Source organism: Scyliorhinus canicula, chromosome 15 (genome assembly GCF_902713615.1).
Source record: "Scyliorhinus canicula chromosome 15, sScyCan1.1, whole genome shotgun sequence".
Taxonomy (NCBI): domain Eukaryota; kingdom Metazoa; phylum Chordata; class Chondrichthyes; order Carcharhiniformes; family Scyliorhinidae; genus Scyliorhinus; species Scyliorhinus canicula.
Window position 1 is genome coordinate 125268236 of NC_052160.1, and position 72089 is coordinate 125340324.

General features: G+C 49.5%; 1 protein-coding gene across 1 annotated transcript; it reads left to right on the forward strand.

The window, feature by feature from the left end:
- Window positions 1–19882: 19882 nt before the first annotated feature.
- On the forward strand, window positions 19883–40355 carry prok1 (prokineticin 1). Its single transcript, XM_038820766.1, has 3 exons — window positions 19883–19997; window positions 35543–35668; window positions 39635–40355. Exons 1-3 carry the CDS (start codon window positions 19929–19931, stop codon window positions 39755–39757), a joined length of 318 nt encoding a protein of 105 aa, XP_038676694.1. The 5' UTR covers window positions 19883–19928; the 3' UTR covers window positions 39758–40355.
- The last annotated feature ends 31734 nt before the right edge of the window (window positions 40356–72089 follow it).

Below are 72089 nucleotides of genomic sequence, written 5' to 3' on the forward strand. Positions count from 1 at the left end.
CTTCAGCAGGTCTGCTACAAACGCTGCAGCATCAGCTCCCTCCGCCCCCTCCGGGAGGCCGACCATCCTCAGATTGTTCCTGCGGATTCTATTCTCCAGCTCCTCCACTCTGTCCAGCAGTCTTCTCTGCCGCTCTTTCAGGCCGTCCACTTCTACCGCTGCAACCGTTTGCGCATCCGCCTGCTCCTCCACCGCCTCTCCCAGCTCCTTAACTTTCACATCCTGGGCGTCCAGCCTCTGGTTCAGCTGATCCACCGCTTTCTGGATTGGGTCCAAGCTGTCCCGCTTCAGCGCTTCAAAACTGGACTTCATTACCTGGAGCATGTTATCCAGCGCCAACTGGATTGCTGAGTCCGGGGTCCGTGTGTCCGCCATCTTAGGTCCCAGGTAATTTTCTTCAGGTCCTTGTCTCTGTCCCTTTTTCTCCTTCTTCTTCTGCCTTCTGGAATCCCGCTGTTCCATATGCCGCAGCCCGCTCCTCAGCGCCTTCGCTGCCGCTTTCCTTTGCCCAGCACCTTAAATTTTTACCCCCTCCTGGGCATCTGAAGTGGGTCCAAGCTGTCCCTCCTCAGCAACTCCAAACTTTTTTTTCTCTTTGTCCTGGAGGAAGGAAGGTCCGTGGGTCCGCCATCTTACCCTGCAGGTCAGCTTCCTCCTTGCCTCCGTCTCTCTCTCTTTCTTCCTCACCTGCTGGCCTCCCACACTTTCATTTTCTGCAGCCCGCTCTCCTCTTCTGTTCCCGGCAGCCTTTCTGCCGCCTCCGTGGTCCCGCTATCGCGGGGAAACAGCTGTTCAGTCCCGCCGGAGTGAGAGCCCACCGAATGTGCGGCTCACTCGGACATCGCCGCCACCGGAAGTCCTCGGTTTTCGCATTTTTAACCGTAGGCAGCACGGTAGCATGGTGGATAGCACAATTGCTTCACAGCTCCAGGGTCCCAGGTTCGATTCCGGCTTGGGTCACTGTCTGTGCGGAGTCTGCACATCCTCCCCGTGTGTGCGTGGGTTTCCTCCGGGTGCTCCGGTTACCTCCCACAGTCCAAAGATGTGCAGGTTAGGTGGATTGGCCATGATAAATTGCCCTTAGTGTCCAAAATTGCCCTTAGTGTTGGGTGGGGTTACTGGGTTATGGGGATAAGGTGGAGGTGTTGACCTTGGGTAGGGTGCTCTTTCTAGGAGCTGGTGCAGACTCGATGGGCCAAATGGCCTCCTTCTGCACTGTAAATTCTATGATAATCTATGATTTCTACAGTTAGAATTTCATCTTTCTAGAATTAAAAATAACCTCTCAAACATTATTATGAGCCATGAACCTGGTAGGCATAACACTAAGCATAGAGCCAATGAAACATTAATAGGACTCACAAATAAAGAGACAAATGAGTTATTACTTGAGCTATTGAGACAAATACGAGCTGTGTTTCAGTGCAGAATCGCTGTTAATTCTCTCATCGATCATCAGCTGTTCCCTGCAAACAAAACAATTTAGGCAGTGAGGCTCATTTTTCATCTGGCTGACACCCTTTGGAAGGCTTCCCACATGGTCTTCCGTGCAATAATTACCGTCTGATTTACCTTCTGTCCGTGTGACACCCTCGCGCCCTCTCCATTCACTCACAGGGAGAACTGAGTCTTTAATGCACACACCGAAACAACAAAGGTGGCTCCGGGAATCGGGGTTTAAACTGAAAAAGAAAGGGATATGGAAAGTGGTATTGTTCCCTTTGGAAAACAGAAAGCTTTCAAATGAAATAGTTGAAGTTTTCAAATAATGAAGGGAAATGACGGATTTGATTCTGGGAAATTGTTCTTTCACAGAATCCATAGAATCCCTACAATGCAGAGGAGGCAATTCAGCCCATCAAGTCTGTACTGACCCTCTGAAGTCCACCCGACCTAGGCTCATTTCCCCCATCCTATCCCCGTAGCCCCACACATTGATCATCTAACCAGGAAAAAAAAATGCGAAAACCAATTCACATTCCAGTGGATACAAATTCAAACTGAGCAAGTAGAGGTAAATCTTTCTCATCAAAATGTGACTGAATTAGGAACAGATAAATAGGAATAAATATTAACTGAGCGACAGGGTGACAGTGGGTGGGCAGGACGAGGGTTGGTGTGGGGTGGGGTAAGGTTGGGTGGGTTAGGGTGAGGTGAGTTTGGTTGGGGGATTGGGGTGAGGGTGGGTGGGTTAGATGAGTGTGGGTGGGGTGGTAGGGTAAGCGTAGGTGGGTGGGTGAGCTCAGGGTGGTGGGGGGGGGGGGGGGGCGGGGGGGAGCCTAGGTCGAACGTTGGTGGGTGGAATTGACCAACAAAATGAAAGATGCTATGTGGGTGAAATGGACACACATATTTATCACAGCTTGGATCAGAGTTTGCAGGGGAGGTTAAAAGCTAAGCCAGGACCCAAACATATGAACCGGGATTCTCCTTTCCGGGGACTAAGTCCCCACGCCAGCTGGAAAACCAGCGCCAACCACTCCGGCGTCAACAGACCCCCAAGTGAGGAATTCTCCACTTACCTCCACTTTCCCGGGGTCTAGCTGGACGGCGAAGGGGTTGGCGCCTCTCCAGCCAGCTCTGAATGGAGTGTGTGAGGCCGCGCATGCGCCAAAGGGCCGACGTGATCTCGCACATGTGCGGAACCGTCGGCGTGTTTTGGCGCATGCACGGGGGTTCCCTTCTCCATGCTGGCCATGGTGTAGCCCTACAGGGGCCGGCGCGGAAGGAAGGAGTGCCCCCATGGGACAGGCCCGCCCACAGATCGGTGGGCCCCCAATTGCGGGCCAGGCCACCGTGGGGACCCCCCCCCCCAGGGTCATATCCCCCCCCACGTCCCCCAAGGACTGCCCCAGCTGACTTACCTGCCAGGTCCCGCTGGTATGTGAGCTGAGTGATTCACGCCGGCGGGAGTGGCCAGAAATGGGCGGCCGCTCGGCCCATTGGGGCCGGGAAAATTGTCGGGGGGGGGGGGGACTGCCAATGGCCCCCGACCGGCATGGCGTAAACCCCGCCCCCACCTGAAAAACCCATTTAATCTCTATATATTTTCAACCCCCTTTATGTCCTCTCCACAACTACTTTCCTACCTATCTGTGTCATCAACACATTTAGCATCCAAACATTTTATTCCTTCATCCAAATCATTGCTACACATTGTAAATAGTTGAGGCCACAGCATTGATCCTTGTGAGACTCCACTCATCACATCTTGCCAACATGACAATGACCCATTTATACCTACTCTCAGTTTCCTGTTAGCCAGCCAAATTTCTATCCTGCATCACCCCCCTACACCAGCAACTCTTTCTTTGTGCAGTAACCTTTGCCGTATTGCCAAATACTTCCTGCAAATCTAAGTACACCACATCCACAAGCTCCCCTTTATCCATGTTGCTGGTTACTTCCTCAAGGAATAAATGAGTTAAACGTGACTTTCTATTCACAAAACCATGTTGACTCTGTTCGACTGCATTGTGATTTTCTAAGTGCCCAGATCTCACCTCCTTCATAATAGATTCCAGCATTTTCCCTCTGACAGATGTTAAGCTAATTGTCCTGCTTTCTGTCTCCCATCTTTCTTGAATAGATGAGTTATATTTACTGTTTTCCAATCTGATGAGATCTTTCCAGAATCTAATGAATTTGGGGAAATTAAAACCAATGGATCTAGAAGCCTCTTCTCTTCAGACCCTCGGATGAAGCCCATAAAAGCCTGGGGACTTGTCAGCCTTTGTTTTCAATGATTTTCTCAGTATTCTTTCTCTAGTAATTGCAGTTGTCTGATGTCCCTCAATCCCTTTCACCTCTCGATTCACAATTATTTATGGGGTGTTATTTGACCCAGCCCAGCTGCCTGTGGCTTTTGGGGTTATACCCTCCTATCGCTTTTAAAGGGACTTCCCTGTCCCTTATAAAGGACCCTTGATGTTGAAAATGAGCCCCCACAAGCTTCTCGCCATTACTGGCTGCCTCGCCAATTTAATCCGCCAGAGTCATGCCTCAGCTTTTCGGTGCTAACAAAGGGGAGATGCTTTTAAATGCCCTTCTCCGCACTTTGAGGTTGCTGACCTGGCAAGGCTTCTAGCCATCATCGATGCAAGAAGGCACATCCTGCTTCTGCGAGGGAGTCAGAGGACCAGCAGCAGGGTCACCAATACTGCCTGGGAACAGTAGCAGCTGCTGTCAGTGCGGGCAGCATGACCAGGAGGACCGTCGTCCAATGTAGGAAGAAGACAAGCGACCTCCACTGAGCTGCAAGGGTAAGTTACCATCTCTCTCCTGGGAACAGTTCCGCCTGCCACCCCTGTTATTCCCAACCCCGCCTGGCTGACACCTCGCACCCTCCCCACATCCAATCTTGGTGCTTGCTCATCATAACCCCCTGGAAACCCACCAGCACAACCCCTTCATGTTCAGGTGCGGTGCCCACACATGTCACCAACGATAGACCCCCCTGATTCATCCAGCGTGAGGCTCACAAAGCCTGCTCTTTCACCCCACAGGAGAAGACAGCCCATAATAAGTGGGAAAGGGCCAAGACAGGGGATCAGAGTACCAGAGATATGAGACCTCACCACATATGAAGAACAGGCCCTGGAGATCGCAGGCTGACCAGGGGAGAGAGTGGTCACCGACAGTGAAGTTGACCGGCTCCGCAGAGGTGAGGAGCCACTGCCCCTTCACTCAGGTGACCTGTCTCAAGTGAGTTGTTCATGTCAGACAAAATGATCCTTTCCTCTCACTGACCACATGTCTACTTTCTCGTAGGATTTCCGTCTGATGGAACGTGTCATCCGGAGTCATTTCCCCCACCCCAACCACCCAAGAGACCACCTCGGAAGAGAGCTGCAAGGCGACCACTATTGAGGCATCACAGCTATCCCCCCCACCTTCCACCAGCGCAGAGACACCCACCTCGGTGGGCGACATTAGTGAACAGGCGTCTGGGGAACAATCTGGTGAGAACCACACAGTTGATGATGCTCAAGAGGGGGAGGCAGGAACATCCAAGGGAGACAGCAGTCAGAGGTCTGCTGGATCCCAGGGCCCTGCTGAGTCCCAGTCAGATGCTGAGCCTGAGGGCAAAGCTATCCCAGAGCTGATGCAGATGCTAAGATATGGCCCTGAGATTCAGGATGGTTGGCAGTAGCGACATTCTAGCAAGTGTAAAGCCAGCTGGAGGAGTCCCAAAGGCTCCAGGCGCAGGAGATGATCCCGACAGTGTGTGGCACCGAGGCCAACACTACTAGGGTGGCAACTGGAGTGGGCAGCCTGCAGCACGAGGGCCTTGACATCATGTCCCAATCCCTGAAGAACATGTTCGATAGGTAGGTAGACATTGCTGGAGCACTGCAGAGCGTGGCCTGGTCACTGAGGTGCATCACAGACGGTGTCAACACGGTGGTGCAGACAATGTGGAGCTGCCAGGACCAGCAGAGCCAGATGACTCAGACTCAAACCTCTGGAGCTCACTCCGGCTGCCCCTCCATCCCATGGAGACCCCCAGAGCCCTACGGGCACCATCAGGGAGGAGGAAGTGCTGGAGACCAACCCTGGGCCTTCAACCAAGGAGATGATAGCAATCTCCAGTTCTTCCGAATCCTCGCCTCCTGACACTGGAGCGTCTCAAAGGCAGTGGGCGGAGCAGGGTTGCACGGCAAAACCAGTGTACCGGTATGGCGGCCAGGGCCCTCTGCCTCCAGGCCCTCCAGAAGATATCGCCAAGGGCATCAAAGGCCACAGGGTGCGGGAAGCAGCAGGCTGCCACCACCTCTGATGTGCATCCTAGGGACACACCTAGACATAGATCACAAAAGATCAAGAAGATTGCGGAGCCCTGAGTGGGCACTGGAAGGCACTGGGGGTGGTCCACTCTGTGTAGCTAGGGGAAATGGAAATGTTCAATGTTCACTATTAAAACATGCTGCACCTGATACATGTGAAGCCCTCTGTTGCATTAATCTTCACAGCGTGCCTGCCAACACCCCAACTCCCCTGTTACCCTCTGCTTCCCTCACCCCCCAATCAATCCCGGCCCAGGAGCCACCCCTGACCTGGAAAACTTCAGCCCCCCGACCAAGCCCAACCCCCCCTGAGGGATCCCCCTCTCAGCCCCGAGCACTGGGGCAGCAGCTCCAGTGGGTATTAAACATAGGAACCTAGTAACATAGGAATTAGGAGCAGAAGTAGGCAATTCAGCCCTTCGAGCCTGCTCCACCATTCAATCAGATCTTGGCTGATCTCTTCCTGGTCTCAAATCCACCTCCCATATTCCTTTAACTCATTTTTTATCAGAATATCAAGCCCCAAAATGGAAATGGCTACTCACCTCCTCACTTCTCCTCAGCAGCCATTGCGCCAGCTTCCCATTTTTAAAAGGAATACTAAACGACGCCCGTGTGATTTCCCGACGGAGGCCAGTTAATTCCCAGGAATTGTTTGCATTCGACTTCAATCTCGCTAATGAGATTGAAACGTAAGCAAATGAGGGGTAACGAAATGCTCGCCATATTTGGCCGCCATATTTGAACTCACCACTGGGAGGGGGTTGGTTAGATAGCAAACTGTTCACGCCTGGCGGGAATCTTGATTTTGTCCTTCCCCATTATTACACCGGCATGTCCAGATTCGCGCCGGGCGCAACGCGGCGGTTAAATTGCGCCCAAAATCTTTGTCATCAAAGGTTTGAAAGACAAGACAGAGCTCCCATCAGTTATCCCACATCCTGGGTCTCTTTCAGGACCCAGCAGTTAGCTGGTGCCGGGACAGAATATTTTTGTGCAATTTGTTGTGTTTCACTCTGTGGAGTGAGTGGATCCCTGGGACACTTTCAGCTCTTTGGCGATCTTACTGACATCTCCCAACTGGTCTCCAGAACAAGCAGGAAGATGTTCATGTTTCCAAGCTCCCTTCAGGCAACGTAACCTTGATATTATCCTTCACACCCAGGGCCAGCAAGCCCCTTTAATTGACTCTGTGCCTGGTGTTTCCGTTTGGTCGCTCTGCGAATGGGAAACAGATTGTGAACGTAGCTGCCACTCTCAGCTGCTGGGCCGCAGGAACATTTACCAGGGGCTGGTTTAGCACAGTGGGCTAAATAGCTGGCTGGCAACGCAAAACAATGCCGGCAGAGCGGGTTCAATTCCCGAATCGGCCTCCCCGAACAGGCACCGGAATGTGGCGACGAGGGGCTTTTCACAGTAACTTCATTGAAGCCTACTTGTGACAATAAGCGATTATTATTATTCTTACCGCAGAATCTGTTATTAACCATGCAACGGTATGGTGCTTGGAGTGTAAGTTCTACTCTTCTGGATAACTTAGCTGTTTTTTTTGGAGTGGGGTTGATCCTACTTCTGATAAGTAACCACTCCATTTTTTAAAATCAACCTTCAGCGTGTAGCTCTGCCTATTTCGTTTACCGACTTGACCACATGTGGGTATCTCTCCTGAATCCTGCACAGACTCAACACCACAGGCACGATTTAAAAGGGGAAAAAAAGAGTCTCGTTTTGGACATGTTTAGCGAGGTGTTTCTCAGTGGCTGCAGCGCAAAGAAACGAGCCACCATTAAAGGGACTTTGGCTTTTCTTTGGCCCCAGCGAGGAAAGCCGCACTTTCCTCGCTCGCCAGTGCTCAAAGAGATCTGGGCGCCATTTTGAAATGTCATCCCAATCTCTCAATCCCACTGACCTGTTGGGGTCCTTGAATCGCCCACCTCATCAGGGCAGGGCACCCCCAGACCTGATCCCTAGCACAGGTAACCTGGCATCCGGGCATCTTGGCACTGCCAGCCTGGCACCCTGGCGGTTCCGCCACCAGCCTGCCAGTTCCGCCCGGGCACCCTGCCACTGCCAGGATGGCACTGCCAGGGTGCGTGGGTGGTAACGGGAGTGCCAGGGTACCACTATGCCCAGAGCCCAACCACCAAGGGGCATCTAATGGCCTGGGAGAACTCCCCCCCCACCCCGAGGTGTTGTTACGCCTGGCCCACGATTGTGTGGAATCACGCTAAACGGCACCATGGCGAGGTCTTCCAGGTGTGGGCATTCGTTCCCGTGCATCGGGAGCATCGGGCGCTAACATATTTAAATGAGCTTAACTGCTCACTTAAATATGTTAATCTGATCGCAACATCTCGCAACATCTCGTGAGGTGCAACGGCCTTGTCTCATCACCGGGTTGGATGTAACGAGGCCGTTCGATCACACCCCACATTTTACGACAGCTTTGGAAGTCAATTAGTCAGATTTCCCTTGATGTGGAGAAGAGGGAAATACCTCGAGAATTTCCAAAGCATGATTCACCACCCTTCTTGAAGATACGTTTGATGCCGGCTCTGGGTCACTGTCCGTGTGGAGTTTGCACATTCTCTCCGTGGTTGCGTGGGTCTCACCCCCACAACCCAAAGATGTGCAGGGAAGGTGGATTGGCTATGCTAAATTGCCCCTTAATTGAAAAAAATGAATAGGGTACTCTAAATTTATTAAAGAAAACAGTTGTCGTATCCCTAAAGTCAGAGGGGCGTGTTCTTCTTCCTCGCAAATGTGTTGAATGAGCTCATAAAGTCTTGATGCGAGCAAAAGCCCACCAGCTTTGAAGACCTCAGCTACAATGCCATTGAGGCCAAGGCTTTGTTGTTTTACATCCTTTTGATTGCTTGTTGCAGTTCGTCCATCGATAGTGGTACATCCATGGATTCTACCACAGGATGCTGGAGGGTAGCCTGGGGAGGATTGGCTGCCACTATTGATTCACGGTTGTGGAGTTGTTCAGAATGTTCTTGCCAGCAATGATGGATCACATTGTCATCATTAAGAAGAGAGTCACCACCCTGTGAGTGAAGAATTTCTCCATTTGTCCTTGGTCTATAGATTGCCTTGGTGGCTTCAAAAAGGTTTGGCATGTCATGATGATCAGCATATTATTGGGCTTTCCCTTCCCTTTACATGTCCTTTATCTTGCAGATTTGTCTTTGTGCATCAGTTCTGAGTTATTGGAATGCTGTCGGCTTGGCTTATGAACTTGGGTTGTTCTACCAGACAATGAAGGCTGTTCTAGGAAGTCACAAACGGCAGCATCAAACGGGTACTGATGACAACAACGCCCAAACTCAATGACCGTGGCATAACTCCTTAGTACAGATTACTTTAGTTTATTCCCCACTTCTGGAACTAGGTTTAATGTCTGGAGTTTCTAGATTGGCCATGATCTGCTCTTGGAATTCCTCTCTTTAATTTTGCTGCCTTAGCGCTAAGACATTGAACTTCTTCCTCTTGAATCTTTGGATCCTGCGATATCTTGGAACTAGGTGGCTGTTTATCACTGATCAAATAAGTCTATGATTTGTTGCATGGATCAAATGATAAAGGCATCATTTATTTCACACACATAAATTCTTTCTTTCTTAATGTCTTGGTCAATGTGATTGTTCCAATTCACGTAATTCCAGTAGCAAGCTTTTTCTGTGAGGTTTAAAATCAAGAAGATTATTTATTGTGTCACACTTACTCCAGAGATTAACAAACTCGACATCTCACTCACTTGACTCACACACTCAAAGATTAGATATAAATGGGGGATAAACAAGAAATAATACGATTGTCTCAGTCTCTCTTTCATGTCAGGCCTGTAGTTTCTTAGAAGAGTTGATGCTTTTAGTTGTACTGAAGGTCTGGTAAGCAATGGTTTCTCAGTGAGCGGTGAGACTTCTTATGGTTGAATTCGCAGGAGGTTGGTTTTCAGATGAACTTGAAGTCGGGACAGGCTGGGGAGAGTCCTTCAGTCAATTTTAAGATATTCCTATTTATTACCTTGGCTGTTTCGTTGGATGCAGCTAGTACAATGGATTTCTGGTGGTTTCCCTGTGTCTGCTGAGCTGTGAATTGGTGTTTTGAAAGAAGGCAACAAACATGGCGAACTAACCCATGACACCTATTACAAGTCCAAGGTAATTTTAAAAATAGGTTTGGTGGTCACATTGAGAAACACTCTGGCCTGGATTCTCCAATGCCCACTGCCTGCAGCGGGGTCCCCAATGTGAATCAAAAAATCAGGATCGGCGTGGCGTTGGAAGGCGCTGATCAAATCACGATGCTCTGGCCCCCCCCCCATCGGTGACGGGATGGGGGTTCACGCCCGGGCGCCAGTGGGCGAATGTAAGTGAATGCAAATGGGTCTTTAATTCTCCATCACCAAGGACTGACAAATGGAGTCTGGTAGAAGTTTGCCCGTGACTTGGTTAATTTTAGTGAGCCTGGGCCACTGTTATTTCCCACATGGCCTTGACGGGTTGGTGGTCACATTTCGGTGAAGTGTCAACCGATGATGATTGCGATTACCTTGCCATTGCAGCCAGTGTGACACACAGGGATTCTCCGTTCCTGAGGCTAAGAGCCGGCACCAACAGAGGACCTGTGGCGTTTCACGGCGGGAAGATCGGTGCAAAGCCCTCACCGATTCTGTTACCGGTGAAGGACTAGCACCAGTGCCACGTGAAACCCTGGCGGAACATGCGTGGCTGTGCTGGACAGCATACCCACTCACCCTAGCCCCACAGTCCACTTCCTGGTCCCCCCCCCCGGCCAGCGGCACGGATCTCGGCCGAGTGTGGCGGCGCTGGATGCCGCCTGCCCCGATTCCGGCATCAGGAGCCATTCTCTGCCCGATCTGTAGCGCCGGGCTACAGAGAACCCCGCCCAGTTCGCCAGTTCTGCCGTTGAGGGCCTTTTGGACCATAGTTTTCTGGCATTTTACCTTAAACCTGCCACCATGTGTGACCCTGCCAGGACAAAGGAGCTCCCAGTAAGAGAGAAGGAAAGATCATTATAATTCCACTGACAAACCAAAGGAAATCATTGTGAAAATAAAGTTGAATGTTGAGCAGCGCAGGTAAAATTGTTTAATTAAATTGGTCCCAAGAATGCAAACCCTAGTTATATTTGACATGTAAATTTACAAATGTTCCAGGACTTTAAAGGACAACGATCTGTTGTACTAGTAAAATATGATTTTATATTTATATTACAAAATGAACAGACAGTTCTCAGAGCTTGGTATTTAATGACACCTAATTGACAATTTATTGAGAAATTAGCTTTTACATTAATATCGAGGAGGTTAGCTGAAAGTTAATTACATATTTAAGTTGGATTTATCTCATACTGGAAAGCTGGAATCGTCAGAAACATGAACTAGGAGCAGCAACTTGGTCCCTCGAACCTGTTCCACCGTACAATAAGATCGTGGTTGATATTCTATATTAAATCCACTTTCACGCGCTATCTCCCATATCTTTCCACTCTTCCATAGAACCCCTACAGTGCAGAAGGAGGTCATTTGGCCCATCATGTCTGCACCAACCCTCCAAAAGACCTATCTAGGCCCATTCCCTTGCCCGATCTCAATAACCCAACCTTCACATCTTTGGACTGTGGGAGGAAACCGGAGCACCCGGAGGAAACCCACGCAGACACGGCGAGAACGTGTAAACTCCACACAGTCGTCCAAGGTCAGAATCGAACCCATGGTGCTGTGTGGCAGCAGTGATAGCCACTGTGCCACCTTGCCACTTGGTGTCTAAAAATCTATTAACCCGTGTCTTTGCGATACTCAATGATTGGGGATCCCTAAACCTCGTGGGGTGCGTTGGTCAGTGGGGTTGGGTGATGTTGGTGGAGGAAATTCATTCTGAAAATTCACATCTTATTCAATTAAGAAATTTCTCCTCGTCTCAGTTGGCAAATGTGGTTCGTTTGGTAGAGCTTTTTAGTTTTAAATTGCAAGATTGTGGGTTCAGGTCCTGCTCCAGGACTTGAGCACAAAAATCAAAGCTGAACATTCTGGTGTGGAGGGAGGGCTGCACGATCAGCAATGTTATCTTTCAGCTGAGTGGTTTAACTGAGGTTAATATTTATCCCTCATTTACCTTACAAAAATATTATCTAGTCATTCTTGCACTGACGATCGTGGGAGCTTGCTGCGCACAAATTGGCTGTGACATTTCCGACATTACAACAATGGTGACACTTCAAAGCACTTCATTGGTTGCAAAGAGTTTTGGGACCGTTTGTGGTTGTGAAAGATGCTATATAAATGCAAGTTTTCTTTCTTCCTTTTCCTAAAAGGCCAACCCCTTTCTCTGAGTCGTTGAGCCCTAGTTCTAAATTCTCCAGCCACGGGAAGCAACTTATTAGCATCTACCCTGTCAAACTCTTTATGAATCTTATGTCTCATGTTCCAGTGATGTCACCTCCCCTTCTTCTAAGCTCTAGGGGGAAAGATGCATTCTGCAATCTACTTACACTTAACAGGAAGCTTCATCCAATACTTCCCATCTTCGCACATGGCACTAAGGAATTAACTACATTTCAAAGTACTGTCAGAAAAAGCAGGGTTCCCTGTCCTTGGCTTCATGGATTGATTTAGCCCTGATCAGAAAACTGGAGGGTTTCAAGTCTTGATTCTGGGCCTATCCTCATTCAGCTGATCCCAGGTGGTGAAGGAAGATACAGCACAGCACGATGCCATACTGGCAAACTTCAGCCAGGATACTGGACCTCACTGGAAGGAACTGCTTCTGAGGTTAAGTTCAGGATTTGCTGATTCCATGGTGGGGCATATTCTGTGATTGGATCATTAAGTACATGGGAAGAAAAGGGAATAAAAGAATATACATAATAGGGCAGCACAAGATATACAATGTAACTACATAAGCATTGGTATCGGATGAAGCATACAGGGTGTAGTGTTAATGAGGTCAGTCCATAAGAGGGTCATTTAGGAGTCTGGTGACAGTGGGGAAGAAGCTGCTTTTGTGTCTGATCATGCGTGTTCTCAGACTTCTGTATCTCCTGCCCGATGGAAGAAGTTGGAAGAGTGAGTAAGCCGGGTGGGAGGGATCTGTGATTATGCTGCCCGCTTTCCCCAGGCAGTGGGAGGTGTAGATGGTGTCAGTGGATGGGAGGCACGTTTGTGTGATGGACTGGGCGGTGTTCACGACTCTCTGAAGTTTCTTGCGGTCCTGAGCCAAGCGGTTGCCATACCAGGCTGTGATGCAGCCCGATAGGATGCTTTCTGCATCCTATGTAGGGTGCATCTGTAAAAGTTGGTGAGGGTTAATGTGGACATTACAAATTTCCTTAGTTTCCTGAGGAAGTATAGGTGCGGTTGTGCTTTCTTGGTGGTAGCGTCAACGTGGGTGGACCAGGACAGATTTTTGGTGATGTGCACCCCTAGGTATTTGAAACTGCTAACCATCTCCACCTCGGCTCCGTTGATGCTGACAGGGGTGTGTACAGTACTTTGCTTCCTGAAGTCAATGACTAGCTCTTTAGTTTTGCTGGCATTGAGGGAGAGATTGTTGTCGCTACACCACTCCACTAGCTTCTCTATCTCCCTCCTGTATTCGGGCTCGTCGTTATTCGAGATCCGGTCCACTATGGTCGTATCGTCAGCAAACTTGTAGATGGAATTGGAACCAAGTTTTGCCACGCAGTCATGTGTGTACAGGGAGTAGAATAGGGGGCTAAGTACGCAGCCTTGCGGGACCCTGGTATTGAGGACTATTGTGGAGGAGGTGTTGTTGTTCATTCTTACTGATTGTGGTCTGTTGGTCAGAAAATCGAGGATCCAGTTGCAGAGTGGAGAGCCAAGTTCTAGGTTTTGGAGGTTTGATATGAGCTTGGCTGGGATTATGGTGTTGAAGGCGGAGCTGTAGTCAATAAATAGGAGTCTGATGTAGGAGTCCTTGTTTTCAAGATGCTCTAGGGATGAGTGTAGGGACAGGGAAATGGCGTCTGATGTGGACTGGTTGCAACGGCATGCGAATTGCAGTGGATCAAGGCATTCTGGGAGTATGGAGGTGATGCGCTTCATGATCAACCTCTCGAAGCGCTTCATTACGACTGAAGTCAGGGCCACCGGACGGTAGTCATTGAGGCACGTTGTCTGGTTCTTCTTTGGTATCGGTATGATGGTGGTCTTCTTAAAGCAGGTGGGGACCGCGGAGTGGAGTAGGGACAGGTTAAAGATGTCTGTGAATACCTCTGCCAGCTGGTATGCGTAGGCTCCGAGTACACAAGCAAGGATCCCGTCCGGGCCTGTCGCCTTCCAAGGTTTCACTTTCAGGAAGGCCGATCTGACTTTGGAAGCTGTGATGGTGGGTATGGGTGAATTATGTGTGGCTGGGGCACTTGACAGCGGAACGTTAGTTACCTGCGCGAACCGAGCAAAGAATGCACTGAGTTCATCGGGAAGGGGTGCGCTGCTGCCAGATATACTGCTCGGCTTCGCTTTGTAGCCCGCTATGTTGTTTAGTCCTTGCCACAACCGCCGAGAGTCTGTCTGTGACTCTAGAATTAGACTCTAGATTATCTAGAATCAGGGATTTATTCTCATAGACAAGAAACCTGATGGAAAAACTACTCTTACAAGCACCTATCATCACTTTCGAAAGGGAACTCACCCTCTGCTTATAATGGAAATGTTTGTGGAGCTATGGGGAAGAAGCTATGGGCAGTAGGACTAGTCAATAGCCCTCTCAAAGAGTCAGCACAGGTGCACTGGTCTGAATGGCCTGTTTCTGTGCTGAACCATATATAAACATACCGAAGAGTCAATGCTAGAAATAACCAGTGGGGAAAGGGGCAGGAATCTAATGATGACTTTGAGAGTCAAATCTCTGATACTCAGGCTGCATCCTCATTGTAGCTTTCAGACTTTCCCAAAGTGCATCCTCTTTGTCTTTTCCTATAAAAATTTTTTTTTTAAAGAGTGTTCAATTCATTTTTTTCCAATTAAGGGGCAATTTAGCGTGGCCAATCCACCAAGCCTGCACATCTTTGGGCTGTGGGGGTGAAACCCACGCAAACACGGGGAGAATGTGCAAACTTCACACGGATAGTGACCCAGAGCCGGGATCGAACCTGGGACCTCGGCGCCATGAGGCAGCATTGCTAACCACTGCGCCAACGTGCTGCCCAAAGTGCGTTCTCTTTTGATTGCGACTGTATTTATTGATCATGGGATCACCTTGACATGGTTTCTATGGCAATCACTGGTACTCGCACCTGCAAAAGCAGCAGCTTAATGCACAGCTGTCAAGTGACTCAATCCGAAGCATTCTGAAACCCTTTGGAGGGGGTGCATTATTTTCTCTAGTATAACTGCAGTCTGGAGTACAGTGAGCTTTAAGTGATGACATAGAAATTCCCTAATGTTTTTTACTTCCTCAGTTTCTCAGCTGTCATGGTCTTTGGGTTGTGATAATCATAGAATCGGAGGATTTACTGTGCAGAAGGAGGCTATTCGGCCTATCGAGTCTGCACCGGCCCTTGGAAAGAGCACCTTACTTAAGCCCACACCTCCACCCTATCCCTGTAACCCAGTAACCTCACCTACCCTTTTTGGGCACGAAGGAGCAATTTAGCGTGGCCAATCCACCTAGCCTGTACATCTTTGGACAGACCCTCTGGTTAGCTCAATTGGCCAGATGGCCAGCCTTTGGAGCCACTTGACACCAACAGCATGGAGTTCGATCCCTGTTCCAGCTGAGGAAGACTTGGGGCTAGCTTCCCTGCATACCCATCTTCAAAATCAAAGGACTTTACTGTGGTTCAGTAAATAATCGGCGAGGACCTGCTTTCATTCAGAGAATCGAAGAAGGAAATTGGCTCCAACATCTCCGAACCAGGGTTCCTGTTCCTCATCTCTTTCCAGTACAAATATGGAAACCCTGTTACACACACAGTGTAGCTGAAGATGTGTTCTAGGGGCGCAATTCTCTGGCCTTGTTGCGCTCTCGCTCGAGTAAAACGAGGTTGGTGAATAACGAGAGCGGACGAAAGCGAGAATCGCAACAGGCGCCAAACAGTTTGCTCCCGTAGGCGAAAATAGGATCTCGCCGTAGCGTGGCGAGAAACCAATTATCATCACCTAATTAACGGGAACCACCCCACATCCAATGGCCTCCGTCATTCATTGGTCACCCCAGCAAGTGGTCACGCTGGCGTCAATTAGTACTCCTTTTGAACCTGGCAGAAGGGCTGCTGCAGGGACTGCTTGGAGGTCAGTAGCCATCTTTTCTCACAGGCAAAGAGCCCGGCGATGCTGGGCTTGCCACCCCAGTGCTCGGCGGGGGTGGGGGACCCTCGGCTGGGTTGTGGGACCCTCCACATGGGTGGGATACCATGGGAGGGTGAGGGGCAGGCGCTGAGGGGGGGGCAGTCATGGGGGCAATCATGCGGCACTACAATGCCAACCCCTGGATCATATGTGCCCTCAGCCATGGCCGTCACCATCTGCAAGATGCATTGGACTAATGGTGCCGGCATCGTGCTCCAGGCTTTCCACTGCAGTCTCTCCCCGAGCAGCGTTGGCCTCCGTGCCACGCATTGACGGTGACATCTCCGCCCGTAGCCTCTGGGACTCTTCCAATCGGCTATGGATCTGCTGGAGTCACGTTGACATCATCCTCTGAATGTCCCGGCCACTCCCTATCATCTCCATCAGCTCCAGGAATACCTCTTCCACAGGCTCAGCATCTGGCTGGGATCCAGTTGGGTCCTGACATCAAGCAGATCTCTGACTGCTGTCTCGCCTGGGGGTTCCTGCCTCCACCTGATGTGCATCTATGTGGTGCTCACCAGATTGTGCCCCAGAAGCCTGATCACTAACATTACCACTAACATTTTCCACCGAGATGCGTGTATCTGCGCTGGTGGAGGGGGAGGGGTGGGGGTGGGGGGTGGGGGGGGGGGGGGGGGGTATGACAGCTGTGACGCCGCAAACGTGTCTTCCTTGGAGCACCCCTCTGAGGTGTTCACCTGGGAGGCTGGAGAAGGTGCCGCCTGGGATGCACCTTCGGCTGGAGGACCTGCGGGAGAATGGACATGTGGGCAGTGGGAGGGATGGGTCAGTCAGTAAGACAATAACAACTCAGATGAGGAATTTTATGTCCGGCACCCCACCGCCAGTCTGGGCCCTCTCCCGATGGTGGTGGGAGAGCTTTTCCTGAGGAAACATAGAGAGGGCACCGTTAGCCACACTTGTGGTTCACAGTGGTGGGAGGAAGGGGTGTAAAGGGTGGGTTGGGGGAGTTGAAGGGAGAGGGGTGGTGGAGAGAGGTTAGGGGTCGTTTGGAAGGTTTGGGGGGGTGGTGTTTGCTTGTGTGGGGGTGGAAAGGTCTCAGTGGGGGGGTTGGGGGGGGTAGTGTTGGTGTCGACTCGCCCGTGCTGCCCAGTGTAGGTCATTGACCTTTGTCTGGCACTGGAGGCCAGTTCTCATGGTCACACTCCTGGTGCTCACAGCCACCGCTACCTCATCCAGGCAGCATTGGCTGCCCTATGGCTGACACTCCGGGACCCTGGGGTGGGGAGAGAGGACATCTCTCCTGGCCTCCACTGTGTCTAGGAGCCTGCCCAGATTTACATCCCCGAATCTTGGGGCCGGTGTCCTGGGTGCCATTTTTGCGAGCTGGCTGGAGTTGGCTGTGCAAGAGTTGTTTAATTGCTGGTCGACCTTCTTAGCGTGGATTGGCGAGCACGGTGCCAGTGAATCCGCTGGCGAGTAGCCCGTGGGGCCTCGTTAAGTGGACCAAATAACGTCGAATAGCATGGCCGGCCTCGATGAGCAGGTCCCGCTCGCTACCACAATGAGAATTCTTTCTGGCGACTCTCGCCCTAGGTGTGTAAAAGTCATTAACTCAACCAGATCAAAAATTGTAAACAACAATATGTTAAGATAGCGGATGAAAAATACAAGTCCTGATAGAATTTACATTCACTTCAGCCACCTAAGTTGATCTAAAGAACTGCAGTGTTAGCATTTAAAACTAAATTAGACCAAATGTTCATTATTGATTTAGTTTCAGAGCCAATGGCTCGTCCTGAATTATTGAGATAAACAAATCAGAGTGTCTGACCTTTGAATATGATTTAATTCTTTGAACAGTCGATCGCTTAAATACTTCGGGATTCCTTTTCCAGCGATGGCTTAAAACAAAGATCAATGGAAGTATCAGTAGACTTTCCACCTTGTGTTCGTGAGCACACTCTCACAGCGCTGATTCCTAAAGATAGCTCAGGGGTTTGAAGAAGAGAGATAGAATGAGAGAGAGGGAGAGAGAGTGGAGAAGAGTCAGAGAAAGAAACAGAGAGAAAGAGGGAGAAAGGAAGAAAGCGATAAAGTGAGGGAGACAGAAACAGAGAAAAAGACAAAAAAGTGAAAGAGATAGAGAACAAGACAGAGGGGGAAGAAAGGACGATTGAGAGAGGGACAGAAAGAGAGGTAGAGAAAGAGAGACAGATAAATGAAGTCAGAAAGATTTACTGGCCTTGTTGCTTTATGTCGCGACAAGGACGTTGAATCTTGCGAGAGACTTTACACTTTACGCGCAATGTGTGGTGATATGATCTGCATACTTGTCTGCCATTGGGCCAGAACATCGGCTTACCATTGGCCCTGGTCGGTCACGTGCCTCTCGACCGATTGGCCGAGAGGCTGAGTTAACCACGCCTCTATTAACGAGGTATAAACGCTCAGACGCCTGACGATCGTCCCTTTCCACTGTAGACGATCGCAGAGCTGTGTTCTAGTCAATTAAAGCCTGATTTTGGTAAATCACTCGCCTCGCGTACAATCGATAGTACATCACGATGCTAAAGGCATCTCATGAGATTCAACCGAACCTCACGATCTGCGACTTGCCTGCGCTGGGCAAGATCCAGATCAGTATATTTCAATGATCCATTAGGCTCATTCAGATATGTATGCTCAGGATTCTCCCGGTGCCTGGGAACTAATGACCTCCCCAGCAAGACATTGACCGGACGTCATTTAGTACTCGTCCACACAAACGTGGACCAGTCATAACGGCCCCTGGGGCTCCCAGGCCATTAGAAACCCCTGGGTGGTTGGAGACAGGGCAGATGGTATCCTGGCACACCTGCTGGCACCTGGACACCTTGGTACTGTGGGCGTGGCACCTTGGATGTGCCATCTAGGCACCCTGGCAGTGCCACCAAGGCATTGCCAGGGTGGCACTTCCAGGCTGGCAGGGGCACTCTCAGAGTCTCAGGTTGATAGTGCCATGGTGCCCATGTGCCAGGTTGCCTGTGCCAGGTGTCCAGCCTGGGGGTGCCTTATCCATAAATGGTGGTGTGAGGATGGGAGTTGCAGGCTCAAGGACTCCGGAAGACGTATGGTGGATGAAGTGGGGGTGGGTCTGGAGGGCGCAGTGAGGATGGGGGGGGGGGGGGGGGGGGGGGAAGATTGGGGCTGCCTTTAGAAATGATGCCCCGATCCATGTGTAGTCTTCCTGTACTGGCGAGCTGAGCTCATCAGTGCAGGAAATGACTGACGTGATGTCTCTGTGGGGCCCCACCAAGGCCAAAGAAACCCAGCAAAGTGCCATTGAATAGTGGGATCTTTCTCAGCGCTGGGCACCGAAAAACACACGGCTATACAGTCCCAATGTGCTCTGAATCGTGCCCTAATAAGAGATTAATAGGGAAGGGGAATAGGTAGGGAAGAGCCAGGCAGACACAGAGGCAGAAAGGGAAAGTGGAACAAAAGAGACAGAAAGAGAGAGAGAGAGAGAGACAGAGGAGGGAAGACTGATTGAGAGAGACAGAGCCATCGAGATAAAAAGGAAGAGGCTGAAAGAGGCAAAGGCATTGATAGAAAAAAACAATGAGAGAGACTGATAGAGAGGAAGAAAGAGAAAAAGACAAATAGAAAGAGACGGCAAGAGAGAGAAAGAGGGAGATGCCTCACTATCAGATTACCACAGCTTTATGAAGTGCAGGATCTGAAGTGGGAGGGTACAGTTCCTGGAGATCCCTGCCTGATTCAGAGTGTATTATACAATCCAGCTCCACAGACTGAGACAGACGCCCAACACTGTTCAGACAAAGCTGTGATTCAATATGAAATCTCTGCTCTTTCTAACTTTCCTACTTTTATCGATACCCAGCCAAAGTTTTGTTATTACAGGGGTAAGTCTGCGTATTTTATTTGAAAAGCTGTATCGGTAGATAAATTATAGTCAGTGAATTTATTCATATATCCGGGATTAAGAGATTTGAAAATGTGTATTTACTGAATCTAGTGACAAATTGTGTTGTTGATGTTTCTTGGTGTTATTTTTCAGGGCTGAAGTGAAATAATTTAGATCTGTTTAATTAATTAATACATTGAACAGGATAAATACCAGATACTAATCCCTTTGGTGGATTGTGCTTAATTTGTTCAAACACAATTTTTAAAAAGTTGTCTGGTGCAGCACAATGTTGTGTTCTGAACTTTACGGATGCAAAGTATATTTTATACATAAAATAATTGTGGCGCAGAATCAGGTTGGAAGTGCAGGAAAACGAATGCATCTGGCTTGACAATGATCCACTGATGTGATCAAAATTGGGGCAAAGCACCCCAGGAACATCAATCCAGCCATTTGTTCTATTAGGCAAGCAAATCGGTAGGAGATTTCCTGTCTCGGTTATTTGCAGGTGAGTACTGGCTTGAAGAATTCCTTTTTGCACAATTCTTCTGTCATCGAATTTTATTCTTTTCCAAAACGTGAAATGAGTGTTTATACCGGTGTTGGTGCGACGGCAATCCTGGCCGGAGATAGCTGAGATCCTCTCGCTGCTGTGCCTGTCCTTGTCCTCTTCAAACCAAGAAATGTCAGGAGCCAGGAATGCAACAGTGAGATGCTGAAACCCGAGCTCAACTAGAACAACATTCAGAAACAGGTGGCAGGAACTGATCGGGGAAGGGTGCGATTTGCGAAAGCGGGGAAGGTACACAGACAAATCCAGCAAGACGAGCGGTTTGAAATGAAAGCAGGCAAGAGATTGGCAGTCAGTGTCTGAGAGGAAAAATACTTCAGTGTAAAGAAAGTCAAATCTGACAGTGCAACTCAATGGATTTAGTGCTTTGCCAAGGTGTAAGACGGTTTCATACGGGCACCAGGGGCAGTGCCAGGTTGGTGCTGCCAAGAACATAGGACATAGAACATACAGTGCAGAAGGAGGCCATTCGGCCCATGGAGTCTGCACCGACCCATATTAAGCCCTCCCTTCCACCCTATCCCCGTAACCCAATAACCCCATCTAACCTTTTTTGGACACTAAGGGGCAATTTAGCATGGCCAATCCACCTAACCTGCATATCTTTGGACAAGGGGTGGGTCCTGAAAGGGAAAGGGTTTGAAAGGGGGTGTGGCCTGAAAGGAGGCAGGAAAATGAAGAGGGGGGCATGGGGGGGGGGGGGGGGGCATGAGCGCGGGGGTGTAATTTGGTGACCCCATAACGGGGTGTCGCTCACCTTGGGTTGTGGAGAAGGGGGAAACGCTGGTGCCGGTGACTGGGGGAGGGGACCTGAAGGCAGTCTCATTGGCAGGGCCCCAATCCATGGGGGGTGGATTTGGGGGAGGACGCCATCTCTGCGAAGCCAGGCTTGTGGACATGTTTAGGCCCCGCCCCCTCAGTGCCAGTGCAACCCCCCCCCCCCCCCCACCCCTCCAGAAAAACTTCCACGTGTGGGTGGATTGCGATCTGGATTGCGATGACACACACAATGGAAGTTGCATCACGTTTACCGCTGGGTACCATACTTAGAGATATTTTGCAGAATTCCATCCATAACCTGTGAGTCTGAGTGTCCATAGAATCCATACAGTGCAGAAGGAGGCCATTCGGCCCACCAAATCTGCACTAACCCTCTGAAAAAGCACTCTAGCCAGGCCCACTCCCCCACCTATCTCTATAACTCTGTAACCCACTTAGGACACTAAAGGGCAATTTATCATGGCCAATCCACCTAATTTGCACACAGCGCCGGCCCTAGGGTTGCTGGCGCCCCGGGCAAACTGAACTTCGGCGCCCTTGGGGGGGGGGGGGGGCCGGGGGGGGGGGGGGGGCGAGAGGGGGCGGGGCCGAGATGGGGGGCGGGGCCAAGGGGGGGCGGACCCGGGGGGAGGGCGGGGGGAGCGGACCCGAGGGGGGGGCGGGGGGGGTGGGGCGGGCGGACCCGAGGGGGGGCGGGGCGGGCGGACCCGAGGGGGGGGCGGGGGGACGGACCCGAGGCGGGGGGGGGAGCGGACCGAGCGGGGGGGCGGACCGGGGGGGGGGGGGGCCCGCCCTGGGGGAGTGCGGCCACACTGGGGGAGTGCGGCCACCGCGCATGCGCTGGTTGGCGCCGCCCCAACTGCGCATGCGCGGGACCCGAGTCTGGCGCCCCCTAGCACATGGCGCCCCGGGCGACTGCCCGAGTTGCCGGTGCCTTGAGCCGGCCCTGCTTGCACATCTTTGGACTGTGGGAGGAAACCAGAGCACCCGGAGAAAACCCACACAGACACTGGGAGAACGTGCAGACTCCACACAGGCAGTCACCCAAGGCTGAATTGAACCCAGGTCACTGGTGCTGTGAGGCAGTAGTGCTAACCACTGTGCACTGTGCTGTCCTGTCAGTATATGTCTGTGCATCTGTGTCATCTATCCCTGCATGTATATGTCTTTCTGTCTATATATATATATATATATGTGTGTGTCTATATGAATGACTGTGAATCTGTATATTTGTTTGTCAGTGTGAGAGAGAAAGAGAAAATGGAAAGACAGAAAATCAGAGATCTGCAGCCAGAGCGGGAGTGTGTGTGTGTGCGAGTGAGAGAGATAAATGAGACAGAAACATTCAGAGGCATTGCTATTCAGTTGCACTGGTTAGTGAGAATGGGACGGGAGTGGCCCAAAAACGCCTTTCCCTGTCCGAACACACAGTATACAGGACACTATAACACGCTGTAACAATACACTATGTATTTGTATACAGTATACTGCACAGGAGCTGGTGCCACATCTCTGCTTTTTGTCTCTAACCCGACAAGTTCCCCGTGCTCAAGTAGCATCCAACACCTTCTTAAAATTATTGACACAATCAGCTTCCACCAGCCTTTCAGGTCGATCCCAATGCCCAAGTGGTAAAATAAACATTTCTCCTCACCTCACCTCTGGAACTTTAGCCAATGATTTTTAATCAATGTCCTCCTGTTAATGGCTCACTCACCAAGAGGATAATTTTTCTTGATCTACTCGATCAAAATCTGTCGTCGCTTTGAACTCTCTCTGAGGGTCAGCTTTTAACTCTTTCTGTTCCAGAGAGAACATATCAAACTTTTCCAACCTCCCCTCTTAACTGACGATATTTTGGCAAAGCTCCTTTGGACCATTTCACAGGCTTTTACTTTGTTCCTCAAGTGAGATGTCCAGAGTTATCCACCAGGACCCAACTGAGACCTAACTGGATTCACTGTCCAGCGATTCGGCAGAGAATCGTGCATGAGCCGGAAAATGTGGCCGCAGTCGGGCTTCCGATGGAATGCCATGCTCCGGTGCCTTGACAGCAGCGTCAATGCATTCTACTCCGCACGTACAGTAAACGGCATTGGCATATCATTAATGTGCCTGACAGGGTATTTTCCAGGGCTCCTGTGATGCGCCGCCTCCGTCAGGAGGAATCAGGCGGCGAGGTTCATTTGTGGCTTTAAAACTCGGGAAACATGCATGGTGGCTGCTGATGGAGAGAGAGGAGGTAGGTCATGTTTCCAGAGGCGCGACCGTGGGTTGCCGGTCCAGCCGCTGGCATGGCTGGCTGGGGGCATGGCGTCCGCCAGGGCCGGGGTGAGGAATAGTGGGGGGCAACCAGGGGATAGGCCGTGGGGTCAGGGCTACCCCCCCCCCCCCAATGACCGGGGTGTCCAGGCACAGACCTCCATTCCCGCGGTCTGCAAGGCAGCCATCTTGCTGCGCACCCCACTGACCATCCACGGCCCATGGTTGCACAGGGTGACACCGCTGTATGGGTACCCCCACCTCACCACTCCCGCAATCCTCCACCCCTCCACCCAATCAATCTCCTCCCCCACCCATAGCTAGGCACCACCCGCCATCGGGGTATCACATGGCCCATTCAAGGACCCCCTACAGGACGGCTCTGGACAGGGCCACAGACCATACCTCCTGGCATAGGTCGCGCCATCCATCGGTACCCCTGCTGCAGGGTCGGGTGACGGGACCAGAAGCCCCGCTGTGCCGGGTGCGGTGCAGAGGGCAGAGTACTGGGGGAATGGCCAAGGGTGGGTGTGGGCATGGGAGAGGAGGGAGGGGGTCATGTGGGGACGAGAGCTGCAGTGCAGGCCGGGGCCACCGTGTAGCATGATGGACTTGGTTGGTCACGGGGTTATGCACCATGCTAACATGTCTGCCTTTAACCCATTGCAGACAATGGACTTCGGAATCCAAACAGGAATGGTGGCTTTCATGTTAGCCGCAGATCTGGGGGATGCACTAAGACTGTGTATGAGCAGGAGCTGCTCGAGGAGGACCCTGCAGCAGCAGAGCCAGCCCCAGAGAAACAGGATCCTGTCGGTGAGGATGGAGAGCAGGCCGCCCAACAGGCCAAAGCAGAGTTGGGAAGGAGGCCGCACATCAGGCCTTGTGTGTACTGGCAGTGCCTGTCATTCGAGGACCTGCTGGACTGGGCATGTTGCCAAAGTCTCCGGCTGAGCAGGGCAACTGTGTGACCTACCTGCCAGACCATGGGGCACACCTAGAACATAGAACATAGAAAAATACAGCACAGAACAGGCCCTTCGGTCCACAATGTTGTGCCAGACTTTTGTCCAAGATTAAATTATTCTACACCCCATCATTCTACCGTAATCCATGTACCTATCCAATAGGAGGACACCTCTCCCGGTGGCCATCAAAGTGACGGACGCCTTGAACCTCTTCGTCATGGGGTCCTCCAGGCACCAAGCAGGGACTTGTCTGGGATCTCGCAGACCTCGCTGCACAGGCGCGTCCGTGCTGTCATGGAGGTCCAATATGCCTGGCTGGAACATGATATCAGTATATCTGGTGTTCCACGTTGTTTGACAATGGGGGTGAGGTGGGGGTCCCCATATGGCGGTGCCACTCTGTGCAACAATGGCCCGTGGACAGTCAGTGGGGTGTGCAGCAAGGTGGCTGCTTCGCAGGCTCTGGGAATGGAGGTCCGTGCCTGGACACCCCGGTCACGGGGGGGGGGGGGGGGGGGAGCCCATCCCCTGGTTGCCCCCCCACTACTCCCCCAATCACGGCTGCATCTGCACTACCAAATGTGCCAATAGATCCCATTCTATCATTTCAAAGGACAGCAGGTGAATTCTCCCTGTGTCCTTGTCAATCGGCTGGATTCTTCGATTCTGGGGCTTTGTCCCAACGGCAGAGTGAGAACGGTGCCGATTTACATCAGAAAGAAATGGCGTAAAAAATGCCAGCATGCCAGCAGCATAGAGCACCCGACTCTAGCTGCCGATACAGCCCGGAGGATTGCCGGGTCCATGGCCGCGCATGCGCACGGCACCGGCGCGGCTGCTACACGGTGGAGGCTGCTTGCGGACCTGGCCCGTGGAATAGTGCCCCCCCCCCCTTTGGCCGGCTCGTGCGCCCTGGGCCACCCCCTCACAGTGCTCCCCAGCCCCTAATAAAGTCGCCCCCTGCCCACGGGTCAGCCCTGTTGGACTGAGTCCGCAGCCGCCACACCGAGTTCCCGACCGAGTCCGTCGATACGTGGCGCAGCGTAATCTCTGAGTACGCTGCTTTGGAGGGTGCGGAGCATCGCGAAAGCGGCGCCCGATTTGGTTGGGAACTGTGATTCTCCAGGCGATCGCTGAGTGATTTCGGCGTCGGCGACCAGATAATCCAGCCCAATGTGTATCCCTCAATCAAATTCACTAAAACAGATTTAACATGTGGTTATTTGTGTGATCGTGCTGTGTAAATATAGGCTGTCTTGTTTCCTGTTGTACAATAGTGGCTACATTTCAAAAGTACTTTCTTGACAGCAAAGCACTTTGGGACATCTGAGGCCTTGAAAGGTGCTACGGAAATGCAGCTTTCTCCTTTTCTCCCCACTGTTTGGAATCATATTACAAAGTCCCAACCATGGTACAGTTCCCACCCTCTTCCATAACTCAACACATTTAGATTCATTCAAAGATCCATTTAATAAATCCTTTCTATTAGAAATTAATTTCATCCATACTAAATACTGCCAGTCCAACTTTTCCTGTTCCTTCTCTATTATTCGGGAACACCAGTTAACTATGAATATTAAAAACACATTCCTGTTATTGTTTGGGCCATTTCTCTGTTAATGCAACCTCGTCATAATCCCAATTAATGCCTACAGCTCATGAACCGTATTAATCACACAACAGATATTGACGTACATGCAGTTCGATACCTTCTTCACCAGTTTTTCTATCTTCCCCAATCTGGTTCCAGCAATTTTTGGGATATTTCTAATTTTCCTTCTGTTTATATCTCTCTCTTCTTTGATCTCTTCGCTGCTACCTTCTGTGATCTTCTGATTTTCTCACCCTGCCAAACTAGTTTAAATCCTCCCCAACAGTATTGGTTAACTGGTTAACCGCTGATATACAGAAAGACGAGCTAGTTAGGTGAATTGGACATTCTGAATTCTCCCTCGGTGTACCCGAACAGGTGCCAGAATTTCACAGTAACTTCATTGCAGTGTTAATGTAAGCCTACTTGTGACAATAAAGATCATTAAAAAAAGCTGGAAATCTGAAATAAAAATAGAAAATGCTGGAAAGAGCAGGTCAGGCATTTGTGGAGAAACAGTTAATATTTCAGACCAATGATCTAATGTCCATCTTGTATATGCGGTCCTTTTGCCCAAAACGATACACTACACTCCAAGAATTTGAAACCCTCACTTCAACAATACTCCCACAGCCACACATTATCTTCCTGTTTCTATACTCACTAGCCTGTAATACTCGGAGTAATCCTGCAACTTTGATCTTTGAAGTTCTGTTTTTTTAAATCTTTATTCTAGATCTTGAAAAATACACCACAGATTGCAGTATATCCCACTGTTATACGTTTAGCTGCAGTTGTATAAAGAGTCAAAGGTCCTGCTCCTTTTCACCAACACCTTTAATTTACTTTCACAGACTTTGCACAAAACTCTATCATCACATCACCTGACACTAAGGCCACCTGAAGCCTCTTTACATAATCAGTGTCAATTATTGGATACTTAACATAAATGAGACAACTAATTGGAATGTCTCTTAACCCATAACTTAACACCCACATCCTAATTCTTATTTATTTTTCATGGAATGTAGGCAAAACTGGAAAAGCCAGCATTATTGTCCAGCTCTAATTACCCTTAGAATGTGGTGATGAGCCGCCATTTTGCACTGTGCAATCTGCCGGGTGTAGGTGCACCTACCAGTGCTTGGGTGGGAGGAGGAGAGTTCCAGGATTTTAAACCAGTGGCAGTGATGTGACTCCAAGTCAGGATGGTGTGTGATTGGGGAACTTGCGGGAAGAGATGTCCCCAGGGGATGGAGTGCCAACCAAGTGGGTTATTTGTCCTGGATGATGTCGAGCTTCTTGAGTGTTAGGGTAGACCAATGGGTTAAAAAGGTTGTTTGAAGGTCTTCATTCTTTTTGAGGAGGTTTTTTTTTAGTGTGGACCTCTCTTTCTGTCACCCTGTTTGACTGTGGCTATCTTGGGGAGCTGTTACGGTAGCTTGTGCCTGGATGTGATGGCAACTTGGGCAAAAGTACTCACCTGAAAATTGTGGGCAATTTTCCTAATTAATCTTGTCCTGGAATCCGTGGCTCATGAATATCTCTTTCTGTGCTTTGACTACTGTCTCTATGGCTGTCATGTCCAGTTGCTTCACCTCAAAGGCATCTGGAAAGGTAATCCACTGTAAAAAGGAATGATTTGCTGTTGTAGGCAAATAACTCAAAGCCCAGTCTCTCCGATAACCTGGTGGGGAACTGTGTGAGAGCGAGGGACACTCTTTGGTCCTGTTTGTGCAGGACACACAGCTGGCAGTTCACTATCGTGTCCTCATTTACCGGGAAATGCCTGGCCAGCAGACAGTGGATTGGGACTGTGCCCTGCACTTGGTGAGGTGCAGATGGTCCTGGTGGAATTTGTTTGGAGGATCTCTAGCCGAAAGGAAACTGGGGTGACCAGCTTCTCATTGCAGACCAGATGGTCGTCAGTGCGAGTAAAGTGTTTTTGCTGTTTGAACCAAGCTTTCATGGTACCACCATTTGGTCTCTGTGGCCACCATTGTTGGCAGTCATGGTTGACACGGACACACTCTCACATTGGATTTGCCCCTGGTGAATCTATTGGAGGTTACTTGCAGTCACTGTCAATTGCCTCCTTGTCAACTGGGAGGATGCTTCCAATTTCTCGACCAGATTGATATCCTGTTTTGTCGAAAGGTCCACTGTGACCTTAGAAAGTGTGTCTGCTGTAGTTTGAGACTGTACGCATTCAGGAAAAAGACCAAAGGAAAACCTCATGAGGTGTAGGCGGCAACTCTGGATTCTGGAAGGCACACACACATAGAAACGTACATAGAAATGAGAAGCAGGAGGAGGCCATTCGGCCCCTCAAGTCTGCTCTGTCATTCATTATGAACGTGGCTGATCATCAAGTTCAATATCCTGATCCCGCCATCCCCCCATATCCGTTGATCCCTTCAGCCCCAAGATCTATATCTAATTCCATCTTGCAATTACATAATGTTTTGGCCCCAACTACTTTCTGCGGAAGTGACTTCCACAGATTCACCACTCCCTGGAGATGAGATTTCTCCTCACCTCAGTCCAAAAAGGTTTATCCCTTATCCTCAAACTATGGCCCCTCGTTTTGGACTCCCCCACCATGAGGAACATTCTTTCTGAATCAACCCTATCTAATCATGTTAGAATTTTGTAAGTTTCTATGAGATCCCCTCTCATTCTTCTAAGCTCCAAAAATATAATCCTAACCATCTTAGTCTCTCCTCATATGACAGTACCGCTGTCCCAGGAATCAGCCTGGTAAACCTTCACTGCACTCCCTCCATAGCAAGAACATCCTTCCTTATTGCACACAATACTCCAGGTGCGGCCTCACCTATGTCTATACAATTGCAGTAATACATCCCTATTCCTATATTCAAATCCTCACGCTATGAAGGCCAACATACCATTTACCTTATTTACTGCCTGCTGTACCTGCGCGCTTACTTTCAGCGACTAATACACGAAGAGACCAAGGTCTCACTGATTATCCACCTCTCTCAATTTGCACCTATTCAAATAATAGAACATAGAACTGTACAGCTCTGTACAGGCCCTTCGGCCCACAATGTTGCGCCGAACTAGTATGAAACTAAGATAAAATCAATCAACTCTCAATCATTCTAGTGCACTCCATATGCCTATCCAATAACCGCTTGAAAGTTCTTAAAGCGTCAAACTCCACTACCATAGCTGGGAGTGTGTTCCATGCCCCAACCACTCTCTGAGTAAAGAACCTACCTCTGACATCCCTCCTATATCTTCCACCATGAACCTTATAGATATGACCCCTTGTAACAGCTACATCCACCCGAGGAAAAAGTCGCTGAACGTCCACTCTATCTATCCCTCTGATCATCTTCTACACCTCAATTAAATCACCTCTCATTCTCCTTCGCTCCAATGAGAAAAGCCCTAGCTTCCTCAACCTTTCCTCATAAGACCTACCCTCCAATCCAGGCCGCATCCTGGTAAATCTTCTTTGCACCCTTTCCAATGCTTCCACATCCTTCCTATAATGAGGTGACCAGAACTGCACACAATACTCCAAATGTGGTCTAACCAAAGTCTTGTACAGTTGCAGCATAACCTCACAGCTCTTAAACTCAATCCCCCTGTTAATAAATGCTAACACACAATAGGCTTTCTTCACGGCTCTATCCACTTGGGTGGCAACTTTCAGAGATCTATGGACATGAACTCAGAGATCTCTCTGCTCCCCCACATTCTTCAGAGCCCTGCCGTTAGCCCTGTAATCCGCATTCAAATTTGTCCTACCAAAATTAATCACCTCACACATATCAGGGTTAAACTCCATCTGCCACTTTTCAGCCCAGCTCTGCATCCTATCAATGTATTTTTGCAGCCTACAACAGCCCTCCACATTATCCACTACTCCACCAATCTTGGTGTCATCAGCAAATTTACTAATCCAACCTTCAACTCAATCAAACAAGTCATTGATAAAAATCACAAATAGCAGAGGACCCAGAACTGATTCCTGTGGTACACTGCTGGTGATTGGGCTCCAGGGTGAAAATTTATCATCTACCACCACCCTCTGTCTTCTATGTGATAGCCAGTTACTGATCCAATCGGCCAAATTTCCCTCTATGCCATGCCTCCTTACTTTCTGCATGAGCCGACCATGGGGCACCTTATCAAACACCTTACTAAAATCCGTGTATACGACATCAACTGCTCTACCATCATCTACATATTTAGTTACCTCCTCAAAGGCTACAATCAAACTAGTGAGGCAAGACTTACCCCTCACAAATCCGTGCTGACTATCCTGGATTAAGTTGTATCTTTCCAAATGGTCATAAATCCTATCCCTCAGGACCCTTTCTAATAATTTACCTATGACCGAAGGGAGACTATCCGGCCTATAATTCCCAGGGTTATACCTATTCCCTTTCTTGAACTGCAGTCCCAATTGGAAATGAAATACTTCAGGTACCGACAGTGTTTATTTGCACAAGAAGGAAAAGTAGGACAACTCGTTGAGCTCCCAGGATGACAAAAGGACTGAAGTGCAAAACAAAGCAGAAACAGGGTGACCAACGCCAGCTCAACAATCAGGTGAGAAACAGGCCGAATGAAGAAATCTGTCTTCCTATTTTTGCTACTGAAGCAGATGACCCCACATTTATCCACATTATACTGCATCTGCCATGCATATGCCTACTCACGCAGCCTGTCCAAATCCCGCTGAAGCATCTTTGCATCCTCCTGACAGCTCACCCTCCCACCCAACTTTGTATCATCTTTGCCAGCTCCTCCTCATTGAGCAATGACACCAGTGGCTTATGGCCTGGTTCAATGATGACCGTTGACCAATGATGTGGCCTGACAATTTCTCACATGTTAACGTGGCTGTAATTCTAATGACAGCGTACCTCATCTATGTGCCTGACGATCTCCTGGCAGTGCAGTACACGAGTCGGCAACTTCCATCTAGTTGCTCTTGATATGGGACTGCTCAGAGGCCTGTAGATGAAGCATCCGCTGCTATGGTGGGTGACAGGGGTAGGGATGGACCATAGTGGCGAGCATTACTTTGATGTGAGTGAATCCTGCTCTTGACGTGTGTCCCAGCACCATGCCTGGTAGATGTCTCAAAGGTTCTGTGACTTGTACCATATTTCGTATGGATTCTGCCAACTGCTTCACGGTCCCCAGGAATCTCTGGAGACCTGGAATCGAGGATGAGTTTGGGAACTGCCTAACAGCTTTTGTTTTCTATGAGTCCGTCTTTCTTGCCCCTGGCAAGGGAGGGAAATAAAACTGTCTAGTTTTCCTGTTCTTAATCACTATCCAGCAGCCCCTGGTGCATTGAGTTTATGTCAGCATTGTGTGAGGACAGGATAATTAAAGCTAACCAACCCCCAAACGCAAACATGAATTTAATACAGACAACATTGGAAATACTCAGCGGATCTGCCAGCACCTGATCGAAGGCCATCGACCTGAAATGTTCAGACAACTCTTTTTTAATCGGTGAACATGCAGCCTAGCTGGCTGAGTATTTATAGGGTTCTACGCCTGCATTATGAAACACATATTCTGAGATATTATTTAGCCATTTTAATTGCTGCTCGCAGAATCACAGCTCACAACTGAAATGAAGAGTAAGGGAACGTAAAAGGCGTATTCGTGTTCAGACATCTCTCCCCTTTCTCAGCGACATGGTGCCTTCCATATCCCCAAGTGTTGAAACCGCTGAGATCCACACTAACTGGATGACTTGTGTGATTGAATACATGCGTGTTCACAGACACGTGAACACAGCACAAGTGGGCAAGGTATTTAATTAAACGGAGAGAGAAGGGTGGTCAGTTTTGTGATCATTTTTGTGGAGGGTTTAAAAGCAAATATGTGCGAATCACAAAACACTCTAAATCCCATTTGCAGACCTTTCAAATCACTCCCAATGCTTAATTATATGGAGCAATTGGAACTGAATTTCAGATGGGTGCTGTATGAATTTGCCTCTGAGCCAATGTGCAATTTCACCGCGCTCATTTAATGAGAGTAGGTGAATCCCTGCCTTTGTCAATTGACAGATAAATCGATTAGCTACAATATTTATGATCTTGCCAATCCTACACTTCAATAGAGAAGTTGCCCCCCCCCCCCCCACCCCCGCTCACTCCGTGCTTAAACAATTTGGTAAGTTAATCAAGTGCTACGTTAATCACCCTTTACTCAGATTTATCAGATTTCTGTGCAGAAAGGCTGAGCACAAATTAGGGAAGGATTTTAAGATATGAAGCATGGTTCTGTTCTGACCGACAGTGGGGCACACATGGTCATTTCCCCTGAGTTGCGTTCACTCTACTGTGATCTTCCTGATAAATGTACGTCCATCAGCTCCGATGTCTCTGAAACCAAATACATTGCACTGAAATTACTTACCTAAGATAATTAAAGGGGAGACATTGATAAACATGATTCTTGTGCAATAAGCCAGAATTCCTAATTGTCAAATCTGTCCTAATTCTCATCCATTGTTTAAGGAGAGGGCTGAATTGACATTTGCGGCAGGATTTTCCTTGCAAGTTTCTGAATGCTGCCATTGGGAAACTCTGTGTTAGTGGCTGATGTGTGCAAGCGAAAAGCAATTCTATCCCGCCTTTGCGACCTGTCTGACACCCATCCGTGGGTCGCGACCTGTACTTTCAAAAACTCTGGGCAGGCTTCTCTGTTAGCCAACGCCGGAATCGGGAAATGCGATTTGGCGGAGAATAGCTTCTGACGCCAAAACCATGGCAGGCCCTGATTTGACGCCAAATCGCAATTTCTCCATCACCCCGAAAACGGCATCAATGCGTTTCACTCTGCACATTCAGTAGGCATCGTTTGCATATCCTGAGTGTCGTTCACGGACCTGGCGTATCCCGCACTATTTTTCAATCGAGTGTTTTCCACGTGGCATGGGTGCTAGCCCCTCAACGGTACTGGAGACGGTCCAGGTGCGGCACCCGTTTTTCTGTTATAAAGTTCGCAGATTCTCCAATGGCATCAATACTTAGCCGCAGGAATGGAGAATCCAGTCCCGTATCTCAGAGAACTCACAATTGTCATTCAGCATAATGCTTCCTGCAGGTGTCCCAGGACTGCAGTGTGTCATGTCCCTCCACTTTTGGGCCTTAAACCAAAACATGGTCCATTTGGCAGATGACACACTGGAGGCCATACAAAATGGCCGACATTGCCTTTGAACTACTTCCTATGATGAGATGATTGTGAACGGCAGAATCTTCCAAAGTATGCAATGAATATGGTCATCAGTCTGGACTCTGCATCTAGGAGAAGTTGTCAAAAGCCTCTGTTGACATTGAGTTTTGAAAAGATCATGGGCGAGATTCTCTGTTTCCCAATGCCGATTTCGTAATTGCCGATCAAGCAGAGAATCCGCTTTTACGACCAAATCGGGGGTGGCGCCTGTTTTGCACATGTTGTGCATGCTCCGCCCCCTTCCAAAGCAGCATCATTGGGGCACACGCTGCACGCCATTGGGACAGCCTCAAGATGTCACCTGAAGGCCCTTCCCCGATGCTCCGCCCTTGATGGCCGAGTTCAGTGGTGTGGTAACCCGACGTAGCGGCTGCGGACTGAGTCTAGCGCTGCCACAGTTGGGCGGGAGCCGTGCTGCTGGCCACAGTGGCTTAGGCGAGGGCTGGGGGACTGTTGGGGGATGACCACGGGGTGGTGAGGGATGTCCAGGTGGGCACCACCTGGCAGGTCGGGTCCGCACGCGGCCGGTACCATGTTCTACAAAGCGACGGCTGTAGATGGTCACCGTGCGCATGCGCGGCCGTGGACCCGGCAATTCTCCGGCCATTTATTTCATGGAGGCCGGATGCTTTACGTGGCACGGCTACTAGCCCCTCACCAGTCGGAGGGTCGGTGCTGGGGCGGCGTCAATTTCCCCCACATAAACCACCACAGATCCTTTGGACATAGCCTCAAAATTGGAGAATTTAGCCCCATGTTCGTCAAGAGTTGAGTCAGGCTTTCACTGAGCACATTTACTGCTGTGTCGATGGCTTTGTTGAACTTGGTCAAGTTACCCCAATATGGATGGTTCCGTTCGGTTTTGGGACCTGGACCATTATGTATGCAGAACCCGAATGGGAGAGGCAACAAGTCAACATGGTAGGGTAGAAATGAATAACTGGTTTATTATAGTGTACACAGAAATAGGGAAACTACTACTCCTCTCCCCAAAGGGCCACTCTCTCTGACCTGCACCCAGATTGGGGTTCTTATACTGAGTATTTTTGCCTTGTTAAGGGGAAACCCCCCCCCCTGCAAATTACCTGGAGAATTCATACTCAGCTGTGTAAGGGGGAAATCGAATGAAGCACAGTCCTTGGCCCCCAAGGAGGTTATAACAATACGGTTCATGGTGCAACTGGGGCGATAACTCCCACATTTGTCTTTTTATCCAGCTGTTGCTGCACTGGTTGCAAGAGTGGGTGCGGAATCATTAATCGATTTCATAGAATTTACAATGCAGAAAGAGGCCATTCGGCCTATCGAGTCTGCACCGGCCCTTGGAAAAGGCACCCTATCCAAGCCCACATTCCACCCTTTCCCCATAACCCAGTAACACCACCAGGCAATTTAGCATGGCCAATCCACCTAACCTGCAGATCTTTGGACTGCGGGAGGAAACCGGAGCACCCGGAGGAAACCCACGCAGACACGGGGAGAACGTGCAGACTCGACACAGTCACCCAATGCCAGAAAATGGAAATGGCTACTCATCTCCTCACCCCCCCCTGTCAGCAGCCATTGCTCCAGGTTCACGTTTTTTAAAAGGAGCACTGAACGACACCCGTGTCATTTCTTGCTGGGGCGTCGAGTAATTCCCAGGAGGACGCTGCATTCGACTTCAATCTCGCTAATGAGATCAAAATGATTGCGAATGAGGGTTGGTGATATGCTCGCCAGTTTTGAGTTCCAAGATCTGGAACGTGCTATCGGGAGCGGCAGAGTGAATTGCAAATTGGTTCACACCCAACACGAAACGTGATTTTGGCCTATCCCAGTATTTATCTGTCGTGTCCAAATCCACGCGTGTGCAACACGGTGGTTAAATCCCGGCTGTAATTTTTGCCTTCAGCTTCCAAGCCTTTCCTTGGAGCTTTTCTCTGGAGTTTTCTCCTGTGGCTTTGCTTCTTTAGCTTTTCTTCAAGCCAAACTCTTTCCTTTTCTGTTTTCCAGGCTGATCAGTCAGAGAAGTAATTGCAGGTTATAAACATTTCCATTGGTTTTATTTTGCACACCATTGTGCAGCATCTACCTGAGATTTGAATGCCTCTCGTTAACTCCCTCCCTCTTTCTCTTGCCAGGCCTGTGATCGGGATGTGCAGTGCGGCCCAGGGTCCTGTTGTGCTGTCAGTCTGTGGTTGCGGGGACTCCGAATGTGCACCCCACAAGGACAGGAAGGGGACAAGTGTCATCCGTTCAGTCACAAGGTTGGAATCTGCTATGCCTCTAGTACATTATGTTGGAATCCACACAGTCCGGTCCCATCTGACGGGACTTGACAAGAGAGGGGGAATGTAAGATCTTCCCAGAATAATACTGAGCCATGCTGACTGGAGGGACCCCACTTTAATCCCCAGTCTGCCTTGGGATGCACCAATGAACTAAATTGTCCCATTTCAGGGTCCTCTCTGCTGGACTGTACGCCAGGTGTAATCTACACCAACTTTGCATAAAGCTACAAAATCCACCTGGTGCAGTGACCCATTGCTACAGCAGTCCCAACATTCCCGACAATCACTATCAACATCCAGGCACAAGTCAGGAGTGTAATGGAATACTTTCCACTTGCCTGGTTGAGTGCAGCTTCAACAACACTCAAGAAGTTCGACAACATCCAAGACAAAGCAGTCCGCTTGATTGCTCCCCCTTCCACAAACATTATCTCCCTCCACCACCAACACACAGTGGCAGCATATGTACTATCTAAATAATGCACTAAAGGAACTCACCTAAGCTCCTTTGACAGCTCCTTCAAACCCCTGACGGCCACCATCCTGAAAGATCAGCAGGTGTATGGGAACCCTACCGCTTGGAAATTCTCCTCCAAATCACCCACCATCCTGACTCGGAAATATATCGCCGTTCCTTCATGCTGCTGGGTCAAGATCCTGGAACTTCACTGTAGATGTGCCTACACCACGTGGACTGCAGGACCTAAGAAGGCCTTCCACCACCACCTTCTCAAGAGCAGTGAGGGATGGGCAATAAATGTTGGCCTGGCCAACGGTACCCACATCCCCTGAATGAATATTAAAAAATTGTTCCATAATTAGCCAACCCCACCTCCCTATTTCCAACAGTAGATGTTAACCACGTCCCTATGGCAGTGTTTCATTGAAATGGCAGCTTTACACGGTTATGGGGTTCCAACATGGCCGATTGTTGGAGACGGGGGTGTGGTGTTGCCTCAGTGACATGGGTGGGAGCTCAGTCAGAGATCGTGGCTCACTCCCCACATTATCTCATCCAACAATGTCAATGTAAGCCCAGACAGGTGGCTCGCTCGTATTCCCCATATACCGTCTTGGCATCTTGCCTGCGGAATGGTGCCCCCTTTACGCAGAACTTGCTTCCATTTTGTTTTACAAACTCACACGAGAATTTCCACTCGGGAATGAAGTTTCCACCTTTCCTTGTGCAGAAAAGAAAGCTCCAAACTGGAGAATATCTGAAGTATTAAGGCTTGTTATTGATGTGCCTATCGAGCTTGTTACGTGGGCGATACAGCTGGAGAATTAAAGGAGTCTCTCCTCACTAATCTTAATCCTTTCGAGAAGATCCAGCTAATTAAAATGTCACCAATTAGGGAGGAAGTTAACAGAGCAGCGTTGGATTATAAGTGACTAGTTGATCTCACTGACATCAGACAGGAACAGTCACCTCTGCAAAATCTAGGGCCCTTTCACTGATCCATAAAACACACAAGAACACAATAGGGACATTTCACAATTATTGTGAATCTTTATTAACTGTCGCCAATGTCACTTCAACAAATTAAAACTGATCAGGATTTCAGCAGCCCCAGTTAAGTCGCCTGTGATATCCCTTGTGAAAGAAGGGTGGGTTATTCAGGCCCCGCCCTCCCTGACACCGGAGCTTTCCTCCTAAGGTCAGCGAACCTCTCAATAGTCTGTCAAATTTGCCATCCAGCCCGTGATGATTCCCACGGAGGGCAGGACTGGAAAATTTACCCGCAATCCCTTACATTTACCCCTATCTTTATCACGCACCTTTCACAACCCGGGATATCTGAATGTGCTTCACACTAAGTGAAGTGCAGTCACCATTATGCGAAAGAGACGGTAACAGTGCCATACTGCACAGCAACGTCCCACAAACAGAACTGAGTTCAATGACTCATTCAGTTGTATTTAGTGATGGTATTGAGGAATAAATATTGAACCACTGACAGTGCAGCACTCCCTCAGTACTCACCATCTGACAGTGCAGCACTCCCTCAGTACTGACCCTCTGACAGTGCAGCACTCCCTCAGTACTGACCCTCTGACAGTGCAGCACTCCCTCAGTACTGACCCTCTGACAATGCAGCACTCCCTCAGTACTGACCATCTGACAGTGCAGCACTCCCTCAGTACTTACCCTCTGACAGTGCAGCAGTCCCTCAGTACTGACCCTCTGACAGTGCGGCGCTCCCTCAGTATGGATCTTCTGACAGTGCAGCACTCCCTCAGTACTGACCCTCTGACAGTGCAGCACTCCCTCAGTACTGACCCTCTGACAGTGCAGCACTCCCTCAGTACTGACCCTCTGACAGTGCAGCACTCCCTCAGTACTGACCTTCTAACAGTGCAGCAGTTCCTCAGTACTGACCCTCTGACAGTGCAGCACTCCCTCAGTACTGACCCTCTGACAGTGCAGCACTCCCTCAGTACTGACCTTCTAACAGTGAGGCACTCCCTCAGTACTGACCCTCTGACAGTGCAGCTCTCCCTCAGTACTGAGCCCTCTGACAGTGCAGCACTCCCTCAGTACTGACCCTCTGACAGTGCAGCACTCCCTCAGTACTGACCTTCTAACAGTGCAGCAGTTCCTCAGTACTGACCCTCTGACAGTGCAGAACTCCTCAGTACTGAGCCCTCTGACAGTGCAGCACTCCCTCAGTACTGACCCTCTGATAGTGCAGCGCTCCCTCAGTCCTGACCCTCTGACAGTGCAGAACTCCTCAGTACTGAGCCCTCTGACAGTGCAGCACTCCCTCAGTACTGACCCTCTGATAGTGCAGCGCTCCCTCAGTCCTGACCCTCTGACAGTGCAGAACTCCTCAGTACTGACCCTCTGACAGTGCAGCACTCCATCAATAGTGGCCCTCTGGCAGTGCAGCACTCCCTCAGTAGTGGCCCTCCGACAGTGCAGCACTCCCTCAGCACCGGTCCTCTGACAGTGCAGCACTCCCTCAGCACCGGTCCTCTGACAGTGCAGCACTCCCTCAGCACTGACCCTCTGACAGTGCAGCACTCCCTCAGTAGTGGCCCTCTGACAGTGCAGCACTCCCTCAGCACCGGTCCTCTGACAGTGCAGCATTCCCTCAGTACTGACCCTCTGACAGTGCAGCACTCCCTCAGTACTGACCCTCTGACAGTGCAGAACTCCTCAGTACTGAGCCCTCTGACAGTGCAGCACTCCCTCAGTACTGACCCTCTGACAGTGCGGCACTCCTTTATTACTGGGCCTCTGCCGATGCAGTTCTTCAATCCACATTGTTTCCCATTGATAAAATTCCATGGATTGTAACTTGTGCTTCAGTGACTTTGCAAATTGACCTGTGGCAATGACCTCTCCTTGTGTGAATATCCCCAGTCTGGCTCAGTGACCTGGTGTTGCTATCCTTGGACTATATCCTGGATTTAGTGTCCTGGGGTCTGAATCCTGGGATCTGAGTCATCTGGTCAACATCCCGGGCTCATGTGACCTGACGTCATATGTCTTGAGGTCATGTGCCCTGGCATCAATTGTCCTGGGATAATGTGTCCTGGGACAAGTCTCCTGTGGTCACTGTCCTGAGGTCAATATCCTGAGGTCAGAGTCTTGGGATCAGAGCCCTTGGGTCAATTTCTTGGGGTCAGTATATTGGCGTTAGTACATTGCGGCCAGTGTCCTGGGGTCCGTGTCCTTGGGCCCAGTGTCTTGTGGTCAGTGTCCTGGGGTCAGTATCAGAACACTTTGGCCTTTTTCAGGTCCAGCTGGGTTTTCTGTGTCTGAAACGTGCCTGACGAATCAGGAAGCCTCCCTTGGAATTCCAATTTTAAACATTTCACTTTCCCCCCTCACGGGCTGATTACCTTCTAGTTATTGCTCCTGTGAAATTCCTCTGGATATCGAAGCTCTTTTTCATGATATAATTTGTTGACTTTGACTTCTCTTTCCCACTGCAGGTTCCGTTTTTTGGGAAACGCCAGCACCACATCTGCCCCTGTTTACCGTATCTGCTCTGCTCCAGGTCCTTAGATGCCAGCTTCCGATGTACTTCTGATTTTAAAAACATGGACTTCCATTGAGAATGCAGCCAGTGTGTGACCAGCACCATCTCGGAGAGCAGACACAATACCCAGTGACGGCCATGCTGGTCACACATCTCAGCACCTGACTTCAGCATTCTCCATTTTGTAATGTGGGAGGCACTTAGTGGGCCTGTTACTTTAATATGGTCGGCAGTTGTAGGCACTCAGTGTGCCTGTCCCTTTAATGTGGGTCAAGCTCATTAGGCCTGTCTCTTTAATATGGGCAGATTGCACTGGGCCTTTCCTTTTAACGTGGGCAGCGTTCACTGTGCCTGTCCCTTTAACATGGGCAGCGTTCACTGTGCCTGTCCCTTTAATGTGGGCAGCGTTCACTGGACCTGTCTCTTTACTGTGAGTAGCACTCATTTGGCATGTCTCTTTAATTTGGGCAGCATTCACTGGGCCTGTCTCTTTAATTTGGGAAGTGATCACTGCACCTGACCCTTTAATTTGGGCAATGTTTACTGGGCCTGTCTCTTTAATGTGGGCAGCAATCATTGGGCCTGCCTCTTTAATGTGTGCAGTGTTAACTGGGCCTGTCCCTTTAATGTGGGAAGCACTCAGTAGGCTTTTCCCTTTAACATGGGCAGCATTCAGTGGGCCTGTCCCTTTAACAAGGAAAGCATTCACTGGGCCTGTCTTTTTAATGTTGGCAGCGATCATTGGGCATGCCTCTTTAATGTGGGCAGTGCTCACTGGCCCTGCCTCTTTAATGTGGGCAGTGCTCACTGGGCCTGCCTCTTTAATGTGGGCAGTGCTTACTGGGCCTATCTATTTAATGTGGGAAGCACTCAGTAGGCTTGTCCATTTACTGTGGGCAGCATTCACTGGGCCTGTCTTTTTAATGTTGGCAGCGATCATTGGGCCTGTCTCTTTAATGTGGGCAGTGCTCACTGGGCCTGTCCCCTTAATGTGGGCAGTGCTCACTGGGCCTGCCTCTTTAATGTGGGCAGTGCTCACTGGGCCTGCCTCTTTAATGTGGGCAGTGCTCACTGGCCCTGCCTCTTTAATGTGGACAGTGCTCACTGGGCCTGTCTCTTTAATGTGGGCAGTGCTCACTGGCCCTGCCTCTTTAATGTGGGCAGTGCTCACTGGGCCTGTCCCTTTAATGTGGGCAGTGCTCACTGGGCCTGTCCCCTTAATATGGGCAGTGCTCACTGGGCCTGTCTCTTTAATGTGGGCAGTGCTCACTGGGCCTGTCCCTTTAATGTGGGCAGTGCTCACTGGGCCTGTCCCTTTAATGTGGTCAGTGCTCACTGGGCCTGTCCCTTTAATGTGGGCAGTGCTCACTGGGCCTGTCTCTTTAATGTGGGCAGTGCTCCCTGGGCCTGTCCCTTTAATGTGGGCAGCATTCACTGGGCCTGTCTCTTTAATGTGGGCAGTGTTCACTGGGCCTGTCTATTTAATGTTGGAAGCATTCACTGGGCCTGTCTCTTTAATGTGGACAGTGCTTACTGGGCCTGCCTCTTTAATGTGGGCAGTGCTCACTGGGCCTGCCTCTTTAATGTGGACAGTGCTCACTGGGCCTGTCCCTTTAATGTGGGCAGTGCTCACTGGGCCTGTCCCTTTAATGTGGGCAGTGCTCACTGGGCCTGTCCCTTTAATGTGGGCAGTGCTCACTGGGCCTGTCTCTTTAATGTGGGCAGTGCTCACTGGGCCTGTCCCTTTAATGTGGGCAGCATTCACTGGGCCTGTCTCTTTAATGTGGGCAGTGTTCACTGGGCCTGTCTCTTTAATGTGGGGAGTGCTCACTGGGCCTGTCTATTTAATGTTGGAAGCATTCACTGGGCCTGTCTCTTTAATGTGGGCAGTGTTCACTGGGCCTGTCTCTTTAATGTGGGGAGTGCTCACTGGGCCTGTCTCTTTAATGTTGGAAGCACTCACTGGGCCTGTCTCTTTAATGATGTTGGGTTAAATCTGCTAACTGTTTGATCCAGTTATACTGAGATTTAATTCCCTCACAGAATAACACCGTGTTCTTGTGTTAATTATACCATTTCCAGCAAGGAAATCTCATTTCTGATGTTGATCTTCTAAAGTGACAATAAACTCACAGCACCACAACAAGTGAATTTAATCTTTGTGATGATCACTCACACACATCCTTTACCATCCTCCCCTCCCTACTCGGCCGGGCCCAGACTCTCAGCCAGCACCACCCATGGAGTTGAGCCTTTGTGGTGAATTATAAACCTAGTAATTCACACTGTGTTCCATTATATGTATTGTGTCCTTGTGAGCTCTGTATACGAGCCGTTGCGCGGCTCTGCCCATAGGGGGAGATGAGGAGTTTGTACTGGGCTCCACCCATGGTTCCGCCCATGGCTCCTCCCACTAACCGGAAGTATAAAGCTCTGCAGTCGTGAGCCTGCTGCCAGTTCATCTCGTCGCAGGCAGGCTCTGTTGTAAGATTATTAAAACCACTGTTCACTTCCAATCACGTGTCTTGTGAATTGATGGTCACGTCAGCCTTCAGGTTATTTCTCCTCCTTTCCCCTGCATTCCAACCAAGAGGGTATGAAAGGTCAATGTTACAGAGTAACCTAGGGTCAGCACCGGGACAGTGTCAGCCCCGTCCACCCTGCAAAGTTCTCCCTGGCAGAGCTGTCCCATAGACGGGTAGAAGTAACACCTTGCAGACAACGTCCCAGGCATCACCTTCCCTGACAGGACAGACCCAGCAGAGGTGGTGACACAGTGGTTTCCTGGGGGGGGGGGGGGGGGGGGGAGCTACCCTGGGAGTCCTCAACATTGACTCCGGATCCCAGGAAGTCTCAAAGCACCAGGTCAAACGTGGGCAAGGAGATCTGCTGATTACCACGTACCACCCTCCCTCCGCTGCTGAATGAGCACTCCTCCATATTGAACACCTCTTGGAGGAAGCACTGAGGGTGGCAAGTACACAGATCGTACTCTGGGTAGGGGGCTTCAATGTCCGTCACCAAGAGCAGCTCAGTAGCACCACGACTGACTGAGTTGCTAGACTGGGCCTGGAGTTGCTCGGCCTGTTCGAGCTCTATCCCATTTAGCTTGGTGGCAGCGCCACACAACATGATGGAGGGTATCCTCAATGTGAAGGCAGCACTTTGTCTCCACAGGGGCTGTGCAGTGGTCACTCTGACTGACACTGTTATGCAACAAGCATCTTTTTTCCCTCCTGTCGATTCCCTCACCACCTGCCGCAGACCCAGGATCCGAAGCGCATAGCCTGGCAGTCCCAAAGGTGGGACAGCGCACCAAGAGGACCATCACCGAATTAGCTCAGTCGGGAAAAGCGAGTGATCAGGTTGTGGGCTAACAGATAGCGAGCGAGGGAAAATCAAATAAAAATGAAAATGAAAGTCAAGAACATTGGGCCAGAGAAAGTTGTGATTATAACAAGCTTTGGGTATTGCTGAACAACAAATTGACTAAAATGCAAAGACTTCATCGTGTGTTCTCACCACAACTTGTCTCAGTGGGTGTAGATGCAAAAAAGCTTGTGAAAACAACAACAGAGACACGCATCCCAGGTGCCAGATGCGAAGGATGATTAAAGGGAAGTTGTCAGAATATCTGCAAAATTCCCCAGTCTGAATTGGGTAGCAGCTGACCTACAATCTGAATTCTAAAATGTTGACCATACCTATAAACATACAAATTAGGAGCAGGAGTAGGCCACTCGGCCCCTCAAGCCTATTCCGCTGTTCAATAAGATTATGGCTGATCTGATTGTAACCTCAACCCCACATTCCTGCCGAACCCCGATAACCTTTCACCCCCTTATTTATTAAGAATCTATCCACCTCTGCCTTAAAATTATTCAAAGACTCTGGGCGGGATTCTCCGATCCGCCGCCAGGTCAGAGAATCCCCGGGGGGGCGGCGCGAATCCCGCCCACCACCCCGACGCCGGATTTCGGGTGGGGTTCACGCCACGCCGGTCGGGGGCCGTTGGCAGTGTCCACCCCGGCAATTCTCCAGGCCCCAGTGGGCTCAGCGGCCGTTCGTTTTTGGCCAGTCCTCCCACCGTGGGTTAGGCATAGTCCCACACGGCTGGACATGGCAGGTAAGTCAGCTGCGACGGTCCTCGAGGGGGCGCGGGGGTATCCAACACCGGGGGGAGGCCCGGCGGCTGGCCCGCAATCGAGGCCCACTGATCTGCGGGCGGGCCTGTGCCGTGGGGGCACTCCTTCCTTCTGCACCGGTCCCTGTAGTACTCTGCCATGGCCGGTGCGGAGAGGAGAACACCCTGCGCATGCGCCAAACACGCTGGCCGGTCTGCGCATGCGCGGAACCATGCCAACGGTCCACGCATGCGCGAGATCACGCCGGCCCTTTGGCGCATGCGCGAAATCACGCAGTCCCTTCGCCGCCAGCTGGAGCAGCGCCAACCCCTCCGGCATCCACCTAGCCCCTGGAAGTGCAGAGAATTCCCCAATTTCGGGGGCTGTTGACGCTCGAGTGGTTGGCTCCAGTTCTCCCGCCGGCGTGGGGACTTAGTCCCCAGAAAGGAGAATCCCGCTGTCTGTTTCTGCTACCTTTGGAGGAAGAACATTCCAGAGACTACAGCCCTCTGGCTTAAATACAGTTCCCCTCATCTCTGTCTTGAATGGGTGACCCCTTATTTTTTAACAGTTGTAGATTCTCCAACAAGAGGACACATCCTCCCCACATCCACCCCTCAGGTCACCTCTCACTCTTCTAAACTCCAACAGGTACAAGTCCAGCCTGTCCAACCTTTCCTCACAAGACAACCCACCCATTCCTGGTATTAGCCGAGTCAACCTTCTCTGAACTGCTCCCGATACACTTAAATCTTTCCCTAAATAAGGAGACAAATACTGTACACAGTGCTCCAGATGTGGCCTCACCAATGTGCCCTGTACAACTGAAACATCATTTCCCCAATTTTAAAAAATAATCTTTTATTGTCACAAGTATGAAGTTACTGTGAAAAGCCCCTCGTCGCCACTGTCCGGCGCCTGCTTGGGTATTTACGGGAATTGAACCCGTACGGAGGGTCAGTACTGAGGGAGTGCTGCACTGTCAGAGGGTCACTACTGAGGGAGTGTTGCACTGTCAGCGGGTCAGTACTGAGGGAATGCTGCACTGTCAGAGGGTCACTACAGAGGCAGTGCTGCACTGTCAGAGGGTCAGTACTGAGGGAGTGCTGCACTGTCAGCGGGTCAGTACTGAGGGAGCGCTGCACTGTCAGAGCGTCAGTACAGAGGCAGTGCTGCACTGTCAGAGGGTCAGTACTGAGGGAGTGCTGCACTGTCAGAGGGTCAGTACAGAGGAAGTTTTGCACTGTCAGAGGGTCAGTACTGAGGGAGCGCCGCAGTGTCAGAGGGTCAGTACTGAGGGAGTGCTGCACTGCCAGAGGGCCAGTACTGAGGGAGTTCTGCACTGTTGGAGGGTCAGTACTGAGCGAGTGGTGCACTGTCAGAGAGTCAGAACTGAGGAAGTGTCGCACTGTCAGGCGGTCAGTACTGAGGGAGTGCTGCACCGTCAGAGGGTCAGTACTGAGGGAGCGCAGCACTGTCAGAGGGTCAGTACTGAGGGAGCGCAGCATGTCAGAGGGTCACTACTGAGGGAGCACAGCACTGTCAGAGGGTCAGCACTGAGGGAGCGCTGCACTGTCAGAGGGTCAGTACTGAGGGAGTGCTGCACTGTCAGAGGGTCAGTACTGAGGGAGTGCCGCACTGTCAGAGGGTCAGTACTGAGGGAGTGCTGCACTGTTGGAGGGTCAGTCCTGAGGGAGCGCAGTACTGTCAGCATCACTACAAACCTTCCTCCATGCCCCCAAATCATCTATTAATACTTTGTCACTCAACCAATTCTGTCTCCAAGGTGCTACTGCCCCTTTTATTCCATGAGCTATAATTTGTCTGACAAGTCTGTTGTGTGGCACTGTATTGAATGTCTTCTGAAAGTTTATGTACACCACATCAACAGCATTACCCCCATCAATCTTCTCTGTTACCTCCTCAAAAAGCAAGGTATTTAAACACAATTTCCCCTTAACAGATCCATGCTGGCTTTTCTTAATTAACCCTTAATTATTTGTCGATATGATTATCATTCCGAGAAGCTTCCCCAATAGCGAGGTTACCAGTAACGAGGTTAAACTGCCTGGTCTGTAGTTGCCGGGCATTTCTTTGCACACCTTTTTCGAACAATTGTGTAACATTTGCAATTCGCCAGTCCTCTGAGTCTAAGCAAGATTGAAAAATTCTGGCCAGTCGCTCCACAATCTCCACTCACGCTTCCCTCAGTATCCTTGGATGAATCTCATCTGATCCTGGTGCTGTGTACAGATAGCTTAGAAAATAGTTCCTCCTTCCCAACTGCAAACACTTCTAGTGTGTTAATTACCACCTCTTTCACTATGGCTGGAGTAACATCTCCTTCCTTGGTAAAGAAAGATGAAAAGTATTTATTTAATAACTCAACTATTCTCCCTGACTCCATGCGTAAATCCCCATTGGGTCCCTCATTGGCCCCATTACTACTTTTAATACCCTTTTACAATTTATATGCCAATCAAAGACTTTGGGATTCCCTTTTATGTTTGCTGCCAATCTCTGTTCATACTCTCTCTTGACTTCTCTTATCTGCTTTTTAACCTCTCCTCTGAACCTTCTGTATTCAATCTTAATTTCTATCTATTTTGTCATCCAAGAATCTCTGGCTTTGTTTGACCTACCTTTCCCTTTTGAAGAAATGTCCCTTGGCTGTCTCTTCTTTGAAGGTAGCCCATTGTTCAGCTTCACTTTATTTGGCCCAACCCATTCTTACCCCACTGCAGTTGACTTTCCCCCAGTTAATCTTGCAGTGTGACAACTACATTCTGCATTTACTACATTCACAGAATCATAGAATCCCTACAGTGCAGAAGGAGGCCATTCAGCCCATCGAATCCACACCAACCCTCCGAAAGAACACTCTATCCAGGCCCACTCCCCCACCCTAACCCTGTGCATTGATCTTGACCAATCCACCTAACCTGCACATCTTTGGACTGTGGGAGGAAACTGGAGGAAACCCGGAGGAAACACACGCAGAGATGGAGGGAACGTGCAAACTCCATTCAGACAGTCACCCAAGGCTAGAATTAAACCCAGGTCCCTGGCGCTTGAGGCAGCAGTGCTAACCACTGTGCCACTGTGACTATACTTCAAATGTACTTCACTGACTATAAAACATTTGGGGACATTTCCGACGGACCATTCTGATGTTGTGAAAGGTGCTTTAGAAATAAAGGTCTTTATTTTTGTTTTTCTGAATTGTTGACGATCATATGAGGAAAGACACCGAGGATGGGATAGGTGAGGATGGCGGGTCAGGACCCTGGAGACCAGCGCCCCAAAATAAATGCCGCCAAGAGGGGAGCAGTGCAGTACACAGAATGGGATTGAGACCCTCACGGAGCAACGTCTGACTGACAGACAGCTGTTATGATAGGTGACAGCCAGTAGGAGGAGACAGCGCACCATAAATAAATAACAGAGGGTTGAATTGAACTTCACAAAGCCAGCAGCAGCAGATAAAAGGTTGGAATTTCTTCAAGTATCGAAGATCAGATCTGTTACTAACGCCGTCAGATGGAATTTCATTAACTGCCACAAAGAGCACGTTAGCAACCAACTTAGAAACACAAAAGGCAACAATGAGAATCTATTCTCAGGTTGACTAAATGGTTACAAAGTCTGAACGCAGTTAATGAGAGATTTTATTCTGATATTCTCTGTAGTTTAGAATCCGTTTGCGGAACATTTCATTGTGCTGAGCAACTGAGTGATCTTAAAATGGGAATGTGTACCTGTCCCATCAAACACTCCCAGGACAGGTACAGCACGGGGTTAGATACAGAGTAAAGCTCCCTCTACACTGTCCCCATCAAGCACTCCCAGGACAGGAGTGGGCAGCACGGTAGTACAGTGGTTAGCACCGTTGCTTCACAGCTCCAGGGTCCCAGGTTCAATTCTCAGTTGGGTCACTGTCTGTGCGGAGTCTGCACGTTCTCCCCGTGTCTGTGTGGGTTTCCTCCGGGTGCTCCGGTTTCCTCCCACAGTCCAAAGATGTGCAGGTTAGGTGGATTGGTCATGCTAAATTGCCCTTTGTGTCCAAAAAAGTTAGGTGGGGTTACAGGGTTATGAGGATAGGGTGGAGGTGTGGGCTTAAGTAGGGTGCTCTTTCCAAGGGCCTGTGCAGACTCAATGGGCCGAATGGCCTCCTTCTGCTCTGTAAATTCTGTAAAACTGTAAATCTGTAAGGTTCAGAACAGGGTTAGATACAGAGTAAAGGCCCCTCTACACTGTCCCCATCAAATACTCCCAGGACAGGGACAGCACGGGGTTTGATACAGAGTAAAGCTTCCTCTACACTGTCCCCATCAAACACTCCCAGGGCAGGTACAGCACGGGGTTAGATACAGAGTAAAGCTCCCTCTACACTGTCCCCATCAAACACTCCCAGGGCAGGTACAGCATGGGGTTAGATACAGAGTAAAGCTTCCTCTACACTGTCCCCATCGAACACTCCCAGGGCAGGTACAGCACGGGGTTAGATACAGAGTAAAGCTTCCTCTACACTGTCCCCATCGAACACTCCCAGGGCAGGTACAGCACGGGGTTAGATACAGAGTAAAGCTTCCTCTACACTGTCCCCATCGAACACTCCCAGGGCAGGTACAGCACGGGGTTAGATACAGAGTAAAGCTCCCTCAAAGGGGATGTTTAGCACAGGGCTAAATCACTGGCTTTGAAAGCAGACCAAGCAGGCCAGCAGCACGGTTCGATTCCCGTAACAGCCTCCCTGAACAGGCGCCGGAATGTGGCAACTAGGGGCTTTTCACAGTAACTTCATTTGAAGCCTACTTGCGACAATAAGCCATTTACATCATCCCGTTTTCCCAATGATCTAAAATCTCCATCCCTCTTTTCCAACTCTTCTGCCACTGGAAATAATTTGTCCTTATTTCCTCCATCCAAACCATTCATTATTTTGAACCCCTCTATTAAATTTCTCCCTAACCTTCTCTGCTCAAAGAAGAAAAATACCAGCTCCTCCCGTCTCTCCTCATAACTGCGGTCCCTCACCCCTGGAGCCGTACAGGTATATCTCCTCTGCACCCTCTGCAAGGTCTTAGCACCCATCCTAAAGTGTGGAGACCAGAACCGGACACAATGCTCCAGCTGAGGCCTTAGAGAGATTTGCAAACATTTAGCACAATTTCCTGGCTTTTCTACTCGCTCCATCTAATTACAAAGCGAATGATCCTGTCGTTTTTTTTTAAACAGCTTTCTCAGCCTGTCCTGTCACCTTCCGTGATTTGTGCAGTAACACTCCAGGTCTCTCGGGTCCCACACCCTGAATAAAATTTACAAGAATATTTATTAATTCTTGCTTCTTGTCTCCAGTCGTCGAGCTGCTAATGATTATCAATAAATCACAAGCCCATTATTCATGGTGCTTCCCTTACGGGAAGTCAGTTCTAACTGCTGCCACATCATAGGTCAACTGAGTGATGGATAAATTGATTCACGGTTATCAGTTTAAGCATAGAACATTGAACATACAACAGTACAGCACAGAACAGGCCCTTCGGCCCTCGATGTTGTGCCGAGCAATGATCACCCTACTCAAACCCACCCTATACCCGTAACCCAACAACCCCCCCCCTTAACTTTACTTTTGAGGACACTACGGGCAATTTTAGCATGGCCAATCCACCTAACCCGCACATCTTTGGACCGTGGGAGGAAACCGGAGCACCCGGAGGAAACCCACGCACACACGGGGAGGACGTGCAGACTCCGCACAGACAGTGACAGTGACACAGACAGGCAGATCCTGCTCTGATCCACACAGGCACTTCAGAACTAGAGAATCGTAGAAAAGTTACCGTGCACAAGGAGGCCACTCAGCCCATCGTGTCTGCCCCGGACAAAATAAACTAGCCGCCTATCGTCATCCCACTTCCCAGCACCTGGTCTTGGCCTCGCTGGTTACAGCATTTCAGATCCAGATCCAGGTACCTTTTAAATGAGTTGAGCGTTTGAGCTTCAACCACCAACTTAGGCCGTGGATTCCAGATTCCCACCAGCCTCTGGGTGAAAAGGTTTTTCCTCATGTCCCCCCCGATCCTTCAACCAATCACCTTAAATCTATGCCCCCGGCTAATCGACCCCACAGCTGAGGGGGGGGGGGGGGGGGGGGGGGACAAGCCTTTTCCGTCTACTCTATCTAGGCCCCTCATAACTTGGCACATCTCAATTAGGTTACCCCTCAGCCTCCTCGGCTTTAAGGGAAGGAACCTCAAGCCTATGCAATCTCTCCTCTGCGCTACAATTTGTGAACCCTGGTTTCATTCTTGTCAAGCTCCTCTGCACCCTCTCCTGGGCCATTACTTCCTTCCTGTGATGATGTGGTGATGAGAACTGTGTGCACAAAACCCCAGCTGTAGCCCAAGCAGCTTCATATACAGTTTCAGCATTACATCCCCGCTTCTGTATTTAATACCTCGCCCAATAAAGGAAAACATTCCATGTGCTCTCTTGACCGCCTTGTCCACCTGACCTATCACCTTCAAGGACCTGTTGACATGAACTCCAAAGTCTCTCACCTCCTCAACCCCTCTCAATCTCTTCCCATTAATTAAGTACTCCCTTACTTTGTTTGCCCTTCCCAAATGATTGCCTCACACTTTTCCGGATTGAATTCCATTTGACACTTTTCCGCCCATTCAACCAACCCATTGATATAACTCTGGAGGCAACTGGTATCCTCTTCACTATCAACTATATGGGCAATGTTTGTGTCATCTGCACATTTCCCAATCATGCCACCCACATTCAAGTCTAAATCATTGATATGTACAAAGATAGCCCTAACACTGGTCCCTGAGGAACGTCACTGGCAATCGCTCTCCATTCACAAAAATGTCCATCGACCCTTTCTTTCCTGTCACTGAGCCAATTTTGGATCTACTCATCACCTTCCTTTGTACTCCATGAGAACACCAGTCTGCCATATGGGACCTCATCAAATGTCTGAGTGAGATCGATGTAGACAATATCCTTTGCACCAACCTCATCGATCCTCCTTGTTATTTCCTCAAAAAAATCTAATAATTTAATAAGAGATGATATTCCCCTAACAAACCCATGCTGACTATTCCTGATCAATCTGTGCCTTTCTAAGTGATGGTTTATCCTGTCTCTCAGACTTTATTCCAATTATATGCCCACCACCGAAGTCAGGCTGATGGTCGATAGTTTTCCAGCCTGTCCCTCACACACTTTTTAAATAATGGTGCAACATTTACAGATTTCAAATCACAGGATCAGATGGGCCCTTTGGCCCATCAAGTCCGCACCGACATGTGAAAAACAGCTGACCTACCGACCTAATTCCTTTGACCAGCATTTGGCCCATAGCCTTGAATGTTGTGACGTGCCAAGTTGGATTGGATTGGAATGGATTTGTTTATTGTCACTTGTACCGAGTTACAGTGAAAAGTATTTTTCTGCGAGCAGCTCAACAGATCATTAAGTACATGAAAAGAACAGGAAATAAAAGAAAATACATAATAGGGCAACACAAGGTACACAATGTAACTACGTAAGGACCGGCATCGGACGAAGCATACAGGGTTGTAGTGGTAATGAAGCCAGTCCATAAGAGGGTCATTTAGAAGTCTGGTAACAGCGGGGAAGAAGCTGTTTTTGAGTCTGTGCTCATCCAGGTACTTGTATGTGAGACAACCCACCTCTTCCACCCTCCCCAGAAATGCATTCCAGATCGCCACCACCATCTGGGTAAAGAAGACTTTCCTCACATCACCTCTAAGGATCTTACCCCTCACCTTCAACTTGTGTCCCCTCATGACTGATCCTTTAACTAATGGGAATAGTTGCTCCCTATCCACCCTGTTCATGCCCCTCTAATCTTGTACACCTCGATCAGGTCACCCCTCAGTCTGCTCTGCTCCAATGAAAACAACCCAAGCCTATTTGGGCAGCATGGTAGCATAATGGTTAGCACAATTGCTTCACAGCTCCAGGGTCCCAGGTTCGATTCCCGACTTGTGTCACGGTCTGTGCGGAGTCTGCACGTTCTCCCCGTGTGTGCGTGGGTTTACTCCGGGTGCTCCAGTTTCCTCCCACAGTCCAAAGATGTGCAGGTTAGGTGGATTGGCCATGCTAAATGGCCCTTAGTGTCCAAAATTGCCCTTAGTGTTGGGTGGGGTTACTGGGTTATGGGGCTAGGGTGGGGGCTTGGGTAGGGTACTCTTGCCAACAGCCGGTGCAGACTCGATGGGCCGAATTGCCTCCTTCTGCACTGTAAATTCTATAACTCTATCCATCCTCTCTTCATAAATGAAATGTTCCATCCCAGACAGCATCCTGGTGAATCTCCTCTGCATACCCTCCAGTGTAATCACATACTTCCAATAACGTGGCGACCAGAACTGTACACTGTTCTCCAGCTGTGGCTTCACCACAGTTCGATCCAACGCGAACATAACCTCCCTGCTTTTGTAATCGATCGCTAAAGGCAAGTGTCACATTTGCCTTTTTCACCACCCTATTAACCTGCCCTTCTGCCTTCAGAGATCAAAGAACAAACACAACAAGGTCCCTTTGTTCCTCAGAACTTCCTAATGTCATATCGTTCATTGAATGCTTCCTTGTCAAATTACCTCTTCCAAAGCGTATCACCTCACACTTTTCAGGGTTAAATTCCATCTGCCACTTAGCAGCTCATTTCACCATCCTAACTGTATCTTCCTGGAACCCAGACACTTAACCTTACTATTAACCAGCTGGCCAATCTTTCTGTCATCTGCAAACTTACTGATCTTCTGCGACCTAACGTGTATCTGGTGAGGATTGGAAAATGATCCTCAGGGCATCCACTATTTCCTCTCTGGCTTTGTGTAGCAGCCTGCAATGCAATCCATCTGGCCCTGGTAACTTATCTACCTTCAAGGATGCCAGTCCCTCCAATACTTCTTCTCTCACAATGCTTCTTGTATCTAATACTTCACACTCCTCCACTTTAATTAGAATACTTGCATCACCCCCTTCCTTAGTCAAGCCAGAGATAAAGTACTCATTGATAACCATAATAATAATAATCGTCACATAATGTCACAAGTAGGCTTCAATGAAGTTACTGTGAAAAGCCCCTCATCGCCACATTCTGGCGCCTGTTCGGGGCAGATGATACAGGAATTGGACCTACGCTGCTGGTCTTGCTCTGCATTACAAGCCAGCTGTCTTAGCCCACTGTGCTAAACCAGCCCCAGCCCCTTGCCTACATCTGCTGAATCAACACACATGTTACCATGTACATCTTTGTGAGTCCCCACCTTTTCCTTAGTGATTCTTAATGTAGTTGCTCCTAATGTATTGATAAATGTTACAAAACCCTGGGCTCGCGCGCAGTCAATTCCAGCCCCATTTGACTTGTCGTCACAACACAATTGAATAACCAATAACTCTTAGAAAAATATCCAGAGCCTTTGACCCTTCGCTGCCCATAAATTACAGTCACCAGGTTTGTAAATTTAAACACAATTACTTTTCATTTAAAACAGGAACTATAATGAAATATACGGCAAATACAACTGGTTAACTTATCTAATGCCTAACCCCCCACGTTAACTTACCCCACCCTCTACACACAAACACACACACACAACAAACACACACACAACAAACAAACACAGAGGGGAAGAGAGCAGTGAAAATAATAAGTAAAAGAATAAAGAGACTTTGCTCAGATGGTTGCCTTTAAGCACAGTTTCCTTCGTTAGGCTTTCAGGTCAAGGTCTCTGTCTTCAGTCTGTAACAGTTTTTGCTGTAGATTAATTCAGATTCTTTGTAGGTTTGGGAGGACAGCAACTCACCCCATTTCTGGAGAGAGAGAATGAGAATTATTGAGAGCAGGCACACAACGCTACTTCTTCTTTAGTGTCCAGGACACAGATGCTTTCCTGAAAATCATTCCACTTGAGTCGGAGCCAATCACCACCTGTTACTGGGCAGAATACAGCCCTTTGGCCAATTCATTGGCCACCAGCCAACTAATCAAACTGAGTCCCAACCCATCTCTCGGGTGCCACAAAGTCTGAGTTCTCCTCTTTGAACACGAGCACCACCAACAAGGCACAGGGCAGGAGTGCGATGGAATACTCTCCACTTGCCTGGATGAGCGCAGCTCCAACAACACTCAAGAAGCTCGACAACATCCAGAACAAAGTAGCTCCACTTGATTTGTAACCCATCCACAACCTTTCACTTCCTCCACCAATGACACAGTGGCAACAGTGTGTATCATCTACAAGATACACCCCCGGTACTCATTGAGACCCCTTACGCAGCACTTTCCAAACCCATGATCACCAGCATCTAGAAAGACCAAGGCAGCAGATACATGGGATCACCACCGTCGACAGTGACGGTGCAGCGTCCCCTCAGTACTGACCCTCCAACAATGCAGTGCTCCCTCAGTACTGACCCTCCAACAATGCAGCACTCACTCAGTACTGACCCTCTGACAGTGCAGCACTCCCTCAGTGCTGACCCTGACAGGGCAGCACTCCCTCAGTACTGACTCTCTGACAGTGCAGCACTCCCTCAGTACTGACCCTGACAGTGCAGCACTCCCTCAATACTGACCGTCTGACAGTGGAGTGCTTCCTCAGTACTGACCCTCCAACAATGCAGCACTCGCTCAGTACTGACCCTCTGACAGTTCTGCACTCTCTCAGTACTGACTCTCAGACAGCACAGCACTCCCTCAGTACTGACCCTCAGACAGCACAGTGCTCCCTCAGTACTGACTCTCAGACAGCACAGTGCTCCCTCAGTACTGACTCTCAGACAGCACAGCGCTCCCTCAGTACTGACTCTCTGACAGTGCAGCACTCTCTCAGTACTGACTCTCAGACAGCACAGCACTCCCTCAGTACTGACTCTCTGACAGTTCTGCACTCCCATAGTACTGACCCTCAGACAGCACAGCACTACCTCAGTACTGACCCTCAGACAGCACAGCGCTCCCTCAGTGTTAACCCTGACAGTGCAGCGCTCCCTCAGTACTGACCCTCTGACAGTTCTGCACTCCCATAGTACTGACCCTCAGACAGCACAGCACTACCTCAGTACTGACCCTCTGACAGTTCTGCACTCCCTCAGTACTGACTCTCAGACAGCACAGCACTCCCTCAGTACTGACCCCCTCTGACAGTTCTGCACTCTCTCAGTACTGAGCCTCTGACAGTGCAGTACTCCCTCAGTACTGACCTCAGACAGCACAGCACTCCCTCAGAACTGTCCCTCAGACAGCACAGCACTCCCTCAGTACTGACTCTCAGAAAGCACAGCACTCCCTCAGTACTGTCCCTCTGACAGTGCAGCACTCCTTCAGTACTGACCCTCAGACAGCACAGCGCTCCTTCAGTACTGACCCTCTGACAGTGCGGCACTCCCTCAGTGCTGACCCTCTGACAGTGCGGCACTCCCTCAGTACTGACCCTCTGACAGTGCGGCACTCCCTCAGTACTGACTCTCTGACAGTGCAGCACTCCCTCAGTACTGAACCTGACAGTGCAGCACTCCCTCAGTACTGACCCTCTGACAGGGCAGCACTCCCTCAGTACTGACCCCCTCTGACAGTTCTACACTCTCTCAGTACTGAGCCTCTGACAGTGCAGCACTCCCTCAGTACTGACCCTCAGACAGCACAGCACTCCCTCAGAACTGTCCCTCAGACAGCACAGCACTCCCTCAGTACTGACTCTCAGACAACACAGCACTCCCTCAGTACTGTCCCTCAGACGGCACAGCACTCCCTCAGTACTGACTCTCAGACAGCACAGCACTCCCTCAGTACTGACCCCCTCTGACAGTTCTGCACGCTCTCAGTACTGAGCCTCTGACAGTGCAGCACTCCCTCAGTACTGATCCTCTGACAGTGCAGCACTCTCTCAGTACTGACTCTCAGACAGCACAGCACTCCCTCAGTACTGACTCTCTGACAGTTCTGCACTCCCATAGTACTGACCCTCAGACAGCACAGCACTACCTCAGTACTGACCCTCAGACAGCACAGCGCTCCCTCAGTGCTGATCCTGACAGGGCAGCACTCCCTCAGTACTGACCCCCTCTGACAGTTCTGCACTATCTCAGTACTGAGCCTCTGACAGTGCAGCACTCCCTCAGTACTGACCCTCAGACAGCACAGCACTCCCTCAGAACTGTCCCTCAGACAGCACAGCACTCCCTCAGTACTGACTCTCAGACAGCACAGCACTCCCTCAGTACTGTCCCTCTGACAGTGCAGCACTCCTTCAGTACTGACCCTCTGACAGTGCAGCACTCCCTCAGTACTGACCCTCAGACAGCACAGCACTCCCTCAGTACTGACCCTCAGACAGCACAGCGCTCCTTTAGTACTGACCCTCTGACAGTGCAGCATTCCCTCAGTACTGACACTGACAGTGCGGCACTCCCTCAGTACTGACCCTCTGACAGTGCGGCACTCCCTCAGTACTGACCCTCTGACAGTGCGGCACTCCCTCAGTACTGACCCTCTGACAGTGCGGCACTCCCTCAGTACTGACCCTCTGACAGTGCGGCACTCCCTTAGTACTGACTCTCTGATAGTGCAGCACTCCCTCAGTACTGACCCTCTGACAGTGCAACTTACCTTTGTACTTCTGTCCATCGGTTATACACTTGAGCATCCCCCGGAAAAACACTGACCCTGAGCTCTATTAATTTCAGCAGCTTGTAATATCCTGTAATTATTGTAGAGAGGAATTCTTACATTGAGTCCCATCCCTAATGATGGACTGAGACTGAGCGCTCTCTAGGTGCGATAGTTTGCAGATTTCTAACTCTGAATGAGATGCTGTCTGATTTTCTGCTTCCGAGCCACTAGATGGCAATATCAGCCCATGAATCACAGGCAGATCCACCAGTGGAGTATTCAATAAACAGTTTATAAAAATCAAATAAACTGCTGAGTGAATATGTATGGGTTCAATGTTTTATATTGTGTTTGAATTAGATTGTTTATTGTACAAGGAAAACCCAGCGTGTAAACAGCCTGCTTGATTTGTGGCGAAGTATATGAAGACCTTGGGGAGAGCGCGGAGGAGAGTTAGAAGAATGTTTCCACAGATAAGGGATGACACGGCGAGACTGGAGAAGCTGAAACTGTTTCCTCTGAGCAGAGAAGAATAACAGGAGATTTAATAGAGGCGTTCAAAACCATGGAAGGCTTTGTCGAAAATTGATTCCAGGAGCCGGGTAACCAGGGAGAGAGTGAAGATAATTGGCTCGGGGTGAGGAGAAGGAGTGAATATAGCGACCCGCAGAATGAGGATGGGGAAATGGCAGAGCGGGTGGGGAGGGGGTGGTGGAGGAGGTCTGGGACGGGGTGGGGGTGATAGTGGGGAGGGGGTGTGGTGGGGAGGAGGTCTGGGACGGGGTGGGGGTGACAGTGGGGAGGGGGCGGTGGGGAGGAGGTCTGGGACAGGTGGGGGTGACAGTGGGGAGGGGGTGGTGGAGGAGGAGGCCTGGGACGGGGTGGGGGTGACAGTGGGGAGGGGGTGGTTGGGGAGGAGGTCTGGGACAGGTGGGGGTGACGGTGAGGGGGTGTGATGGGGAGGAGGTCTGGGACGGGTGGGGGTGACAGTGAGGAGGGGGTGGTGGGGGAGGAGGTCTGGGACGGGGTGGGGGCGACAGTGAGGGGGTGGTTGGGGAGGAGGTCTGGGACGGGTGGGGGTGACAGTGGGGAGGGGGTGGTTGGGGAGGAGGTCTGGGACGGGTGGGGGTGACAGTGAGGAGGGGGTGGTTGGGGAGGAGGTCTGGGACGGGCGGGGTGACAGTGGGGAGGGAGTGGATGGGGAGGAGGCCTGGGACGGGTGGGGGTGACAGTGGGGAGGGGGTGGTGGGGGAGGAGGTCTGGGACGGGTGGGGGTGACAGTGGGGAGGGGGGGTGGTTGGGGAGGAGGTCTGGGACGGGGTGGGGGTGACAGTGAGGAGGGGGTGGTTGGGGAGGAGGTCTGGGACGGGTGGGGGTGACAGTGGGGGGTGTGATGGGGGAGGAGGTCTGGGACGGGTGAGGGTGACAGTGGGAGGGGGTGGTGGGGAGGAGGTCTGGGACAGGTGGGGGTGACAGTGGGGAGGGGTGTGGTTGGGGAGGAGGCCTGGGACGGGTGGGGGTGACAGTGGGGAGGGGGTGGTGGGGGAGGAGGTCTGGGACGGGTGGGGGTGACAGTGGGGAGGGGGGGTGGTTGGGGAGGAGGTCTGGGACGGGTGGGGGTGACAGTGGGGAGGGGGTGGTGGGGGAGGAGGTCTGGGACGGGTGGGGGTGACAGTGGGGAGGGGGGGTGGTTGGGGAGGAGGTCTGGGACGGGTGGGGGTGACAGTGAGGGGGTGTGATGGGGGAGGAGGTCTGGGACGGGTGGGGGTGACAGTGTGGGTGGGGGGGTAGGGCGAACAGGCAGGGTTAGGGTGGGAGGGAGTTGATCCATGCGGACCCACCTCAAATATTTATTTGGTTTTGATTCCAGCCCAGGATGTGCAGCGGCGACACAGAGAGCATGGACCCAGTTGGACGATGCCAGGATGGGCACGAGAGTTAGATACAGGGGCAGTTTTCACTCAGTCACTCAGGCACATTTCCCTCGGGACTGCCCTGCAGAGCGATAACACGGGGCCCAGTGACTTGGGGGGGGGGGGGGGGGTAATTGGTTCTGAGGTGGGAGACAGAGGTTAATATCCTCGAATCAGCATGATGTGCCATCAATGAACATGAGACGAGCAGTGAACGTAACTGAGGCTTTAATAAACTAAACAGAAAGCCTCCTGGCCTCTGATCCCGAACTGGGGCGAAGGTGGAGACCAGCCACCTTTATACTGAGCCCGAGGGGAGGCGGAGCCATCGGGCAGGGGTTTACCACATTCCATGTAATATAGTGGCAGTTTACCAAAATACACATATTTTATACGACAGTGGTTCGGAGCCAGAAGGGACAAGCCCAGGCATGTAACAATACAACAGTACAATACAATACAATACAGTGGTTTACCACACAACAGAAAGTGAGCAGTGATACCGCCCAGGATCAGTACAGGGCCCTCACATTTCCACTATATTCATCAATTAATTAAGTAAAGGACAGAAAGAGACAGAAAGAGAGGGAGGGAGTTTCACAAAGTTTGCTGATGGCACAAAGTTAAATGGCATTTCAATATGGAGCAGGAACACTCGTGGAATAAGCGAGTGGGCACCTGGCTCCGATTTTTACAGCAGGGATCTGAGCTCAGAAGGTAAGGGTCTAGTCAAAACACTTCATATCCCTGAACATGGACATACGGAGAGCGTATCTCAAAGAGCATCTAATTGCTGTTTGTGGGAGCTTGCTGTGCACAAATTGACTGATGTGTTTCTTACATTCCAATAGCGGCTACACTTCAAAAATACCTGATTGGCGGTGACATATTTTGGACTATCCCGAGGATGTGCAAGGTGCTATAGAAATTGAAGTTCTTTCTCCCTTTCTAATTATTCACAAGCTGGGCATAGGGGAGAGAGGTTAAATAGGCGAGACACTGCATAAACACACACATATCCTCAAACTACCGCACTCTCTGAATGACAGCTCCTTTGCCAATAATTCTCTGCTCCGTTTCAAGGCAAAGCCAGTGACAGAATCTTCACACTGGAAGACACACAAAAAACCATCCCAATGATAACAACAGAACATCAGGGGCAAACGGGAAGGAAGAACTTAAAACAATCACGATCAATAGAGAAAACGAGCGAGGGACCCTAGTGGAATTAAAAGCTGACCATTCCTCTGGACCTGATGGCCTACAGCCTTTGGGAGTCTTAAAGCAAGGGCTACAGGGATAGTTGCTACATTGGTTGCAATTTCCCAAAATTCCCTTGATTCTGGAAAGGCCAAGTTGATTGGAAAACTGCAAATGCAACATCACTATTCAGGAAAGGAGGGAGACAGAAAGCAGGAAACTATAGGCCAGTTAGCCTGAAATCTGTTGTTGGGAAGGTGCTGGAATTCAATGTTAAGGATAAGCAGCAGAACGTTTAGCAAATCGTAATACCACCAGACAGACTCAAGATGGTTTTGCGAAGGGGAGATCATGTCAAATGTATTAGCCTTCTTTGAGGGTGTAGCAGGCAGGGTAGATAAATGGGAACCAGTAGATGTATTTGGATTTGCAGAAGTTATTCGATAAGGTATCACCTAAATGGTGCTTTTATTGTATTGTAGCCAAATCTATTGACAAAACAAATGATAGGTAGAAAAGCAAGTTGTGAAGAGGGTGCAAAGAATCTGCAGAGGGGCATGGCTAGGTTGAATGATTAGAAAAGCCTTTGGCAGATGGGGTTTAATGTGGGAAAATGTGAGGGTGTCCACTTTGGCAGGTAGAAAAGCAGAATATTATATAAATGAAGCGAGACAGCAGAATGCGGCGGTACAGAGGGACCCGGGTGTCCTTGTACCTGAATCACAGGTTCAGCAAGTGATGAAGTGGGCAAATGCAGTGTTAATTGCAAAGTGGGTGAAATATCAAAGTAGGGAAGCCTTGCTACAACTATACACGGCATTGGAGAGACCGCAACTGGAGTACAACATACAGTTTTGATCTCTTTACTTAAGGAAAGCGATACTTGCATTAGAAAACTCACTGGACTGATTTCTGGGATGAAGTGGTTGGTCTTATGCGGAACGATTACACAGGTTTGGGCTCATTTGAGTTTAGAAAAATGAGAGGTGAGCTTATTGAAACATATAATATTCTTCCAGGGCTTGACAGAGTGGCTGCTGAGAGGCTGTTTTCTGTAATAACCCCCCCGGGGAACCCGTAATTGATCTTCCCATGGGGTTCATGGAATAGCATCTTCCCCGGTAGTGGGCGGAGGCCCACCCAGCTGGGGCTCATAATGCCAAGCGTAAAAGCCGGCCCGAGTAAAAGGGTGTCCCAAGGGGAGGGGGAAGTGTTAATAGTTACTGCCATAGGCAGACTTTTTGATGTGTTGAATAAATCCTTTGTGCTTCCTACTGCTGACTTCCTGGTCATTAGATTTTCCCTGATGGGAGCATCTGAACCAGTGGCAGAGTTTCAAGATAAAGGGTCTCTCATTTAATTTGGAGAAGAAGTGGAATTTATCAGCAGGATCTTAGTCTTGGGAATTCTGTCCCACTGAGAGCAGTGGAGGATGGATTATTATATATATTCAAGGCTGAGTTAGACAGATTCCTGATTGACAAGGGAGTAAACGGAAACAGGGGGAGAGATGGCAAAGTGGAGCTAAGACCCGAATAGGTCAGCTGTGATTACGTTGAACAGTGGAGCAAGGCTTGAGAGGCCAAACGACCTACTCCTGCTGCTATTACTAATGGTCATCTGTTCTAGATCAATGATGTTCCGTCAGATTCTGTCTACACCTCCCACTGCCTCAGGAAGGCAGACAGCATTATCAGAGACCCCGCCCACCCAGGCTTTGCCTTCTTCCAGACCCTTCCATCAGGCAGAAGATACAGAAGTCTGAAGACCCGCACATCCAGACATAGGAACAGCTTCGTCCCCACAGCTACAAGACTCCTCAACAACTCCCCCTCGGACTGATCTGTTCCCTGTAAGAACACTATTCACGAGGCCCTATGCTGCTCTTGCTCATGTATTTGCTTTGTTTGGCCCCTTGTTCCGCACTGTAACCAATCACTGTTTGTCGATGTACCATTTGTCAATGTACTCTGTCGATTATTCTTTTTTTTTCTGCTATGTACGTACTGTGTGCGTTCCCTCGGCCGCAGAAAAGTACTTTTCACTGTACTTCGGTACATGTGATAATAAATCAAATCAAATCAAATCTGGAAAAAGTTAAAGATGTAACTGGTTGTACGGAAGTATCGAGCCAGGGAATGTGGGGCGAGCAGGAAAGAACAAAAGGCAAAGTCTTTGATAGGATGGAAAGAGGAGAGATTAACTGACAGAAAGGGATGATTGTGAAGGGCAAAGGGGAGTGGAAAAGACATGAAAGATTGGCCTCGTGCAGGCGTAGGTGGTAACGACAGAATCGAGAGGGGAGAGGTGCAGATATGTTTGGTGGTAACATGTGGAGGTGGTTGGATGGTTGAATCTGATGACTGGTGGGATGCGGGGATGAGGAAAGGAGTATTAATGGGATTCAAGGAGGACGGTGAAGCAGGAACCAAGACACAGAGTTTTTCTTCATTGAACTGCTCAGTCTCACAACTCTTCTCCCACACACCCAATGTCCCGACCATCCTCTATTCATTTTCCCCTTTCGATAAACCAAATAATCAATAAATTAAACTAATATAAAAAAAAGAGGGGGGTGACAACCCCTGATGGGGGACTGTAACAAAAAAACAAAAACGTACAAAATCAAATTGAAATGGTGTTACTGGGGCTGATGATGCCTCCATGATGGTCTCTATTTATATTATTTTGAATTGAGCAAATGATCAATAAATAAACAAATTAACGAATAGTCCTTGGCGGAGCACTGTAGATAAAGCAAAACATCAAAGGAGCCTTAACTAATCAAACAAAATGTCATTCCTGGGGGTGATGATGCACCCCAGCCCACCAGTCATTCTCTATTTATATGTACTCAAAGACAATTAAACCCCATCACCTGTTTCTCTTAACCTTAACAATGTAAATGACATGAACAGACATCCATGATGTAATTAACAAGGCATTAGCAAGGCTAACTCTATCGTGGTCAGGGAGGGAGGGAACAACATGAGATGCACATGGTAAAGGACCCAGTCAATCATGTTGTGGGGGAGAATCCTTGGTTCAGGAAAAAGGGGCATACATTGAAAGCGCTAGAAGGGAAGAGATGTGATGGAAAAGTGGGAAGTGGGAGAATGGAGCAAAGTCCTTGCAGGAAGCTGAGTATGAAGAAGTGTAGTCAATGTGGGAGTCAGTGGGTTTATTGTGAATATGGATCAATAACCTTGTCCCAGAAATGGAAAAGGGAATGTCAAGGAAGGAGATGGATGATGTGACCATCATAGAAGGATAGAAATTGAACAGCAAAGCTGATGAATTGACAGGAAACACAAGGAGCTTAATGTCTGCTGTGAGGATTCTGGTCAGACTGGAATCAGAAATGTAACTTCATACAGCGAGAGGGAAACTTTTGCAATGCAATAGGCAGCCACACAGTGATTTTTTTGTTCTATTAATCAGAGATTACAATCAGAGTAGAAATTTAAATATTTTGAGGCAGATGAAATTTTTAGAAGCAGGCATTTTAATTAGAGCAATAACATCATGGTTACTGGTCACTGACACCCTGAGGTAATCATTAGTGGCTCAAGTTCTGAATTGTAATAATACTTCAGGGTTGTTAATAATTTTGTTCCTGAAACAAAATTATATTAATATCTCCACATAGTTATTGGCAATCTGAAGATATTGGTGTTGCAACTATATTTGTATATTTCTTTGTGAAATTCTGTGATCATCATATTAATGAATGTTGATATTGGAAAAAGACAATAATCTCTACATATCGAACACTGTCCTCATCAAACACTCCCAGGACAGGTACAGCACAGGTTTAGATACTGAGTAAAGGTTCCTCTACACTGTCCCCATCAAACACTCCCAGGACAGGTACAGCATGGGGTTAGATACAGAGTAACGCTCCCTCTACACTGCCCCATCAAACACTCCCAGGACAGGTACAGCACGGGGTTAGATACAGAGTAAAGCTCCCTCTACACTGTCCCCATCAAACACTCCCAGGACAGGTACAGCACGGGGTTAGATACAGAGTAAAGCTCCCTCTACACCGTCCCCATCAAACACTCCCAGGACAGGTACAGCACGGGGTTAGAAACAGAGTAAAGCTCCCTCTACACTGTCCCCATCAAACAATCCAGGACAGGTACAACCTCAAGAGGACAGAGTGAGGCTGGTGGAATGGGTGGAAAGGTGACATGGAAGATTTATTTTGGGAAGAGTGAAGTGTTGCATTTTGGTGGGAAGAATGAAGAGAGTCAAAGGTTGAATTTTACGCTCTGAAATCTGGAATGTTTCCCGCTTTGTGGGCGTGTTGATGTTGGGGGCGGTTTACGATATCCTTGTGTCAGTTTCCAATAATAGAGCAGGATGGTGGGACCTTGCCCATGTTATTTAAATATCAACTTATAAAGGCAATTCCACAAATTAACTACCCCTCAGGACTGCAGAACCACATCTTACTGCAATGGTGTGGTCCCAAGGCAATAACCCACCTTCAGGTGGAGTTGGGAATCCATTCTTTTAAGGCAAAGCTTGTATGGACTGGCTTTCAAACTGTAGATGTGACCACGGTCTCCGTTTTGCAGTTCAAACTCCATTGACTGCGAGTTTAGCTAATTTGAGTGGACGCAGGTGCAATGATATTTGTACATGTAGATAACTAAAGGGTTAATTATAATATCTAGCTGTAACACCACCACTAGAGGGCACCACTAGATCCCACTATAAGTATCTGCTCTGAGAGGATCTTGGTCTCGTTCAACCCAGGAGTGACTAGACGGCAGTAGTGTATGATAGATAGATCACAGCATAGGTCAGCATGTGTAGTTTTGAATCAGTTAATACAATAATATTAAATTACTTGATTACTAGTGATAGTTTTGTCGAGTGTCGAACTCAATTATAATTAATCGTTATCTAATAAATTAGTTTGCTTTAAGTTGAAGACGCGTGGTTTCTTCAGGATCATACTGTCAGACCTTCTGATCCCAGTAATATAACAGCAGGAATCTCTTGGGCATTTTTCACGTGGAGAACTCTCTCTGATTCAGAGAGTTCTTTTCATGGAACAGATTCCTGTCCATTATTCAGAGGTGAGGGGTGAAAAATGTCTAAGACAGATGGGGATTGTTGCCTCAGCTGGAGACACAAACTCCAGGGAGGAGGAGGGATGGATTAAGACGAGGAGGAGGAGGAGATGGGTGAGAGGAAGAAGGGAACACAGGAAGGCTCAGGATGCTGTGGTTCCTCAGGAATGGTACAGAGCTGCGCCAGACCCCGAGGGCCAGGTGGAGTCCAAGAACCCTCACTGGAGGTGCAGAGGAACTTCTGCCACCCTGAGGGTGTATGGGCAGCAATGCAGCTCCCTGTGACTGAGTCAGATTCAGTGTTGGAGATGACTCAGACTTTGAAGAGTGACTGTGTCATCACTGTGTGAGATGTTCGCAGTGGAAATCACATCCAGTTGCTTTGGGGGGTCACGCAATGCCTGTCACATTGAAGGTGGCAGTGATCCTTTACCTCTTGGCAACAGGCTCATTCCAGGTAGCCTGTGGAAGCCTCAGTGAGAAGGAGCAGCCTTCTGCACACCATTGCATCAAGGTGTTCACAGGTACAATGTCCCGAAGGGCTTGGAATGACATTTCCTGCAAACAGGATATCCAAAGTCAACTGGATAGAGCTCGGGTGAGGGTGTATGGCTCCATTTATTGCATGCACGTAGCTGTTAAGGCTCCTGTTAAACAGCCATACATCTTGCACCTTCGTAAACAGAGAGGGCTTCCATTCGATCAATGTGCAGCTAGCGTGTGACCATAATCGGGTGGGTCATATAGGTGTGTGCTTGGCACAACTCAAGACATCCTGAGGAACTTACAGATCCCAGACGTTTTTCACTGGCCTGGATCCCTTGGAAGGATGGCTACTCGGTGATAAGGGCTATCCACTGAAAATGCCACTTGTGAGGGTGTCCAGATATGACACAGAAAGGAGTTGCATTGAGAGCCACACCAGCACCAGGGCCATTGTGGAGAGGGCCATCAGTGTTCTAAAGGTACAATTCCTGCGCCTGGTCAGATCTGGAGGTACATTACATTACTCCCTCTCACTTGTGTGCTGATAGTCATGGTTTTCTGTCGTCTCCATAGCATTGCCAACCAAGGAGGAGGTGCCCGGGGGAATAATGACACACCAGGTGGCAGCCAATCACCTGTGAATGAGGCTGAGTGGAGGGGCCACAGTGTTGCTCCTGCTGTTGGCCCTGGCCATGGTCAAGTAGATGGCTGTGACGCCAAGGATGCCTTAATTGGGCAAATGTTACTATTGTGTGTCTGGCCACTACTGCAGGAGGGGTTTAGTGAATTCTTTCCTCTCCTTTTTCCAACTCTCGGCGTTAGCCGGCTGGGTTGATCTGCTGCATCCAGGGGGGGCACCAAGGGCCGCTTCACCGAATTTGGGGGCAGATTTTCCCCTTTTAGAAGACCTCTCCCTTCGCTCTGATGACGCAGACATCTACGCAATGGAAACATGCAATAAATGTTCAACTCCTCATTGCCAGAAGGTTGACGATGTTTAAAATTTCTGTCACCAGTGAAGATCAACATGGTTGGAAAGGATTGGCTCAAATTGAAATGGACTTACACTGGCCAAAATGCGCAGATCTCTCTGTGTAGGAGATACACTCCATTGATCACTTGATGGGTCACCTGACTCTGTGCCATGCCGGGGGCCTTTTTAAAGCATTGGCCAATACCACGTTCCAGGTCACGGCTTCAGAGACTGCTCACCCCACCCTGCAAGCACTCATTGGGCAAGGCGACAGTCTCTAACCCACCCTTGCCGCTAATTCGGGGCAATCACTGTATTATCGGGCGTTGAGAATTGTGATGACTGTACACGGCGTGGTAATGGGCACCTGACTTGGGTGGCCAATTGGGATGCAGAGTGGGTAATTGCCCCAGGGGGTGGAGGCCTCTCTTAGACAGGAGACACATTGGGTCTGGGGCAGCCGGGTCACTGCTGTATGGCTGCACAGTTTTTGTTATTCCTAAATACCTTTTGTGTCTCTAATGGAGTCTGTGAAAGTGCGTCATTTCATTGAACGTGTAACAACGGTGGGCTGGGAAGTCAGAACAGCGTTAACCTCTGGGTGTGGAACTCGCCATCGGCAAAGACCATATTATTCAGCCCAATATAAACTAAATTAAACAAATTTTAAAAATCAAGGAGCAGAGAGACCCGGGGCTATATGCGCATAATGAAACATTGAAGGTACAAAGGCAGGTTAAGAAAACAGTTCACAAAGCATTAGGAATCTTGGGCTTTATAAATAGAGGCATTGAGTAGAAAAGCCAGGAGGTTATTGCTAAACCTCGACTGGTTAGACCCCCAGCTGGAAGATTATGTCTACTTCTGGACACCACACTTTAGGGAGGATGTGTGGAGGAGAGATTTACCAGAATGGTTCTGGGGGAGAGATCTCAGTGAATGTGGGGAGGCCGGAGAGTCTGAGATTTCTCTCCTGAGAGCAGAAACAGTTAAGGGGATACTATTCAGAGGCAGGAAGGATTTAGTTAGACTGAATAAAGGGAAAGGGGTTTCCAAGGCTGAAGTGTCGGTAACCAGAGGACTCAGATTTCAGGCGATTTGCAAAAGAGCTAGAGGCCACATGAGGAAAAACCTTTTTCAGCACTGAGTGGTTAGGATTTGGACACAACTCTTATCCTTAGGAAGATTCTGGCAAATCTCCTCCAGCACCCTCTCGAAACCATCAGCTCCCTCCGAAAGTGAAATGGCCAGTGATGTTTGTGTTCAGTGCCTGCTAGGACGGTGGATGCAGATTAAACAGTAGCTTTCAGAATGGGAATTGGATAGATACTTAAAAGAGAAAGAATTGCGGCGGTAGCAGGAGAGAGTAGGAAAATGGGATGAACTGGATTTCTCTTCAAAGGAAGCAGTGTTGATTTGATGGGCTGAATGGCCTCCGGCTGTTCTGTACCATTCTACAATCTTATGTTAATTTGATAAAATGAGTCCAAAGTCTGGTATTTCTTCCATATTCTTAACGTTCAGCCTTGCAATGTGACCTGATGGGCGCGATCTACCCGAATGGGAACAGAGTCCCGTACCATGCGCTCGGAGTGCCCGAGAAACACCACGCTATTGAATGGCCATTTGGGTTGATTGGGGGCTTCAGTGGGGGGCGCCTCTGGAACTCCTCAGTGCAGGATGAGATTACAACGCCACTTTTAGATGGAACCCATCTCTCATCCCCCAATGCGACCCCCCCTCCCCCACCCCCCAAGCCCCAACTCACTGGTAAGGGGGTCCTCGGGCCTCCCTGCATCCTCCCGCACCTATACCAGGTACCCTCGGGCTGATCCGCAGAGCAGGAAAAATGTCAGCTTGGCACCTTGGCACCTGGGGTCCTCCGATCATCCTGGGTGACCTCCACGAGTGCCGTTCTGTCTGGTCCCCGTTCGTGGAGACCAGCACTGAACAATTCTGGCCCCAGTTCTCCAACATGAGGGAGGTAGATCCCATGCCCTGGATAGATCGTGCGAGTGCATATTAGAGACCCAGTCATGGTCGACAGGCAAGCTGTTTGTTCACAAGGAACTGACTGCTTGATTTTCAACCATGCCCGTTTATTACAATTGATATTAACGATGGGAAAATGGATGTTCCCTGAAGCAGGTGCCTTATTCTGCTCTCCCGTTGACAGAGGCGCTGCTCTGTGAGCATTAACTCAAACCTTTCCTGCTTGTTTCAAGTGGTGGAGGAGTAGGCTAGATGCATGACCAGGACTTTGGTCAAGAAAGAGTCACGATCCGGACACCGGTCCTCCTCCCTTCCTTCAAAACGTTTGCCACACGAGACCTGTGTGTCTGCTTTACCTTGAATCAGCCAAGGGGCCATCCCTGACCAAACCTCACTCACATCATTGGGATGTTAAGACAACACTCAATCTGACCGACTGAGTGGAGGGATTATGAAAGCTTCTCAATTTTTACCATTAACCCTGCCTCCTCAAATAACACGGAGCCAAGAAGAGGTCAGAGCTTAAACCAATAAACTCTCCTGGGATTCTATCCTCGTCTTTCTTTGCAGTACAGTCAGCGCAGGAGAATTGTCGGAACATTTGTACAAATCGGGATGAACATTTTGAAAGAATATTCCTGCGATCTGTGCGTTTAGTTAGTACAGCTTCCCAACCAATCCCCCTTTAGAATGTGTTATTCAGCCTGCAGAGTTATTTTGCTCACTACGTTGACCCAGAATTTCCTGGTGTCTTGCACCACTGGGCTGGGGCATCTAACGCATTGACGCAATTTATGCCAGACACAGACAATGACATCGTTACTCACGATGCTCTCATCATTTCCTGGGAGCTCTGTTTCCTTCCACCAAATTCCCCACGCAAATTTCGCCAGACTGAACACAGCTCAGCTACTGGTTAATCAGTGGCGATTTGGAATTTCCAGGATTTACAGCAGTTTTCCTCATAACCACTAGGATGGGACTTGCAGGGGGGCGGGTCTAACACTAACCTCGAGGATGGGCCATTGTTTAAACTCCAGGGTACTTTGATGTACGTAAACGGCAAATGCAAACGCCTGACAGCGAATGGATTCAAAATAATTTGCCAAACATCCAGAAAGGAATTGAAAAAACCCAGGGTCTGGATTCTCCGGTCGTCAACGACAAAAATCACGTTTGGTGATCGGCCGGATTATCCCCGTTTACGACCAAATCGGGGGGGCGCCGTGGCTTTTGCCATGCACCGTCCCCACCAAAGCGCCGTACTCGCAGAGTACGCCGCGTGACGTATCGACGGCCTCAGGACGTTGCCTGAAGCCCTCCCTCCGATTCTCTGCCCCCGACCGGCCGAGTTCCCGATGACGTGGGTCTCTCATGCTATTTTGTTTCGGGAACTCGGCATAGTGGTGGCAGATTCAGTCCAGCGCCGCCACAGTTAGGGGAGAGCCGATCCGCGGGTAGGGGGGACTTTGCCAGGGGCTGCACTGTGGGGGATGGTCTGGGGCATGCAAGCCGGCTAAAGGGGGCGGGCACTATTTCGCAGGCCAGGTCCCCGAGCGGCTGGCGCCATGTTGCACGGCATGGCCGCTGTAGGCCGCCACCATGCGCATGCGCGGCCATGGACACGGCAATTCTCTTTGCCGCTAGAGGATTGGTGGCTGTTTTACACCATTTTTTCTGTCGTTAAATGCCACCGTTCCCACGCCGATGTGAGGCCATAGCCTCAAAATTGGAAAATCCAGCCCCGTTTATTTTTGCACCGTGAGTCGTTGTGATCTGGAAGGTGCTGCTAAAAGGGCGTGGAAGCTTATTCTATAGGAACTTTTGAAAGATAGTTGGAAAAATAATTGAAGGGGAAAAAAAATCAGAGTCATGGGGAGAGAGCAGGGGAGAGGGACTAATTGGATGGCTCTTTCAAATTGCTATCATACGCGTGTGGGCCAAATGGCCTCCACCTATTCTGTAAGGTTCAATTCTACTGGGTGGGACAGTTCAGCAGGCATCGGCTCAGAGCCAGTGCTCAAGCCCTTTGATGGGTATATCGTTATCCAATCATCTGCTAAATGATGGACAGGAAAAGACCTCCTGCCCATCTTCCACACAGTTGGTGTGTCACATTAACAGGCACTGTCACTCCAGCTAGAAACCATCTCACCTCCTGGGAGAGGGGAGAAAAATTGGTCAGCCCAGAACCGACATAGCAGGATCAAATTACAATGAACTGTCGCTTCCTTTCAACACGGTCTTTTGACTTTTTGTACAGTGTTATGTCATACGGAGTCACAGAACCACAGAATGGTTACGATGCAAAAGGAGGCCATTTGGCCCATCGTGTCTGCACCAGCTCTCCAAACGAGCATCATGAGTTAGTGGCATTCCCCTGCCTTCTCCCCGTATCCCTGCATATTGTTTCTATTCCAATAATCTTCTAACGTCCTCTTGAATGCCTCTACTGAACCTGCCTCCACCACATTTCCAGGCAGTGGATTCCAGAATCGAACCGCTCACTGTGAGAAAAAGTTTTAAAAAAAATTTAAAGTACCCAACTACCCTGCACATCTTTGGGTTGTGGGGGTGAGAACCACGCAGACACGGGGAGAATGTGCAAACTTCACACGGGCAGTGACCTGGGGCCGGGATTCAAACCAGGGCCCTTGGTGCCGTGTGGCAGCAGTGTTAACCACTGTGTCACCGTGCCGCCCCTAAAAAGTTTTTTCTCACATCACGTTTGTTTGGTTTGCAAATCACTTTCACCTCTCGCTCTTGATCCTTATCTGAGGAGAACAGTTGCTCCCTATCTACTCTGTCCGGCTCCCTCATGATTTTGAACATCTCTATCAATTCTCCTCTTAACCTTTTTCTCTCCAAGGAGAACAGTCCCAACCTCTCCAATCTATCCTCATAACTGAAGTTTCTCATCTCTAGAACCATTCTTGTGAACCTCTTCTGCACTCTCTCCAATGTGTTCACATCCTTCTTATAGTGTGGCACCCAGAACTGTGCACAAAGGTCCAGTTGAGGTCTACCTAGTATCTGGAACGATACAAATAGCTGGACTCTACATGTTGTAGCACAATGGTTAGCACTGTTGCTTCTCAGCGCCAGGGACCCAGGTTCAATTCCCAGCTTGGGTCACTGCCTGTGTGGAGTCTGCACATTCTCCCCATGTCTGAATGGGTTTCCTCACACAAGTCCCGAAAGACGTGCGTGTTAGGTGAATTAAACATTCTGAATTCTCCCTCCGTTGAGTGGCGATGAGGGGATTTTCACAGTAGCTTCATTGCGGTGTTAATGTAAAGATTATTAGATGTCATCCCTCCTCCCCATCCCCCATTTTCCCCTCCACCAAAATATCACCTCCCCCCCCCCAATCCTCTGACTCACCCTCTACCCTGACCCATCCATCCCATTGTTGACACACCTCCCCTTCCCCCAAATTATTCACCCCTCCTAGGGTTGACCTGAAGTCGACAGTAATTAAAGATTAATTTTCGAAGCTAAACTGCCAGAGGAAAAAAAAATCCCAGGGTATCAAAGAATTGTGTATTTTTGATTTACTTTGAACTCTTCTATTTATTCATTAGAAAAGTAACCGGAGATCAGAGGTCATGTGATTGAACTCCCAGGTCAATACTGGGCTAGGGGAGGCAGTGGTGTGGAGGGAATGTCACTGGCTTGGTAATCTGGGAACCCAGGTTCAAATCCCACCACAGCAACTTTGTTCAATTCAATTAAACTCTGGAATTGAAAGCTAGTCTTAGTAATATGACCAGGAAACAATTGTCACAAAGACTCATTTGGTTCACTAATGACTCTTTAGGTGAAGGAAATGTGCCACCTCCCACAGCAATATCCCAACAAGCTAATTGTAGCAAACTCCTGCAGTCTCCAAAGCTAAATGAAACTGGATGGATCATCCAGAGTTGGGAAGCACAGGGAATGACAATGGCTATTAGGTTAATAGTTGTGGTA

Excerpts from the sequence above, each read along its gene's own strand:
- prok1 (XM_038820766.1), top strand. The coding sequence starts at position 19,929 with ATGAAATCTCTGCTCTTTCTAACTTTCCTACTTTTATCGATACCCAGC. Across the intron at positions 19,998-35,542 it reads AAAGTTTTGTTATTACAGGG|GCCTGTGATCGGGATGTGCA; the intron begins GTAAGTCTGCGT and ends TTCTCTTGCCAG. Across the intron at positions 35,669-39,634 it reads GTCATCCGTTCAGTCACAAG|GTTCCGTTTTTTGGGAAACG; the intron begins GTTGGAATCTGC and ends TTCCCACTGCAG.